Source organism: Ceratotherium simum, chromosome 33, assembly GCF_057802395.1.
Source record: "Ceratotherium simum simum isolate JZ-2026a chromosome 33, ASM5780239v1, whole genome shotgun sequence".
Taxonomy (NCBI): domain Eukaryota; kingdom Metazoa; phylum Chordata; class Mammalia; order Perissodactyla; family Rhinocerotidae; genus Ceratotherium; species Ceratotherium simum.
In genome coordinates this window covers 9,476,919-9,549,007 of record NC_141932.1, presented here as the reverse complement: position 1 = coordinate 9,549,007, position 72,089 = coordinate 9,476,919, and the positions used below count along the sequence as shown (strand labels likewise).

Genomic DNA, 72,089 nt, shown 5'->3' with positions numbered 1-72,089 from the left:
CCAGTCCTGTGTTGAAAGGAAGTGATGCAGCATTCTTTTCTTCTTCCTGATTTCAAAGTTTCTCCTTTAAGTATGACATTTACCAAAGATGTTTGTAAATTCCCTTTACAAAATTAAATCATGCCTATGTGATTAAGCCTCCATAAAAAATCCATAAACTACAGAGAGCTTCCGGGTTGGTGAACACATCCGTGTGCTAGGTGCACTCCAACTCCACTTGGACAGAAGCTCTGGCATTCAGGACCCTTCTGGACCTCACCCTTAGGCCAGACCTAAGCTGATGATGAGGCATTCACTTAGCCTCTGTGGGAGATCAAAATTGGCCACCCTGAAATATGTCTCTTTGCCTTGATTATTTTCTATTTTCTCTCACGGATATTTGACCTCCCCCAAACTGCCTAAAGAATTTAAGATAGAAGACCTGTTTCAGGAAGGAGCCACTATCATATGATGGCTGTACTATAATGTAAAATAGATGTTACAATAGGAAAGGCATCAAGGCCCTCTTTTTTTTGTGTGTGTGTGAGGAAGATCACAAAAAGATTAGATGTTAGATTAGCTAACATCCATGCTAATCCTCCTCTTTTTTGCTAAGGAAGACCGGCTCTGAGCTAACATCTATTGTCAATCCTCCTCCTTTTTTTATTTTCCCCAAAGCCCCAGTAGATAGTTGTATGTCATAGTTGGAAATCCTTCTAGTTGCTGTATGTGGGACACGGTCTCAGCATGGCCAGAGAAGTGGTGCGTCGGTGCACACCCAGGATCCGAACCAGGGCTGCCAGTAGCGGAGCGCGCGCACTTAACCCCTAAGCCACGGGGCCGGCCTCAAGCCCCTCTTATCAAAAATTCTGTTTCTCCCCGGCCATATTCTCTAGGTGGCCCTGAAAAGAGTTGCCAGACAAACATTTACATTTATGAGGGAAATCTCCATTTGTAAAGGTATCTCCCTCTCTGTACTGGGAAGAGGGGGGATGACCTCAACTCTAGAAACGTATCAATGTCAAGGTAAGGCCTTAAATCTGCATAATAACTTTACTTTTGTTTACTGTGCTTTTCTGGTAATCTCCCATAACTGACTCTCCTACCCCCAACATCCTCCTTTGTCTTTAGTTGAAGATAGTATTTAAAATAAGAATCGCTGCTATTGTGTTGAGAAACTCAGTTTCCCTGGTTTCTCCCATGTATACATGTTATTAAACTTGGTATTATTTTCTCCTGCTAAGCTGTCTTTTACTTATTTGGCCAGCCATAAGAAGCTTAAGGGAAAGGGCGGAGGGAGATTCTCCCTCTTCCCCAACACCTCATTACTCTTTTGAGAATGCAGAGAAATCTTGGCTGTTTTAGAGGAGTTTTTGAGGTCCAAACAGCAAAGAACATATTCCCTGGGCAAGGAAAAGGGGATCCAGTAGGGAAGACTCAGAGGATGCCTCTGGCAAAGGGGGAATCTAAAGAAATGAAATTAGCTCAGTGGAAAGTGCTCCAGGGCTGTCTCTGTGTAGGGATCTTGACCATAGAAGGGGAGGGGAGGGATGTTTACTGGAAATGGATAAATAGGGCTTCTGGGATGTTCCATCTCTTGATCTAAATGGTATAACACGGTTGTTCACACATAGGCGTTGCCATTTTATGTTAAACTAATGTATGTCTGTATGTGTGTGATTGTGTTTAATATACTTTTCTGTATGGTATAGTTTATGATATGAATGTTTAAATAATTGCACATGCTCTGTCTTTACACAGCTAACAATTGGATAGAATGAATGGCTTTTCAGTTATAGGTACCTATTACCTTCACTCCTCTCCTACTCCGTACCCCTTACTCTCTTTCTCTTTTTTCTCAATACTATTTGAGTCTTCAGTGGTCAGTTCAGCAGTTAGTGCGTTTATGAATATTTCATATAACCCAATAGCTTAAACATCCCAAAAGAGAGGATTATGCTAAGCCAGGCCCAAATGCCTGGTCCAGGAGCCAAGAAATTCATACGAAAAGGGCACTATCCTAGATTTACCATTTTTTTCCTCCTTCCTTTTTACCTGCTGGGTCTTGAGTGATGAGCTCAATTGTTTTAGTCTTTTTACAGAGGCATTAGAGGACTTCAGTCTTCAATTTGACCAACCTAAAGGACTGTGATTTTCCAGTCCCAAGACCTAGTAACCATGTGGAAGTTTACGCAGTAGGGCCTGATTCTGAACCTGGTCATATGATTTTTAAATATAATGAAGCCTCTGTTGCTGCCTTATATGGTATCTTTGGCTTTGTGCGACTCTTGGCTTCAGGAAGTTACTACTGTAGCTTTCTTGCCTAAAACTTTCATTAAAGCCAGGTTTCTCTTTTTCTGCTTGCTGGTGTTCTTCAGTACCTGGGCCTCATTCTTTTCCAAATACCATACTCTCAAAGAACTGGCACCATGAAGATGTGGCTTGTAGGAGAATATCTTTTATTATTAGGAGATTCAAATTGAGGTATTTGGGGGTGAAGGATCATGATGTCTGCAATTTACTTTCAAATAGTTCAGTCAAAAGAAGTAAACTGCATTAGAGAATAGAGGGAGATGGATGGATAGTCAGTAGAAGATATATATATAGATAAAGCAAATATAGCAAAATTCAACATTTATTGAATCTGTGTGATGTATATAAGAGTGTCCACTGTACTGTTCTTTGAGTTTTTATATATGTCTGAAATTTTTTGTAATAAAACCTTGGGAAAAACTACTAGTGACTGATTTTGCATATGTAACTGATTCTTAGGTTGCTTGTTCACTGTGTGGCAGGAACCTGGAGAAGAAAATAGAGGTTCTGTCCACCATATCTCAGATCACTGGCAGAAATCTTAGCAATCATCTCACAGGAACCCATCATGTACCTATCTCTGGGAAGAAACAGGGTTTATCTTTAGTTTACTGGGATTAATACCTATGGAGAATGTAATGAGTTGATGCTGTTTGGAGTTTGTTGAGCTTCTTGGATGTGTAGATTAATTGTCTTCATCAAATTTGGAAGTTTTAGGTCATTATTTCTTCAAATATTCTTTCTGCCCCTATTCTCGCTCCTCTCCTTCTAGGACTTCCATTATGCATATGTGGGTATGCTTGAGGGAGTACCATAGATCTCTGAGGATCTGTTCACTTTTTCTTTTTCACTTTTTTCTGCTTTACTTTTTCCTGTTTCTCAAACTGGATAATCTTTATTGACCTATCTTCATGTTTGCTTATTCTGTCTTCTGCCAGCTCAAATCTGCTGTTGAGCCCCTCTAGTAAATTCTTTTTTATCATTTCTATCTCTTTGTTGATATCTTCTATTTGGTGAAACATTGTTATCATACTTTCCTTTAGTTCTTTAGGGATGGTTTATTTAGTTCCTCGAACATATTTGTAATAGCTGATTTAATGTCTTTATGTAGTAAATCTGACATACAAGACCCCTCAGGGGCAGTTTCTAGGGACTACTTTTCTCCCTGTGTATGGGCCATACTTTTCTGATTCTTTGTATCACAAATTTTTGTTGAAGCTAGACATTTTAGATAATGTTGCTAATTTGGATATCAGATTCCCCCTTTCTTCAGGGTTTGTTGCTGTTGTGGTTGCAGTTTATTTGTTTAGTGACATTCCTGGGATAATTCTGTAAAGTCTGTTTTCCCTGTAGTGTGCAGTCACTGAAGTCTCTGCTTGGTTAGCTAATGATTGATCCGAGATTTCCTTAGTTGCCTTGAGTCAGTAAGACTTCCACCCTTTGCCGAGGGTCCTTTGTGTGTGTTACAGCTCTACTTCAATGCTCAGGCAGTTTACAAGTCTGCCTTAGCCTTCTCTTCCTGCTGCAGCATTTCCAGGTCAGTCAGAGGTGAATTATTGGTGCTCTTCAGGTCTTCCTGCGCATGTACATATCCCTGTGTATGTGTGTGGCCTTCTAGATCCTCAGGAATGTGTCAGAGTGTTTAATCGTTCATTGTGAACATCTTATTCTTCAGATATTCTTTTTAAAAATTTTGGCTGGGCTATTGTTTACCTCAATTCACATTGCAGCCTTAAGCTACTGCAGTGTTAAATAATTAAAACTGATCATTTTTGACAAATGCTTTTCATGGCCACTATTCTTGTGAGGCTGCTGTTTTTCCAAGGCTAGTGCAGAGCTGGGGAGAGGGGGAGGGGAGTAAACAAAGTTAAAACTCAACAAACCCCACTGTTTTTACTGAGGTTCAAAATTTTTTCTTGACTAAATGCTCTTCAGATTGTTGTAAGCCTCTGGTTAATTTCTGGAGTTGTAAAAAAAGTTGACTTTAGTAATTTTTCAAGTATTTATGTTGCTTTTATGGAAGAGTGGATTTACACACACCTTGACTTTGCTTTTTTGGAAGTCTTGCCTCATCACCTCATTTACTTTTGCACAATAATCTACTAGGATACAATTTATTAATTTTATAGGCAAATACCTAAATCTTATAATAATTAAACTGCTTCCCATGGGTTATAATTGTTGTTGGCACACAAAGCCACCACTGCTTATCAATATACAATCCTGCAGCCAATTTAATGATTGCCCTAATAAACCATTAAAAATTCTGATATGTCCCCAAATTATTTCTGTCCAACTTCACTTCTATGCTTCCATCAATTATTTCAAAGAAAAAAAAATCACAAAGCATCAAGAAAATATTGACAGTTATGCAGTATTGTATTTACTTGTTTGTTTGTCTGCCTTCTGAGTGAAGCTGAAAGCTCTATATGCTAAGGCAACATCCTACAAATCTTTTCATCATCAGTATCTTGGGTGTAGGTCTGTCATGTTCTAGACATATATCCTTATTTGAATAAGTGAATCACCAGATTCTTTGAAGAAAAGAGAGACTGTTGTGAATTGGCCACTAGTGATTTGGAATATTTTTTCACCATTTAAGAGCAGAATCTTGGCGCTTGGGGATCTTGAAGCAACAATATCAGGGGGCTGAGGGTGGGATAACAGGCTGCCAGAAAGGTGGTAGTGTGCTGCAGCCAGAGGTGAGATTTGAAAAAAAATGGTATTATAAATTGTAAGGATAGAATTGGTGAAGTAAAACAAAGTGAAGGTGCTTGCTAGAAGTAGGATGGTTTGAGTGGCTTTTGCCTCAGGGGAGAATCTATGGGAGTTTCTGAGGGTGTGAATATGCCTTACTCTCTAGTGGTGTCTATGTAGGAGGAGTGCCATGTAAACACTGGCCCCAATCGTGAGTCCCATGAACACAACATCTGGGAAAATCATTAGACTTGTGTATTTTGCAGCACTAGATGTTTCAGGATTTTTAGAAGAACACAGTCTATCATCCCGTATCTTGGTAGAACTGTGAATATGCTGAAGAGCCTCTAAATTTCTAGGAACAAAGATGTTTATCAGCAGGTTGGAGATCCAACATAGAAAGCAGGAAGAACCGATGTTCTTCCAAGCTCTGTCTTTGAGCCCCACGCACCCACTGATTCTGGGGCTGATGGTAACTGCCTTAAAACTGCTCAAGAGGCAAGTGGTGCAGAGAGAAAGGCCTCAGGCCATTCTATGGATATAATAGACAAGTTTACACCCAGTGTTACCCAGGTTGTGTGTCACTCCGCAGATAAATATCATCTGGGGGATCCCCTTGAAGAGAAGAACCAAGAAGTTGGCCATGGCCATGTTGGTGAGAATCACGTGTATGGGCCTCAGTGCATGGCCAGTGCACGATGTGGAAGCATAGGTTGAGAGAAGAAAGGTATTCCCCAGGACCCCAATCCCAGTCTGGACCAGGAAACGTAGCCTCAGGATCAAGTCAGCGAAAGTCATTCTCATGAGATCATGGGAAGAAGCAGTTCAGAAAAGAGCCTGAAGGTCATGAAGTTAGAACTCACTGTGACAGCACCAGTCACAGATTTGCTCCAATATCCCAGTTATGATAGGGACTCTTGGGCCTTCAGTAACTCCCCTTTCTGAGGACATAAATTACATTTCTGGTGGGGGGGGGACTCCACACCAGTGAGCTCAGAATTGCCACTCAGAGTAGCCATCCTGGCATGTTTCTGTTTATGCTCATGCAGCCATGAAAGATGGTTCATTATTTAGTCCATTTCCAAAATCCTTTGGTATACATGTCCAGGACATAAGCTCCAAGGTAAAGCCTTATCTTTCATTTCAAAAACTTTTCTTAAAAATCTGTTGTCAGTCTTCAGATATACAAAGATTAATAGACCTGGATCATTGTTCCTAAGGGCTCCAAGCCTAGTGTAGGAGACACATATAGAAAATATGATATGAATAAAATATAAATCATGCCAGGAATTAAGGATATAAATGGTATTGTGGAAAAATGTATCAAGGATCCCGGCAGCTAGTGGTTTTGTGATAATACATAGAAATTTTTATTTTTAATAATGAGTAAACTGTTCTACCAAATTATTAACGTGTGTATACCATAAGGAACAAAATAACTCATTAATATATAGAGGAAAAAAGTTAATCTGTGTCCCCTCTCTCATTTCTAGTCTTACTCCTCTTCCCTGAGATAACCAAATATCTCAGCTGTGCATTCTTCCCCAATTTTCTTCCTGTTCTTTCAAAGTGCGTATATGTGTGTTTTAGCAATGAGTAATAAATATAGGATTAAATGTGCTGCTTATGCTTAGAAAGAGAAAGCATTCTTCCTCATAAAACATGGGCCAAAGAAAAAATCACACAGCAAACACGGCATTAAGAAAATAAAATACCATGGCCATGTGAGACATATACCAAGAATGCAAGGGCAGGAATTTTATTAATAAAATTCACCACATATATCGTGGTATTATCAAGTTCACTTGATATATCTAAAGAGAAAATTCATCTAACTATTACCATTGATGCTTTAAAAAAGCCTTTGACAAAAATCAACATGATTTTTTAAAAACCACTCAAGGATATAGGAATTTATGAATACTTCCTTAGCATGATTGTATATTTTCATACTAGCACTTTACTTAAGGGGAAATATTGCAGGAACAAGCAAGGAGGACCACTATTTCAATTAACAATATTGTCCTCTAAGTATGAGTCGATGTAATTATACAAGAGAAAATAAATAAGCATAGAACTTTAAAAGGAAGTAAAATTATATTTGCAGATGATATGCTGGTATAGCAAAAAATCCTTAGAGAATCCATGTTAGAACTAACTCAATTAATTAAAAAACTTAGAAAGGTAGCAAGCTATAAAATTAACATACAAAATCATATACACAACTATAATCAGTTAGAATACATAATGGAAGAGAAAATCCTATTTACAAAACCAACCAAAAGTTATAAGTTTTAGGAATAAACTTAAGAAAAACATAGAAAAGTTTGATGAGGAACAATTTTAAATACTCCAGTAGGATATCAAAGTGGACCCAATCAAGTGGAAGGACATTCCTTGCTCTTCGGTAGGATATCCAAACATTATAAAGACATCAGTTTCCCATAAGATAATTGAAAAATTTAAAGGACTAAGTAAAAATAACAACACACTTTTTTTTCTGGAACCAGAGGAGTTGATTCTAAAAATTATATGGAAAGTAACATGCAAGATTAGGTAGGAAAAGCATAAAAATGCTATGAGCTATGGAGTAGTTCTACCAGATATTAAAACACACTTCCAAGTCTCTATAATTAAAACAGTGTTGTACTTGCAAAGAGACAAACAGAGCAGTGGAACAGATGAGAGTAGAAAGACACCCAAATCTTTTTAAACGAAACCCTCCATGTAAGTGTTAGAAGAAAACATGAGTGAATTCCTCTATGACCTGGCCATAGGGAAAGGCTTTCTAACTATGACTCAAAATCAAAAAAGGCAACAAAATATTGATAAAGTCAACTACATAAAAGTTAAAAAGAAAAAAAGTTTTCATGGCCAAAACATTGTAAGTAAAGTGAAAGAGAAAGGGCAGTTTCTGCTGCTGGTAATAGCTGAGCAAATCCCATTGAACCAACCCCCCTGCAAATAACAACCATAGTCTCTGGACAAAATATTTTTTTATTTTATTTTATTTTTGTGAGGAAGATCAGCCCTGAGCTAACATCTGATGCAATCCTCCTCTTTTTTGCTGAGGAAGATTAGCCCTGGGCTAACATCCGTGCCCATCTTCCTCTACTTTGCGTGGCTTTATAAGCGGTGCATCCGTGGGCGCCCCGGGTCCGAACTGGCGAACCCCAGGCCGCCGAAGCAGAGCGCACACACTTAACCACTGCACCATTGGGCTGGCCCCCAAAATATTTTTTTTAAATGACTATCTCTGGACCGATTTTTGGGCCCCCTCTCCCTGGTCTAACAGGTGAATCTAACAAGCAAACTGCATAGACTTTAAGTCAGTACAATAAAATCCATGATGTACTGTCAAGCAGCCATGCAGGCCATCTTCAACTCATGTTAAAATGACCTTGCAACCCCCTACCTCATGACTGAAGACACCAGCTAGACAGATCCACAACACGACAAGATAAAGAAGTACCTCACTCTCACATTTCCCAGCTGCACTTCTTAGAGACTGAGGGAATAATTAACCTGACCCTGGTCCTTGCCTCCCTCCATACAGAGATAACATCAGCATCTCTGAACTTGTTTGATGTATAACCAAGGAATTCTTGTTTACGTTACCTTCAATGTATAATCTAGAGAAAAACCAGATGTACTGTATCCCCCCCACTTTTTTTTTTTACATACATGAAATCTAGTTGTAAGGTTTTTTTTCTCTTCTCCCCTGCACGTGTGCTGTTTTGTGAAAGAGATATAAGCTGCACTTAAACTCACACACCTTGGAGCAGTCCCACCAGAGCGCTCTGTTGATCTGTTTTCCTGGGGTTCGAATGCTGACTATTGAATGAACTCCTTCACTAATATCACCCAGACTCTTTATTTCAGTCAACATATCTAACAAGTTAGTTCACTAAAGAGTGAACAACAGCAGGCAGATCCTGAAGGGGAGTTGGCACTTGGAAGAAGTGTGGGTTTTCCATTGTTTTAAAAAGACTCTGTTCCTGAGGTCAGGCTGTAGTTGGCACCACACCAAATGCCTAAAGCCCAAATAGATCCTCATAGTCCATTGGTCTAAAGAACCAAAGGACAAAGTTCAGGATAACCACAGAGGCTGCAAAGTAAGAGGAAATCTGGGAAAAAGGAGAGCCGCAAAGGTGGTACCACAAATTTTAGATATAACCTCTACCCAAGTCTCTGGGTGACACCTGAATATGCATGCATGGGGCAGATGCCAAGCAGTCCATCTAAGCCTAAAATAAGCGAAATGAGATTTCAGAATAAGGAGTTTGAGTTTAGCCAAATTAACTGTCCGCTGAAATAAAAATAATCTATACTCTTTAAGGAAATATAAAATCGAGTCTCTACAATGTATCAGGATACAATCCAAAATTACTAAACATACAAAGAAACAAGAAAATGTAACCTATACTCAAGATAAAAAGTAATCAACGAAGACTAAAGCCAAGAAAACCCAGATTAGCAGACACTGATTTTATTATATTTTATTTTTTTGTGAGGAAGATCAGCCCTGAGCTAACATCTGATGCCAATCCTCCTCTTTTTGCTGAGAAAGATTGGCCCTGAGCTAACCTCCATGCCCATCTTCCTCTACTTTATATAGGACTCTGCCACAGCATGGCTCGACAAGCAGCTGGCCCCTGCAGACAATGATTTTAAAGCAGATTTTACAACTATAATCAAGGTAATACAGAAAAATAAATGAAGAGAAACAGTAACTATACAAGGAACCAAGTGAAAATTCTAGAAGTGAATAATGCAACATCCAAATTAAAAAAATCACTGAATATGACAGAAGAGTCATTGGACTTGAAAACCAATGAATAGAAATCAACCATTTGAAAGAGAGAGAAAAGACTAGGGGGGAAAATAGAGTGGTAAGCACCTTTAAGAAAATATTTTTAAAGTATAAAACACAAATAAATGGATTCTCCCTGAAGTAAAAAATTATAAAAACCAGATAAAATATTTAAAAACAACTATCTGAAGGAACCAGAAAGCATCCCAAAACAGACAGAGACTGGAGGAATGTTTACACTTGATAAATCTGCAATGATTTATGGCCTGAAACTATGGTAGCAGAGCCTATTTTGATGGCAGTGGAAGCTTTGTCAATGGCAGTGGGAAACAGCAGGACTTAACATCTCAAAGTGCCAGAGAACAGAATACAGGGATAGAAAAAAGCTGGGAATTTAAAGGGAAAGTCTTGAAAGTGGGGGAATTGGAGAAGGAATAAACATCCAAATCTAAATATGACTTCCTCCTCAACTCCTGACTGACACCAAAACTACACAGGCACAGCGGGGATCCCAGAGGGCCTGAGGAACTTTTCTGCACATTCTAAATTATTTCTAAATAAAAAGATTTTTTTTAATGTTTAAAGTTGAATGATATTGAAAATACTACATTTCTAAGCCTCAGAGTTTCCATTAGAGCTATCTTTAGAGGTAAATTTATATTCTAAATGTTGGTATAAGAAGAAAACTAAGACTGAACATAAAATACCAATCATTTAATTTATGTAGTAAAACAAATACTCTTCCCCCAGAAAGAACTAAAAATGGCACTTTTAATTACTACATTTCTGGCATAGGAGAGGCATATCTGTCAGGTCTCTTGTAAATATCGTTTTCTTTTCAAATTATTTGTCATTTATCCACATTTTCTCCTCTAAGTGAATTTTAGGATCAGTTTAAGTTTTGGTTTAAATTTCTCTAAATCCACAAATTAGTACAAGAAGAACATCCTTATAATACTGTGAGATATACTTCCTAATTATTCCCCTTTCTTTACCACTCTTCAAAAAATGATTTTTACTTACTTTCAGCTTGCCCATTTCTTTTTAACTTATTCCATTTTTTGCCATATTGCCTTGTTTCTTATTTTCTAATTTTTCTTGCTTGTGTATAAGAAAGCTAATGGTTATCATCTCATCTCTCTAACTGAACAAGCATATTACTACTCATATGCTTTCCATTGATTCTCTTGGATTGTCTAGCAATGCTGTTACATTACCAGTAAATAATGATTTTGAGTCTTTTCTCCCATTGATACCTGACTGTGCCCTTGCTTCCCTCCAATGCATTCTCCAAAGCAGGCAGACTGATACATTTCAAATTTGGATTGAAATCACTCCCCTGGATAAGCTTTCACAGGCTTCCCATTGTATTTAGGATAAAGAACAAAATCCTTCATAAAGTCCTACTGTCCCAGCTTCATCTCCTATCCTCACTCAGTACACTCCAGTTACACAGTGTTTTTTTTGATAACTTGAGTTTTCAAGTGTGTTCCTCCTTCAAGAACATCTCACAATCTCTTCTTTTTGTCTGCAGCATTTTCCACAATCTATGTATCAGCATTACTCTTAGTCATCATTTTGGTCTCAGCTAATGTCATTCTATCTGAGAGGCCATCTCTAACCTTTCACTCTAAATTAGGTACCACTGGTTATTTTCTCTTGGAGCTAATATCCTTTAGCTTTCATGCAGGTCTCTTTCTGCCATTTATATAGGATTCTGTAGTTAATTTGTATTTCACCCCTTGAACTTAAATTGAGTATCAGCATGAGGCATATTTGTTATGTTATCTCTACTTACCCAGCACTCAGCAGAGTACCTGGTCTGCAGGACGTGGTCAGCAAATATTTTTGAAATGATAGGAATTGATTGAATTTCATCTGCACCTTTCTCAACCATTCCCCCATGTGACCGGCAATCACATTTCTGGAGGCACTACAGTGATGCACAGGAGGCCCCACAGGAGGCAAGATATAGGACTGTGAATTTTTGATATAGGTTTTTTTCCCACTTAAAACACACACACACACACACACACACACACACACACACACAAAAGGCTTAAAATATCCCCGGAGGTGACTTTAATACCATCTTTACCAACAAGCAAGAATGTTTTTAAAAAACAGTTAATAAGTAGTAAATACCTCCAAGATCCTGCTTTTTCCATTTTAATGTGAATATGGTACCAGGGAACAAAGAAAGTCATATATAAGAACAAGATCTTACAACAATGTATAAGAGAGTATGGTTTGAATATCACAAGAGAATCACATACTGACTAAGAGGAAAGTGTGTCCCACAGAGTGAAGAAAGCAGCTGGGCCTGACCAATGGAGGTCAAAGATCTAGTTGAGAGTCTGGGACTAGTATAGATCAACCTGCCAATCAGTTTGATTACCATCCCTATCTCTGTATTCTGTGATCGATTTATGCCTTCCTTCTAATGTTTCTCCTTCAGCACAAATTGTAGTAAGACTCACTTGCTTCACAGTCATGAGGAGACTTTTCTGTATAGTAACAGTGTTGGCTCCATTAAGAGCTGTGAGACCTAAAGAAAGTTTTGCTGAGCTCCTGCAAAAAAAAAAACCTGTCACACTGACCTTAGTCAACATGACTGCCCTCCTTTCCCCCAGCAATGAGGGTACTGCCAGGGTTGGAGATTCTAGAACCAGAGAGAAAATAACACAACTGGGTCACAGATCAAATCAGGGCTGGATTAATTAGTGTTTCCTTCTGGAAAGGTGACACCTGGCTCTGATACATCAAACCCCACCAAATCCCAGCCTGGCTCCAGGCTCACGATGAAATGTGCACTATAACCTATGCTTTGTGAGACCAGAAAAATAAAGATAGAAACAATGAAAATTAGTACTGAGTATTGACTCTGTTCCAGGCGCTGGTCTCAGGGTTTTAAATATATTGATTCATTTAATCCCCAGATAACCAAACAAACTAAATATAGTAATTATTATTCTCACTTGGCAGATAATAACAATGAAACCCAGAGAGTTCAAGTGTCCTGCCCAAAGTTACACAGCTAGTTAGTGGTATATGTGGCAGCTGACCCCTGAAATCCACACACTAGGGATCCTGTCTTATCCACTTTGTTTCGCTATAGATTGAAAATTTCTGCAATAGAACTCAAGATGTCCGCTGGGTTTGTTTTTTCCCCCAGGTGCTTGGTGCTTCATGGGTTTCTCTTTATGAAAAAAAATTTTTAACTGACAGCAGGGATGAGGGGGAAAAAAAAACTTGAGTATTTCAAGTGCCATAAAGGCAAACATCAGTCAAAAATAAATATGAAAATTAAAATAAAATGGCATTGTGAAGGACAGATCAAGTACTGGTGAGTTAGACACAATCAGACTTGCTACTTGGAGCCAGGAGTAGCAATGTTTGAGAAAGCTCCTGGCTTCAAGAGTGCTGGGAATAATCCCTGTATCTTCAAGAGAATTGACTTAAAGAGGAAGCAGTATGGTCTTGGAAGAACCTATTCACATAATGGGGACACATAATAAGAGATATGAGAGGTAAAAGTGATTAGAAAGATAGAAATACAGATAAAGAAAGAGCAATATTAGAACAGAGCTACCAATGCTGTATTTCTAACCCATTTCTCAAAATGTGGCTCATAGTCCATTCAGAGAAAATACCAGTAGATACAATTTATTGATGACTGTCCGTATGTTGGGCTTTAGGGCTAGGTACAGGACCTTTACATAAGCTAATACTGAATGTTCAGTGTCAAAAAATATTCTTATCCTATTTTACATGGATAGAAAATAAGGCAGAGAAAATTTTTTAACTTTCCCAAGGTCGCTCAATTCTAGTAAATGGTAAGCCAGTTCTGATCTGACCAGAGGTATGTACTGTCTCATTATTCATAAATATCTTGGAGAGGATTAATTCACTGCTATATTGGTAAGCGTGGGTGTGGTCTAGATACAGTCTGTCTCTGTGCTTCTCTCTCTGTAGTTTTCTCTTTCTCTTTCTCTCTCTCTCTCTCTCACGCACACACACACAGAAGAATCTCCCAAACCTTATTCGAGTCTGAGACACAATGCAACACTCACCAGGGTTGTCTCTGTTGCTGGAATGGGCAGCAGGACTGTGGCTGTCAGTAAATACGTGCCACGCAGAGCCAAAGCAGTTATGTGTCTTGAGATGCCCTGAGTTCATCTCCCCCCAGAGCTTCAATTACCCTGTCATCTGTGAGGCACTGACACTTCCTGCAAAGGCACTGTTGTACATCTGCAAAGAAGCTGCAAATGGTAGTCCCAAGACAAGTCAGCATCAGCAGTTTCTGGAGATTAAGACATGAACTAATTAACAGCAGGTGCAGCTGAGAGGAAAACTTTCCTGAGCCCACCGTAGATAACTCTGTGTCTAAGGGAGTGTGGGATGGACAGGGCATTCTCAGCGCTGTGCTGGGATGGGCCCACTGGGGTCTGCAAAGTGGATCCTCATCTCCAAGTCCTGCTCCCACTCAGGCTCAGAGTGATGAGGGCTGCCATGTTTATCCTAGATTCTGAGCCCTGGTGTTTCATTGATAAGGACATGATCTCTGCTTGGGGTGCTGGGTCATCTGGATATTGGGAAAGCTTGGACACAACGCTATTCTCACATTCTTGCAAGAGCCCTGGGGCGTTCCCGCCCATCCCCCCCACCTCTCAGGCCATTCTCAAATTTGTCTTCTGGAACAGTCCTGGGGCTAAACCAGCATGGTCAACAAAAGTGACTTCATTTGCCATTTCTGAAGGTGCTTCTACCCTAATTCTTGAGTCCCTGCTATGAATAATGATGCAATTCATCTAATTCCACTTCCTCTTGCTTTCCTTCCACTGCCCAGGGTTGATGTTTCTTTTTCCTTCATGTGTACTTGTTCTTCCATTTTTTGTCAGTTTAGATGATATTTACCTCCCTCTCTAGACTAAAATGATGAGATCAACATTTTTACGTACCTTTAATTGTTTTCCCCCATTTCTCTCCCAATTTTCTTAGTTTCATAATTTCTATACTGTCATCGTTTTACATTAGGCTCTGTAACTAAAATTCCCATAATCTTCTAAAGGCTTATGTCTATTTTTAAGTGGATTCAATGCTTACCTTCGGTTCTTTTGCCATTGTTTACCTGTTTATCTCTTACGGGTAAAACTCACATTTCAGTAATTTCTTCAAGAAATTCATGGGAATTATATTCCCTCAATTCTCGCATGTTCAGCAATGTTGTCTCCATCTTAGTACTTAAAAGACTTATTTATTGGAGGTGAACAGTTATCTTTGTGATTCTGAGCCTTCACGTTTAATAACCAATCTATCTTTTCCTTTATTTTGGTCATCTTAAAGATCTTTCAATAAAGTGGTATAAATCTTTCCAGTTTTCTTATCATTTTTATTTCAAACAGAGTACTTTTCCAAAATGTTGTGATTATTGCTGATGCCTAGCACTCAACTGAAGTTGCATATTGACCAAGTTTCCAGCAATCCTACTGGACTCTCTTACTATTCTACATGGTTGTCTGTGGATTCTCCTGTCTTTCCCATAGGCAATCATATCATCTGCAAATAATGACAATTTGGTTTCTTCATTTTCAATTTTTAAAGCCTTTGCTTTTTATTATTGTCATTCTGTGCTGGTTAGGACCTCCAACAGAGTGTTTAGCAGAAATAGTGACAGCAGACGTGTGTACCACACTGCCGAGCGACTAGGCAACATCTTTCAAGTTTCATCATTAAATATGATGTTAGCTGTAAAGTTTTGGTACCTAATATCTATTAAGTCAAAGAAGATATATTTACTCCTTTATTGTTAAGCAGCTATTTTTTTCATAAATAATGTTGATTTTTATCTGCATTTTGAGTGCCAGGGTTCCTGCAATGTTATTCGTTTTAAATATATTTTTATTGATGTCAAAGTTCCCATAATATAAAATTAACCATTTCAAAGTATACAATTCAGTGACTTTTACTACGTTCACAATGTTATGCAATCACCAATTCTATCTAGTTCCAGAACATTATCATCATTCTAAAACAAAACCCCATACCCATTCATCAGTCAGTCTCCATTCCCCCTTCCCCCCAGGCCCCAGTAATCATCATTTTGATTTATGTCTCTAGAGATTTACCTATTGTGCACATTTCTTATAAATAGAAATTCAGTATGTGGTCTTTTCTGTCTGGCTTCTTTGTTAGCATAGTATTTTTGAGGCTTATTTGTGTTATAACATTTGTCAATACTTCACTTGTATGGGTGATTACTATTCCATTACATATATATGTGTACATACACATACCACATTTTGTTTATCCATTCATCCACTGATGGACATTTGTTTTTTTGTTTTTTTTTTGTGAAGAAGATCAGCCCTGAGCTAACATCCGTGCTAATCCTCCTCTTTTTGCTGAGGAAGACCGGCTCTGAGTTAACATCTATTGCCAATTTCCCTCCTTCCCCACCCTCAAAGCCCCAGTAGATAGTTGTATGTCATAGTTGCATATCCTTCTAGTTGCTGTATGTGGGACGCCGCCTCAGCATGGCCAGACAAGCGGTGCGTCGGTGCATGCCCAGGATCCGAACCCGGGCCACCAGTAGCAGAGCGCGTGCACTTAACCGCTAAGCCACGGGGCCAGCCACACTAATGGACATTTGGATTGTTTCCACCTTTCGGCTATTGTGAATAGTGCTGCTATGAACATTCATGCACAAGTATTTAAGTACCTATTTTCAATTTTGTTGGGTATATACCTAGGAGTAGAATTCATGGGGCATATGGTAATTCTATGTTTAACTTTTCAGAGGGACCGCCACATGGTTTTCCACAGCAACTGAACCATTTCACATTCCAGCAATGTTCAAGAGTTCCAATTTCTGTGATGTTATTCTTTTTTTTTTTTTTTTTAAAGATTTTTTTAATTTATTTTATTTTTCCCCCCAAAGCCCCAGTGTATAGTTGTATGTCGTAGCTGCACATCCTTCTAGTCGCTGTATGTGGGACTCGGCCTCAGGATGAATGGAGAAGTGGTGCCTCGATGCGCACCCGGGATCCGAACCCGGGCCACCAGCATTGCAGGGCGCGCACTTAACCACCAAGCCACAGGGCCGGCCCCTGTGATGTTATTCTTAATAGCCGTAAAATACGAGGCATTTTAGAAAATGTTAAGAATAGAGGAAATGTTTGTAGGGCCCAAGGACAAGTTATCATAATAAATCCAAAGTTCCTGCGTGACACAGCATTTGAAATATATACACGTGAACTCACCACGTGTAACCTCAAGTCTTTTTTCCCCCTTCAGTCTTATGTGTTGTTTGTTTTTTAGCACTTTGTATATATCTTTTTATCACCTTTGTATATTTAAGAAATAAGGCTCTAGAAAGATGTGGGCTTCAAGTAATGACGGATCATCACAGTTGGCACAAAGACTACAAAAGACAGTAAAAATAAGGAGAGCAAACTTACGTGGTATAATTCTTTAGGCTTCTTATTAATGAGTCAAATTACATATTACAAGACATTTAGATTTGTAAGGAAATAGAACATTTCTGTTTATATTAGATTATATTACTCAATATTTTACATCTATGCTGAGAATTTATTAAACCCTAAAATTTATGTTCTTTCACGTAATACAAAAAAAAAATACAGTTAAATACATAAAGTCCACGTTATGTAGTTTAGTGCACAACATAACCCCTACAAAGCTTTGTCACTATTCAACTGATCCTTATTATGTTCTGATTTTTTCATGTATTCAAATGGCATTGTATTTGCAGTGAAAATGTCTAATATTTGTAGTAGAATATTCTGTGGAATCCTTTCTAAAACAATTATGTTAAATCCTTATAAAATTATTTCATTCTATACATAGATTCCATGTTTACTTAATTACTCAAATCTAAAACACCATCAAACAGAGAAAATCCCTGACAATGAAATGATGTCATTCCATTGACTGTAATATGCATCACAATTTAAGATATGGTCAGATGTGAAGAAACAAATCCATGAAATACAAAAATAAAATGTAATTTATCACATGCTTTTGCCACATTCATTGCATTCATAAAATCTCTGTGTGGAGCAAATTCTGTTTCTATTTTTAAGAGCTTATGATGCTTAATGATATCCAACCCTCCACAGAAAGCATTTTCAGTGACTATAATCACAGTATTTCTGTAATGCATGAGTTTGCTGGTGTAGAATATAGATACGATTCCTTAGGGATTGTATGCCTTCAATGAATCTAAAAATTATTCTAGAATGGCGTCTCTCTGCTATTTGGTTAGTGGGCAATTAAGGAGTGCCGAATTGTAATTAAAGAATTTTAGACAATCACTCTAATTCATAGCACCTGATATATAATATGTCACTTTCAAAAGCTTTCCACATTCTCTATTTCAAAAGGATTTATCTATTATACGAGTTTGTGGATGACTAGTGAGCTCTGACCTCTAGACAAAGGCTTTGTGACATTACATTAATAGGGTTTTCCTCCTCTATGAATTTGTTGATGTAAGGAAGACATGCATTAATTGGGAAGACTTTACCACATTCATCACATCTATAGGATCTGTCTCCTGTACGAGACATTCAAAGAGTTTTGACTTTCTAGGAAATGCTCTAATTATCACAACATTCCTGAAATTTTTATTTTTATGTACACTGAGATGTGCTTTTTCTTGGCTTTCCTGCATTCACTGCAACTGTAGGGTCCCTTTCCTGAATGAATGCCCCAAAGTATAACATATTTGATTTGAAAAAGAATGATTTCCCACATCCACTGCATCCACAGGTATTGCCTCCTAAATGCACAGCCTCTGACTTTCAAATGAAGTCTTTTGACAATCACTGCATTTATAATTTTTCTCTTGTGGGAAGATCCCTATGGTATAATGAGGGGATGTGTTCAGATGGAAGGCTTACAACTTTCATTGCATCAATAAGGTTTCTTTCCCATAGGAGTTTCAAAAGGGTTCACTATAATCACAGTAGTCACAGTATTTCTATTCTGTATGAGAAGATTTTCTTCTATGCTGAGTTTGCTGATGATTAATGAGAGCTGACTTCCGAAAGAAGGCTTTTTGACACTCATTGCATGCATAGGGCCTCTCTCCAGTGTGAGTTCTCCGGTGACCAATGAGAGTTGACAAAGTAGCAAATGCTTTCTTACAATCATTGCATTTATATGGTTTCTCTCCTGTATGAATTCTTTGATGTACAGTGAGATAGGATTTGGCTGTGAAGGCTTTATCACATACACTACATTTGAAAGGTTTCTCGCCTGTATGGGTTCTCTGATGTATAATGAGAGTTGACTTACAGGACAAAACCTTCCCACATTCACTGCATCCATGAGATTTCACTCTTGCATGACAACTTTGCAGATGGTTAGTGAGACCTGACTTCTGGATGAAAGCTTGTTGACATTCACTGCATCCATAAGGCCTCTCTCCTGTGTGGATTCGCCAATGAATCATGAGATGTGCTTTGGTGGAGAAGGCTTTCTCACAATTCGAGCATTCATATGGTTTCTCTCCTGTGTGAATTCTCTGATGTGCAATGAGATGTGCCTTTGACGTGAAGGCTTTATCACATATATCGCATTTGAAAGGTTTCTCACCTGTATGGGTTCTCTGATGTATAACGAGAGTTGACTTAGAGGACAAAACCTTTCCACATTCACTGCATTCATGGGATTTCCCCACTGCATGATGAGTTTTCTTATGATTAGTGAGATCTGACTTCTGGATGAAAGCTTGTTGACATTCACTGCATCCATATGGTCTCTCTCCTGTGTGAATTCGCTGATGAATCATGAGCTGAGCCTTTTTTGAGAAGGCTCTCGCACAGTCTGAGCATTCATAAGGCTTCTCTCCTGTGTGAGTTCTCTGATGTACAGTGAGATGTGTCCTAACCATGAAGGCTTTATCGCATACTCTGCATCTGAAAGGTCTCTCTCCTGAATGACTTCTCTGGTGTAAAATGAGTTTTGACTTCCAAGGAAAAGCTTTCCCACATTTACTGCATCCATAGGATTTCCCTTCTCTATGATGAGTTTTCTGATGATAGACGAGAGCTGACTTTGTAATGAAGACCTTTGGACATTGATTGCATCCAAATGGTCTCTCCCCTGTGTGAGTTTGCTGATGAGTAATTAGCTTTAACTTACTAGGAAGGACTCTCCTACAATCACAGCATTCATGGGATTCCTTTCCTGCGGGAATTCTCTGAGGCATGGTCACAAGTCGTTTATAAGTATTCACTGCACATTCATTGCATCCGTATGGATTCCTGCCTAAAGGAGTTGAGTCACAGTTAGTGAGCTCTGACTTCTATATGAAAGCCAGTGTACCCACAACAGAATGAGCAAGATAACAAGAAGAGGCCCAGAAAAGTTTTTTTTTTCATTTACTATAAAAAACATCAGTGAGACAACCAGTAAAATTTGAGTAAGTTATGTAGATTAGACAATAGCTCTGTATCAATATTAATATTCTGATTTTGATAACTGTATTCTGGTTATTTTAAAAAAATGACTTTATTTCTAGGAAATACACACTTATGTCTGTAGGGATAAGAGTTCAGAAAAGCAATATTACCTGTGTGTGTGTGTGTGTGTGTGTGTGTGTAATGATACATAGGAAGAAAGACAGACTATGATAAAGCAAATGTGGTAAATTACCGCTTACAGAAATCTGCAAAAAGAATGTGCCACAAATTTGTGTATAATTTTGAGATTTCTCATTAAGTCTAAAGTATTTAGAAATAAACATTTTCAAAAGGAGAAAATAAAAAAGAAGACATTTATGGAGAGATATGTACGAGCATTACTCATGGTGGTCCAAATGTAGAATGGATAAATTGTGTTATATTCACACAGTGGCATCCTGCACAGTAGTCTGGTACTCTCGATCTAGGTGCTGGTTACACAGCAGGCTGATTGTAAAATTTAACTGAGCTGTACCCTTATATTTGTACGCTTTTCTGTGTGTGCGGTACTTCAAAAAAATTCACATAGTAAAAAGAATTTAGGCAGGAGTCAGGAAATGCTCATGTGTAGGAGAATCCTGGAAGGAATTTAGATATTATGCTAACAGTAACGGGATGGCATCCAAGGTAATAGTGGAAGAGAGATGACACGTCCTGATTTTCACTTTAAAGATGTCATCTTGTGTGTATGTGCATCAACTATCACACGGACAAGATCTCACATATTGTGACATAAATACTATTTCTATGCTTATTGACTGTGGTTGTGAAAATTGGTAAAGATCTGCTATGTCATATAGCATTTTTCAGATTATACTTTGGATCTTTCCATTCATCTTCCAACTCAGAAGACTGTTCTTTCTATATGATGGGTTAATTATCTTCCATACCCCTTTTTCTCTACCCAGGTAACTGTCGAAACTCAGTATCTTTAAAAATACAGATATTCTGAAGTGTATTTTTATGTTTATGAATTTTGGGGGTGAGGGGCTGGAAACACTGACTCCCATTACTTATTTTTTATAGATAAATAAAAATATTAAAATAAAACCAAAAAATTGCAGCTATTATGTGGAGAATAGAGAGAAACAAGAATAAGAAGAAGTAAGAGTATTTTCAAGAAAACTATAATAATTTTGGCAAGAGATAATGGATATTGAGGCTTGAGTGAAAACAATAGGTACAGAAAGGAGTGGAGGACCTCAGGGCATCATGAGGAGAAAGAAAAGACTAGACTTGCTCAGGAATTGGATTTGTGGTGTGAGTGAAAAGAGGAACCGACAGTAACATGAAGTTTGAGGGAGCTATTAGATCTGCAAGTGCAGAAATATCCAGGTGAATGTGTGGGGATAAGGGAAGGTCTGGCCTGTAGACAGAAATTTGGGGGTCATCAGCGTATAACCAGTATTGTTAAGGCCATGAAATTGAATGATAGAAATAGGCAAGGATGAAGCTTCATGCTCTTTGACTCTGAAGACTTTAGAAGATGCCCAAAGAATGTAGCAAGTCCATCTATGAGGTGCAAACAATGACTACCAAGGAAAATGCCAACTTAAGTCTTAAATATTTGGGGGAAGCAGGTTAGAATGAAGGATCCTCAGCTTCTCATTTAAATATAAGTGTAGTTATCCTCTCTTACTGATTCTTTCTACTTTAATTAATTCTTCATGCAACAGACAACGACCTTCTCAAAGCTCTAATATCATATTTAGAGAACATTACTGTGGTCAACATTCCCACCTTCTAGCTTGTTACATTACAAAACCTTCTAGTTTTGATACATTCTCACACTGCCCACTGAAGTCCATTTGAAATATAAAAACTGGCCAGTGGGCCAAATATCCTTACCCCAGGATAAAAGGTGCTGCTGTATTAACTAGAAGAACTGTTACATTATTTGATCAGGTAAAAGGAGTGAAAACAAGAGATGTGGGGAAAACAGGAAGTATCATCCCAAAGAGGAAGTAGAAGAAAAGGAGGAAGTCTGAATGTTGCACAGAAAACAACATTCTACTGAACATTGAATCAATTCAAAAAGAGAGAAAAAGAGGCATGTCTTCCTTGAAACACCACGCAAAAGAAAGCCATGCCAATGATTTAGGTATTTGTAATGACTTTCAAAGTTTTAGCCTTATTAAACAAATTTGGAAGAGATCACCCCTTCAGGACTAACTACTTTACTTTTAAAGTCTCACATCTCGCTGGTTCGCAGTTGCTCACTCACCTGAAAAGCACTGACTTTGCTTTTCATCTCTCCATGGCTCTTCTCCATGCTCGAAATTAAGGATATCTGGTTTGGTAGCTTGATAGCCTGTTCGCGGGAAATGACAAAGACTTGGACACTTATAATTGGACTTGGTGAGGGATGTCAAGGAAGAGCACAAAACATTTCAAGAACTGGCATACTTTCACCTTGGCAGATTAAAGATCTATCAAAGGTGAGAGTGCATTAAGTTCTATCTGGGAACAGAGGAGGGACTAAGAATCTATTGCCTATAAACTCAAGTCCAGTGTCCTGAAGCTCTTTGGAAGCCAAAGCAACTGAAAAAGGAAAGGCTATTGGCTGTGCACACTCTGAGTGACAGAGGGCAATCATTTTCAACTAGCTATAATTCTCCAACATCACATCCTGGTATAGGTTCTTCCGAGCAGATCTAGGAGCTGCCCCTCTTCCCAGGTAAAGTCCACAGATATATCGTCAAATGACATTAATAGCCGTAATAACACATCTTCTTCAATTTGTGGTGATCACTACTGATGTGGAAAAGATCTCTAAGTTTATGTTCTTGTTTTCACCATAAGTTACAAATGCTATATCTCTGTAATAGTTTTCATTATTCATTACGGAAAGAAGTAAAGTGCCATTAAATCTATGTTGCAAGTTAACACTTAATTATCAACAAATCCAATAAATTAGAAGTTTTTGAAAGGCATATTCATTAAATCCTACAGGTAAAAATATCCCTAAAATAGTAACCTCTAAAAAACATTTTAAACATCTATTTAAAAGTTGGAGAACAAAGGGCTAACATTTAAACACAGCAAATATCTGTCTTCAAGGAGCTTTTATTTTGAGCACGTTTCAGAAGAAGAAACAATAGAATCAGACACGAAATGATCACACACACAGGAATTATCAGCACAGAATATTAATATGAATGTTCAATATATTGAGAAATAAGATATCTAAAATATGAGGAAAGAATATTATTAAAATGACCAGTCAGATGTATATGAACCAGCAGAAAGTTTAAAAATAAAGTACAGTCAATCCTCATTATTCATGGATTTCTTGTTTGTGACTTTACCTACCTGCTAAAATTTCTTCATAACCCCAAAATCAACAATCACAGCACTTTGTGATCATTTGCAGACATGCATAGAATAATTTGAGTACAAATAATTTGAGTTGCTCAGTGTGTATGTTCCCAGCTGAGTCTGAACAAAATGCTCTGTCTCCTTGTTTCAGTTCTCCTACCAAAACAAGTGTCCTTTTCGTGGTCTGTTTAGTGCCATGTTTTTTTTTTTTTCACATTTTTATGCTTTTTGTTGGTGATTTTGCTGTTTAAAATGGCCTCCAAGCACACGTGCTCAAGTGCCGTCTAGTGTTCCTAAGTGTGAGAAGGCAGTGATGTGCCTTATGGAAAAAATATATGTGTTAGACAAGCTTTGTTCAAGCATGAGTTATAATGCTGTTGGCCATGAGTTCAATGCTAATAAATCAATGGTATATATTAAATAAGGTGTCTTTAAACAGAAACACACATAAAACAACATTATTCATTGATTGATTGACAAAAATGTAACCAGGGGTTCCCAGGATCCTAATCCATATTTCCCCTAGGAGCAACAGTTCAATACTTGCTAATTCAGTGTTCATGGCAATTTTACAGAATGTAAGTACTGTGAATAACAAGAATTGACTGTATATAGTAACTAAAATTAGAGACTCAATTGACAAAGTAATAGCATACAGATATAGCTGAAGAATTAACACACTGGAATAGAGATCTAAAAATACCCCAAAGAATGCAAAGAGACAGACCATATGAAGGAGGGGGTAAGAAATACAGAGGTGAGTTCTAAAATTTATATAGATGTACAAAAGACTTGGAATAGCCAAGGCAACCTTGAAGAAGAAGAAAAACTGGAAGACATAACCCTACCAGAGTTTAAGGACTTATTATGTAAAAACCCACTGTACCTAAGACAGTGTCATATTATTAGTACAAGGATAGTAAATACAACAATGGAACAAAATACACAGATCCCAGAAAAAGATTCAGTATACATAACCACCTATTTTATGACAAGATGCCAATGTAATTCAGTAGGGGAAAAGGATGGTCTTTTCAATAAACTGTAGTAGTTGAATTGGATAACTATATGAGGGAAAATGAAGGAACTTTCACCCCCTGCCTCACACATTCAGAAAAATAAATTCAAAACGGATCATAGGCCTAAATATAAACACTAAAATATTAAAGTTTTAGGGGAAAACTTACAAGAGTACATTGATTATCATGGGATATGCAAAGATTTCATAAACAAGATGCAAAAAGCGCTAAATAGAAAGCAAAATATTGACAAATTTGGTTATTATTGGGCATGATCTTTACCAAGTCTCACAACCATGTCCACTTTAAAAACATTGCTCTTTATGTGCTTGTCAGTTATCATACTGATAAGGTCTTATATAACATAAATGCAGCCTACCAGTGGTTACAGGTAAAGCTATCACTTTAATTGCTTGTGTTAGACAGAGAAAGGTGTAAAATCAATGATCTAATTCTCCATTTATGAGGCTAGCAGGAAAAAAAACAGTAAATTGAACATAAAGTAGAAGAAAAAACTAAAAATGCTATAAGCAAATCAATAGTAAACTGATAAACAAAAGAGAAAACTGGAAAGTTTACTAAAATCAGCAAACCTATAGCAAGACTAAGAAAAAAGAGAGAAGACAAATTAAAACAAAGTGATGAAAATTAATCAACACTACAAATCCTAAAGACATTATCTTTTTTGGGGGGAGGAGGGAGGAATATTAGCCCTAAGCTAACATCCGTTGCCAATCCTCCTCTTTTTCTGAGGAATATTGGCCCTGGGCTAACATCCATGCCCATCTTCCTCTACTTTATATGTGAGACGCCTGCCATAGCATGGCTTGATGGGTGGTGCATAGGTCTGTGCCCGGGATCTGAAACCGTGAACCCCGGGCCACCAAAGCGGAGCACACGCAAACTTAACCACTACATCACCGGGCTGGCCCTTTCTAAAGACATGAAAAGGACAATATGGTATCTACTTTTTAATGACAAAAAATATGGTATCTATTTTTGAAAGACATCATAGTGAAACTGCTGAAAACCAAAGATAAAAAGTAAATCTTAAAAACAGCCAGAGGAAAAAAAAAGACACACTATATACAGGGAAATACTAATATGAAAGATTGCTGACTTCTAACCAGAAACAATTCTGGGAGCCAGAAGATACTAGAATCACACTTTATTTTTAGGTATTTATTAATTTTCTTTCCTTTTTTAATTGAGGTAACATTGGTTTATAACATTATATAAATTTCCGGTGTACATAACTATATTTTGATTTCTGGGTAGAATCACACCTTTAAAGTGACGAAAGAAAAGCACTGTCAACCTAGAACCCAGAATACCTCCAGGGAAAATATTATTAAAAAATGAGTGTGAAATAAATATATTTTTAAATAAACAAAATCTGAGAGAATTCACTGCCAAAAGACCTGTACAGAAGAAACGTTAAAGGATGTTTTCAGGCTGAAGGAAAATTACACTAGTGGAAAACTCAAATCAACAGAAAGAAATGAACACCACCAGAAATGACAAACAGGATATTTATAAGACTACGTTTTTATTCTTCTCATTTTCCTTAAAATACAAATTGTTTAGAACAGAGGTGGGAAAACCCAACCCACTGCCTATTTTTGTAAATTAAGTTTTATTGGAACATAGCCAAAGCCATTTGTTTACAAGCCTATGGATGCTTTCACTATAGAACAGAGCATTGAACAGTTGTGATCGAGACTGTAATGGCTTGCAAAGCTGAATATATTTACCATCTGGCCCTTTTCTGCTTTGGAACAAAATAAATAACACTGTGAGTTTATAACAATAAAATACTAAAAGGTAGGGCAACAATAGCTCAAAGGACAGGGAGTAAATCCAAATGGAATTATACCGCCATAAGGTTATTAAATTTTTTGAAGTGTGAAATGGAATGTGTGAATTAGAAGTGTGAAGTGGGAAAGGTAAGGTGTCATGTGTGAAACGAGTAGTGTAAAATGGCACATATCAATTCTACATCAACCTTGATAAATTAAAGATGCCATATTGTTAGCCCTATAGCAACCACTAAAATAATAACAACAAAATCAATAATAATAATAATAAAAGGCACATTATTCAAGCTAGTACAGTCTGCCCTTGTGGCACCAAAATTCACGACCACTCCATGTGCAAAACACACTTTTCCATTCAGATTGAGAATGACACAAAGATTCCCACTCTCAAATTCTATATCATACTAAGGGACCTTACCAGTGCAATAAAACAAGAAAAATAATAGGCTTAAAGATCAGAAAAGAAGTAATAGTTATTTGCAGACAACATAACTGCGTATAAAGGAAACCCAAGAAAGCCTACAGAAAACTACTAGAACTTATAAAACTAAAATGATACCAGTTACAATAACAAAAAAAAAATCCTAAAATATTCAAGAATAAATCTAATAAAAGATGTGCAAGATTGCTACAATGTAAACCACAAAACATTGCCGAAATAAAGAATATCCAAATAAAAGGAAAGCTATACCATGTTCATAGATTGAAAGACTGTACACTGTTTAACTGTTCTTCTACCTAAATAGATTTATTGCAATCACTATCAAAATTACAGAAGGCATTTTTAAAACAAATAAATAAGCTCATTCTCACATTGATAAGCAATGGATATAGAAAAGCCAAAATAATACTGAAACAGAAGGAAGAAGTTGGAGAACTTAATTTTATCTGATTAAAGACTTACTTTAAAACTATAATAATCAAGACAAGTGCAGCATTGATGTAGAGGCAGACACACAGGTAAATGGAAGAGATAAGAGTGTCCAAGACTAAACTCACACTAATACATTTAATTGATTTTTAGATCAAAATGACAAGTGAGTCCACTGGGTAAAGCCATTTTAACCAGTGTTGCTGGAACAACTGGATATCCACGTGGGAAAATAGAAACTTTGATCCTTAATTCACTTCATATACTTAAGTGCTGGCAAATAATTATTTCCTCTGAGGAGTTGGCCTGATTTCTCGTTATGAACAACATCTATCATATAACTTCTAGTGTTTCTCACGTTATTATTTATATTAGAATTCTAAAGATCACCCCTCAAGATTCCTGCCCCTTAACTGTTTAATCAAATATTAATTTAGGTACTGCTGTGAAGGGAGTTTGCAGATGTAATAAGATCACTAGTCACCTGACTGCAAGATTGGGAGATTAACCTGAATTATCTAGGTGGGCCCAATGTAATCACATAAGCAGTTAAAAGCAGAAGAGGAAGGTGGAAGAGACAGTCAGCAAGATGTGTCAGAAAGGGAAGTTGGAGAGATCTGAAGCATGAGAGGAACTCAATCAATTGCTGGAGGGGGTCCACCTGGAAAGCATCAGAACCAATGCAGGCAGCCCCTAGGAGCAAAGATCGACCACCAGCTGACATCCAGTGAAGAAACAGGGATCTCAGGCTTACAGTCACAAGGATATGGATTCTACCAACAACCTGCTTAAGCTTAGAAGCAGATTCTTCACAGAGCCTTCCCATAAGAGCCCCATTGGCCCATACCTTGATTTCAGTCTAATGAAAAATAGAGCAATCAGCCAAGCCAACCCAGACTTCTGACTTAAAGAACTGTGAAATAATAAATTTGCATTGTTTTAAGCTGCTAAAAGTTTCTTTTGACACCAACAGAAAACTAACACATTATTGATACCAGAAACATTAGAAACAATTTGTAATTCAACTTAAGTACATCATATATTCTTACATATTTATTCACTAGTATTCCTTTATATGAACCCTATGACCTACATTTCCCCATTGTAACTTCACCCTAATCTTGATTTTAGTGTTTATTTTCTCTCAAACTCTGAATTTAGGAAAGTGTATGTTTCCATTTAATAGTTTTTTAATTTTTTTGCTTGAGGAAGATTTGCCCTGAGCTAACATCTGTGCCAATCTTCCTCTATTTTGCATGTGGGTTGCCACCACAGCATGGCCACCGAGTGACGTAGGTCCACACCCGGGAACCGAACCGAGGCCACCGGAGCACACCAAACGTAACCACTAGGCCACGGGACCGGCCCCCAATAGTTATTTTTATAAGCCTCTGCAAATCCATGAGGATGAAAGGCAAAATGGAGAAACAAACAAAAACCCACCAGGGCCTTGGTCAATTTCTTCTGTTGTTAGGAAATGGCCAGCACTTTTAGGGTATTGTCTTTTTCTGGTTCTGAACACCTGACAGGAGATCTGTGATCAAGAGTAAAGGAGACACTGTTCAGAGAGAGGCCTAGCTTTTAGAATTTGGACAATTACTCAACTCTTCTCTTTCAATGAAGGATGGATTCTTAAAAGTATAAGGCTGTGGTTGGAAAAAGGAGCCCTTGGAGATCAGACTAACCAGCCCACATACCACCTAGGAATTCCTAGTCTTCTCCCCCCATCCTCCCTTAAACAGATACAAACAGAGAGAAAGCCAGTGGGAACCTGGAGTAACTGCACCCCTGAACAAGATCAGTACCAGGCAACTTGTGGTGGGGTGGCTGCCTCTTGATTTATCTGGGGTCTGGCAAGTTCTAGAATCTAGAGACCCAAGTTCTGGACTGGAAATCAAGACAAAGTGGGTGGAATCTGTACATCTGTACACCAGCGTTGTAGGTTCTAAAGTGTGTAAATCAAATTTCTTTCTGCCTAAATCATCTTCCCATTCATAACAATAATACTATTTAAAAGTTGCTCACTTAGTCCTCAAGGCACTGCATGGCAGACATTGTACTGTAAGCTTTCTGTTCATGGTAACAGGGCTGGGAAGAAGCGGCCTGGACTAGACACCCCATAGGACACACAGGACACATTCAAATTCCCCTCCAGGCCCCCAACACAGATCCATCTGGCCCCTAGACCAAGAGGAATGAGAGCAAATGCATCCCATGCAATGGAGTTCCCCGGAGCCACTTCCTGCCTGGGGCACACAGCAGGACAGACCCACCAAAATCCAACCAGGTCCCAGCTGAGCCACTGGATGGGCTTGGAATTGAACCAAACAAGGACAATTCCCTCTCATGCTGCTTACAGAAGCCCCAGTGGCCTTTGGTCGGGGTTCTGACAGGTACCCTCTTCAACCACCACTCAGACTCAGGTAGAATTCACTCTTGTGGAGAAAAATGACTGAAGGCAAATGAATTGCGTGTCCCAGAAACCCCTGTGGCTGCCAAACAGCCAAGATGCACAAGCCCCTAACCAGGAAGACAATGTACCCCAAACTGTACCTCCCAGAAACCTCAGCAGCCCACCACAGGTGCCTGATCTCATAAAAAAAAGCAAAGAGGAACTGGACACAGGCCAAACTACACTCCCCAAATTCAGCTGGGCTTGGTCCTCCTCATGGGACCTGGTCCTCGCTGATGACAACTGCCTCCTTTGGGCCCCTTCCTGGAAGGCTGAACATCCTAGGGACAGAGGCTCTAGTGCCTAGACTGGGCCTGGTCTGCCCCTTTGCTCACACGGAGAGAACCCCACAGTAAATTATATTTTATAATCTACCTGACACAACCTTCTTGAGCATATAGCATATTTATAATAGCTGCTTTTAACATCATTTTCTACTAATTCTCTCACCCACACCACTTCTAGGTCTCTATTGACTTTTCTTCATGTTTATGGGTCCTATTTTCCTGCTTCTTTGCATACCTGCTAGGTTTTGATTAGATGCCAGACATTGTGAATTTTTCATTACCAGTTGATGGATTGCTTTCTAATCCTTTAAATACTATTGGGCTTTGTTCTGGGAAGCAGTTAAATTACTTGGAAACAGTTTGGTCCTTTAGTGGCTTGTGTTTATACTTTGTTAGGAGGGTTCAGAGCAGCCTTTAGTCTAGATCCCATGTAAGCCACCCACTGAGGCAAGACTCTTCTGAACTTCCACTGTGATTCTCCAAAAGTAAGGAGTTGTTCCCATTCCAGCTGGTGGAAACACAAATTATTCTCAACCTTGGGCAAGCTCCAAGGATGGTTCTGCCTGTTCATTTCCAGTGGTTCTTTCTCCAGCCTAGGGAGCTTCCTCACATATATGTGCTGATTACAACTTAAAAACTTGTAGGGGAACTCTACAGAACTCTGTAACTCTTTCTGGGTGCAGGTCTCTCCTCTCCTGTAATCTGCCCCACAAATCTGAGCCACCCTGAATTCTCCAAACTCTCAACTTTTTCTCAATTCAGGGAGACTGCTAGGATCTCTTTAGGTTCCTCCTCCCTATGCTGCAGAATGGAAACTCACTCTCAGCAGTAAGCTGGGGCAATTGTAAGGCTCACTTCATTTGTTTCCTTTCTTTCAGAGATAGCTGTCCTGTGCTCCCTCTCACCCAATGTCTGAAAACAGTGCATCCATATATTCCACTTTTTTTAGCTATTTAAGGTGGGAAGTATACACATGAAACATTTAATGTTAAGAAAAAAGACTTTCTTGGAATTGGCTGTGAAAAATATTGGTCAGTATTTAGGTGCATTATGGTATATGCAGATATGTCAATTTATACAATTTTAGAATACATACAAACATATGTGTGGCAGCATTTTCAGCAGCATAGATTTCATGTTCCTTTAGGACATTTAAGAGTTCTTTTCCAGTGCTGATAATTTGATTTATACATTACAAGAGCACTCCATGGTACTCATATCTAACAACCACAGTGTAAGATTCACTGATTATAGAAAAAAAACGTTAGTGTACTTAGATCATAATTACTATAATTATTTCTCTGGGAACATGCTTTTTCAAATTTATTTGATGGCTAGGTCAGAATTTACTGCAGTGTAAATTCTCTGAAATCTAATGTTTTTTGGTAGGTGGAATAATGGCCTCCCAAAGATGTCTATGTCCTAATCCCCAGAACCTGGAAATATGTTACATTACATGGTAAACAGGAATTAAGGTAGAAGATGGAATTAAGTATTTTAGGACCATATAAATTGTTTCTCGAGTTTTAAAGCTTCACAGAAGGTTCACAGAGAGGAATTGTGCCTCTGGAATTGTTCACAGGATGGATTGTACCCAGAGCCTCATCAATACTTGATTTAGATGATGAAATTTGGCACTTTTGAGCTGATAAATTTTAGTGAGATTTTGGACTTTGAGTTGGTACTGTAACGGGTTGACACATTTAGAGATGTTGGGATAGGGTAAATGCTTTTTGTATGTGGGATGGACATGAATCATTGGGTGCCAGAGGGTGGTCTGTGGTAGGCAGAATAACCGTCTCCTAAAGATGTCCACATCCTAATCTCTAGGACATGTGAATATGTTGGATTATAAATCAAAGGGGACTCCAAATAGCAAATAGAGTTAAAGTTGCTAATTAGCTGATGTTAAGTGGGGAGATTATCCTGGATTATCTAGGTGGGCCCAATATAATCACAAGGGTCCTTAAATGTGGAAGAGGGAGGCAGAAGAATCACTGTTAGAGTGATGAAAGAGTTGACCCGCCATCGCTGCTTTGAGGATGGAAGGGGGTTGCGAGCCACGGAATTTGGGGCAGCTTCTAGAAGCTGGAAAAGCAAAGAAATAGATTCTCCCCTAGAGCCTCCAAAAAGAAATGCAGCCCTGCCAACACCTTGCTTTTAGCCCAGGGAGATGCATTTTAGACTTTAGACATCCAGAACTGTAAGATAATAAATTTGGATTGTTTTGAGACACCAAATTTGTGGTAATTTGTTACAGCAGCCATAAGAAACTAATACAGCTGTATTTCCACATTCATTATATTCGTAGGTTTTCATTACATGATGCAATTCCTGGTGTCAAGAACGTTTCATTTATTAAAGAAGTCTTTCCCAGATTCCCAAGGTATAAAATTGTGATTCATGAGTTAATCTGGTGTTAGAATTTCTATCTTTTATTGCTTTCATGGGTTTCTCTTTTCTATGAGTTCTTCCACATTTTACTAAAAATATTTTCCACATTTGGTGTCTCTAGAGTTGTCCTTCCATGCTTCTCTGACATGTGGTGGGGCACAATTTATCACTGAAAACCATCACATTCTTTCCTGAGGTTTTAGTCCTGTGGGAATTCTTTGATACCGACCACGATATGACCTCCAGGAAAAGGCTTCCCCACAATAGCTGCATTTTTGCACAATATGCTTTCACTAACATTTAGTAAGTCTAACTTCTCACAGAAGTGTTCTCCACAACCACTGCATGCATAGCATTTCTGTCCTAAGTGAGCTCTAACATAAAGGCATGGAGGATTCTTGCTAAAGGCTTTTCTGCATTTCTGGTTTCAGAGGATTTTTTTCCTACACAATATCCGTAACATATAAGACATAATTTATTACTGAAGGTGTTGTCACATGCACTGCATTTGCAAGGCTTATTCCCTGTGCAAAATCCCGATTATCTACTGAAGTCTGACTCCTTGGAAAAGGCTGTTCCACAATCACTACATTTCTACCCCCTAGGAGCTCACTGATGTTTAATAAGGGCTGAGTTCCCAAAGAAGACATTTCCACAGGCACTGTGTTCTTAGAGTTTTGCTCCCCTACAAGTTCACTCATGTATAAAGAGCCATGACTCCCTGAGGAAGGTTTCTCCACCTTCAGTGAGTTTATAGCTTTCTCTCTTGAATGAGTTTTCTTATGTTTAATGAGGACTGACATGTGGGCAAAGGCTTTACCACATTCACTGCACGCATATGGTCTCTCTCCTGTATGAGTTCGCTGATGCTGAATGAGCTTCGATTTGCTTCTGAAGGCTTTTTCACACTCACTGCATTCATAAGGTTTCTCTCCTGTATGAATTCTCTGATGCTTGGTCAGGTCTGACTTAAAAAAGAAGGTTCTTCCACATTCACTGCATTCATAAGGCTTCTCTCCTGTGTGAAGTCTCTGATGTGCAATGAGGTATGCCTTCTGGGAAAAGGCTTTCCCACACACACTGCATCCATAAAGTTTCTCTCCAGTATGAGATCGCTGATGTCTATTGAGCCGGCACTTCCGGCTGAAGGCTTTTCCACATTCACTGCATCCATAGGGTTTCTCTCCTGTGTGAGTTCTCTGATGGACCATAAGCTGTGACTTTCTGGAAAAGGCTTTTCCACATTCATTACATTCGTGGGGTTTCTCTCCTGTGTGAGTTCTTTGATGTTCGGTGAGCTGAATCTTCCTCATGAATGTTTTCCCACATTCATTGCAACCGTGGGGTTTCTCTCCTCTTTCAGTTCTCTGATGTCTAACAAGCTGTGCTTTCCTGGAGAAGGCTTTCCCACACTCATTGCATTCATGTGGTTTCTCTCCTGGATAAGTTTTTTGATGGTCATTGAGCTGTGATTTAGTGCTACTGGCTTTAACACACCCATGGTATTTAATTTCAGTAAGAGTTTTATCATGCTGGATGTAGAGAGATGATTTCCCATATCTACTAAACTCATCAGAATCCTTTCCTGCATATCTTCCATTCTGGACTACAAAACCTAAATGTGATTTCAAACTTTTACAATGTGAGCCAAATTTATTGTGCCTTTGTTTTAAAGGAATAAGAGTTTTGCATACATCAAAATTATTTCCAAGTGCATAACTCTGCTGACATCTTTCCAAAGTTTTAATCTCGTTTTGGTTTTCTGGGTGCCACTGCATATGGTCAATCTCCCATATTTCTTCTAGGAAAAAGAACAATGAAAAAATCTATGATAACTTTAGGGAGCAAAAAGGTATAAAAATGCCATGGTTTGAGCTAGCTCTTATAAGATCCCAGTCTAAAAGAAATGTACCCTATGGATATGTATCCTATGCTCTGTGAAAAAAGAGAATATTATAAAGCAGTAAAAGAAAAGATAGCTACTTTAGAAACAATGATGTATAGTCTACAATGAATAAATATAACTTGGACTTCTTTCCAAATAGGACCTTGCAAAATTGGGACAGGAGTAGAAATAGAACCACACTGTGATTGGAATAGAACAAAAGAAGATGGAGAGGATGGATCCATTCATCCAATAAACATCGAATGGGCTGGTATTTGGGAATATATAGAATATTAAAATGTCAGAATTAGAATATATTAAAATTATATATATATAATATATATATAATCTAATATATATAAAATTAGTCATATTAAAGTGACTAATTTTTTATTAAACTTTAGTATGACTAATATATTCTGGCTCCATGGAGCTGTCATTCCAGTAACAAGAGAGAAAGAGAAAGAGCAAAAGAGTGAGAATCAACAGGTAAGCAAAGAAATAAGAAAATTACAGAATGTGAAAAATGGTGTATGAGAAGGTGGTAGAGTATTTGTAGGCCAATCTTAGATAACAGTAGTCATCTACAAGAGAAAAAAAGTTAAGTTGACATCATAGGATAAGAATGAGCAATGTTATGCAAATAACTAGAAGAACATTCCAAGAAGACGGAATGGCCAGTGCAAAAACCTAGAGGCAGAAAAACCTCAGGCATGATCAAGAAACATAAGAGAGACTGACGTACCTGGACTATCCCAAGCTTGAGTGAAACAGAAATAGTTTGGAAAGGTAGGTAGAATTGAGAACAAACAGACCCCGTAGAAAAACTGTGTTAGAAATTGGGGGGCCGGCCCAGTGATGTAGTGGTTAAGTTCAGCATGCTACTTCAGCCGCCTGGGTTTGCGGGTTCGGATCCCAGGTGCAGACTGACACCACTCATCAAGCCATGCTGTGCCAGTGACCCACACACAAAAATAGAGGAAGATGGGCATAGATGTTAGCTCAGGGCCACTCTTCCTCAAGCAAAAAGAGGAAGATTGGCAACAGGTGTTAGCTCCGGGCCAATCTTCCTCACCAAAAAAAAAAAAAAAAAATTAGTAATCATAAAAAAATTAAAAAAAAAAGAAACTGGGGTTTTATGCTAAGAGCAATGGCAACACGCCACCAAGCATTTTTTGGCAGGAATACAACACGTTCTGAATTGATATTTCTAAAATGTCACATGACTGTTGTATGGAGAATGAATTGGAGAGATGAAATTGTTGAGAGAATACACAAGAGGCTATGGTAGAGTTCAGGCAAGACATAACAGAAGCTTCAGCATGAATGACTACACTGGAGATGGAGAAATATATAAAAACAAAGGACATAGTATAGAGGAGGAAAAGACAAGACTCACTGTCAGAACTAATGTTGGAGGTGGAAAAGGGAAGAATCAAGGATAGCTCCTCGATATGTGGTTTAAGCAACCACATAGGTGCTGGTGCCATTTAAGAAGATGAGGAAGGTGTGGGAGACAGGTTTGACAATTGTGGGAGGATCAGGTGCTCCATTTTGAGACACACATCAGGTTTGAGATAACTAATACATATTCAAGAGAGAATATGAAGTACCCAGTTAGATCTATGAGTGTGGAGAAAGGTCTAGCCTTAAGATGACAATTTTAAGTCATGAGTATATAAACATTATTTAAATATTTGGACTACATGGGACTAGGTAAGATAATTTAGGAATAACGGATAGAGAAAGAGGAAGGCCCAGGACAACAGCTTCATATGCTCCAAGTTTTAGAACTTTGGGAGAAGGATAGGCACAGAGAGAGTATGACAGGCCCATCCACAGACAAACCATAGCTACGCTGATCAAACAAATAAGCACCATGGGTTTGAGTAACAGAGGGTTGGAATTGGGAAATCAGAATGTAGGATCCACAGCATCTCATTCCAACTTTACCATGGTAAAACATTCAATAATCACCTTGTTACTAAATTTTTCACCTCTCATTCCAACTGCACACCAAAGTTAAACTTTCCTACAACACTAATCACCTACTTAGAGTAACGCTGTCTATAGTCAATACATCAACTTTCTATGTAGGTATGATACAACCTCACCCAGTCCAATGCATCCAAAAGCATATATATCCATCTGGAATTTAAAAATAGGTCCCTGGGCCATCTGCCCACGTCCCAGAGAAGAGCTACAGTTGTACTGATTTGTGGAAATATCACCTTCTCCAACCAGTTTAATCATATGGTAACTGTGTACAGCACAGTCCAATAAAACTTTCTGCAATGATGGAAATGTTCTATATCTGTGTTTTCCAATATGGCAGCCACTAGCCATGTATGGCTATTGAGCACTTGAATGTGGCTAGAGTAACTGCAGAACTGAATTTGTAATTTTAGTTAATGTTAATTAAATTTAAATTTAAGTAGCCACATGTGGCCAGTGGCCAGCACACTGGACAGCACAGGTATAGACCATCATATCCTATATTTGCCATTATAATCTCCTTGATACAGGCATCTCCAAATTTTCTTCTTTCAACTAATGCCACAGTCTTCCTTAATCTCTGTTCCTACATCATCTCTGGCACCCATCAATTAAGAGATCTTGAAGAATCATTCTCCATCCAGGAACAAAACATTCATCTGTCCTATATCTTCCATTTATCCTAGAACTCCAAGCGATGCCTTCCTATTATTACAAAGCTAATATCCAGCTATCGAGCAAGACTCTCCAGAACTAGCAAAAAAAGATAAAACCAAATTCGCACTTTCTAAGCCAATAATTAACATAAAATCTAGAGTAATCAGCCATTTCCTTTCACATAATCTCCTAGAGGCCAATCCATTAAGACTGTCCCACATCATCTTCCTCCTTTCCATGTCTGAAGTCTTCTTTTTATATTATTACTGACGCACAAGGCCTTCCATCATCATTTTTATTCAAAACCCAGATATCTTTCTTGCAGAACTTATTTTATCATGCTTCCCAAAACAGCACTTGATTCTCTCTGTAACACTATCAAAGCTCAGTTTTCTCTAATGTTGGAAAACAGTCCCTGTCTGTGCTTCAAAATCAAATGCTAAAAATTTTAGAATTTTATGCACTCATGTCAACCCTTTCCAACTGGGACTTTTATACTTGGAAGGTATTTCTGTCCTTCATTATATCTGAATCTCTCTTGGAGCATATTAGAGGGGTGGTTCTTCAACTACAGGAATCAAAGCAGAATTGCCTGGCAAGCCTTTCAAGCTTCATATGCTCAGGTCACTCCCTGTATCTAGCAAATCGGAAGCCAAATCTCAAGAGACAAAGCCTGTAGTTTGAAAAAGTTCCCACATGGTTTACACACATCTCTGATTAAAAAACAAAATTAAAAACAAAACGAAACAAAACCAAATCTGATTTCAAGAAAGATGTAATGAATGGATGCAAGTGATGCTATCAGTGAACGATTATGTAGTCTACACTAAGTAAGGAAGAATCAGATACAGACCGTTTTATTTACATGGAAAAAAAAGCCTCATACCAACTAGTAAAACAATACGATAAAATATACGATCATGACCGAGTTAGTGTGGTGTAGATACAAAGTAGACACGAAGTCAGGAAAGAGGGAGTTCCATGTGTGCACCAGAACTTCAGAGATAGAAAAAGAGCTCAGAGCTAAAGAAGGCAGTATCGGTATTGACATTCAATAAAATATATCACAAGCCAACCCTGATGGCCTAGTGGTTAAAGTCGGGTGTGCCCCGCTTTGGCGGCCCGGGTTTGGTTCCCGGGCACAGAACCGCAACACTTGTCTGTCAGTAGCCATGCCATGGTGGCGGCTCACACAGAAGAAGCAGAATAACTTACAACTATACACAACTATGTACTGGGACCTTAGGGGGACAAAGAAAAAAAAAGGATGAAGATTGGCAACAGATATTAGCTCTGGAAAACCTTCCCCTAAAAAAAAATATATATATATATATTTGTTTGTCACTCATTCTTGGGACATCTTCTTCTGACCCCCCTCCTCCCATAGCCCCAATACTTCTCATTCTACTTGGCTGGATCTTATCTTTTCAACCTCTATATACGTGGACCTCTTGTTTTTCCAACCAACTCTCTCTCACTCCTCATGTTTTCTCATCAAATTCCACTGCTTTTAATGCCCTCTACCCACAGAGGAATGCAGCCATAACATCAAAGGAACTAAGAGAAACACTGAAATCAGCCAATGTATGTAGCAATTGGGGCAGTGCAAGTCTACATTATCATGGGCTACTGTGAGGTGGGAATTGAGAGCGTGGAATTTCCAAAAGGCCTTTTCGAAACAAAGAAAGTTAACAGGAACAGCAGAGACCTTCAGAAATAATAGAGCAGATGAAATAGGGGAGACTCAAGGCAACTCAAAGGCATCCAGGCGCCATGGCACAGAGCAGGACAGTAGAACCTAAAGAAAATACACCAGGAGGAAAAGGATCCACCAGGAGGAGAAATGATCTCAGGTTCTGACACTGAAGCTGAAGGAAAGAATTTAACAGGATAATTATCCTGGGTCCAGGCAAAATACAGAATTAGAGGCAGATTAGACTATAGCAAGTCAACTTGGGAGTATCTGTCAGAGTACAGAGCTTAAATCTTCGGTATATATGATACACTCTATGATGGTGAAGACATTACTGGGAGAAAGGATACTGGCTTTGCATCCAGGAAGTAGGACATCATAGGCCAGCTGCCCTGGTGGCTGGCAACATGTGGGGGATTTGAGTACAGATTAAGTCAATTTGGGGCTCTCCAGCAGAGAATAGAGAGCTTAGGCCTTGAGAATGAATTAAACTTTTAATACAAGAATCAAGCAGAATTAAAAAAACAGGGTGAATAAGTAGACAGAGGTGCCCTGAGAGATGAGGTGTGTGTGGTTCTTAGATGAATTTAGGCGAAGTGGATTGTCAGGGAGGGCTATCAGCCCTTTGAAAAGGGGCAGGGATACTGCAGCAGTAGAGAGCAGTGCAAAGTGATCTGTGTGGGTAGTGAGAGGACCTTCATAGCAAGTAAGGTGGAGAACAGGAAGTGAGACTGTTACAAAGAAACAGAGAAGACAGGAGCATGCTGGGAAGAATGGAACCAGGTTAAGAGATCAAGGTCCCAGATGAGAAAGACTTTAATCAGATCTAGAAATTTCAACAAAGGAAAACGTCATCCTTTAAATAGCAGGCAAAGAAGAACAGCTGTAATAAAGAACAGAGATGTAGAAAGGTGTTAGGTTTCTGGGTTACCAACTGGGATTAAGAAAAGTTCTCTAAACATTTCAACAGTGTCAACCCTTCACTGATCAATTGGAATTTTAGTGTCATCTCTCCCCATTTTCTTGGTTTTCTCTCACTCACCTGGACAGGTTTGACTATGGGCTGCTCCCTCTACTATCCATGGTGGTTCTCCTTGCTCCAAATGGAAGAGTGAATGTGGTTTGGTAGCTTGATATCCTGTAAATGGGAAATCACTGAACACTTAGCACCAAGTCGTTAAGCTTGGGGAATCTATGAAAACTGGGTAAAGTTATATTTCAGGGACCACATCATTTGTACTTTGGTAAAGTAAAAGCCTTTTACTCGGGAAAGCAGAGCATACATTCTAGGACCAAAGAGGAGAATAAAAGTCTACCACCTACAATGCTTTAGTCCAAACCATGAAATATTTCAGGAACCTTACAGATTTCACTGAATGAGAAAGAAAAGGCAGCTGACCGTGATGCTGTCCTTACCTACTGACAGCAGGTTGCTGTAGTTCTCCAACATTACATCCCTGTACAGGTCCTTCTGAGACGGATCCAGGAGCTGCCACTCCTCCCAGGTGAAGCCCACAGCCACATCCTCAAATGATAGTGATTCCTGTAATAACAAATCCCAGTGCAATCTGAGGTGGAATAGATGATGTGGAAAAGAGGGACAGGAACATGTTCTCTCATTTTCCCCGTGATAAACTATGCACACTGTGACTATTTCACGCACCATAGGACCATGCGCCTTAGTGCACTCAGGTTACTGTAACAAAAAACACAGACCACGTACCTTATATAAACAGAAATTTATTTCTCACAGTTGTGGAGGCTGGGAAGTCCAAGATTAAGGTGACAGTATGGACGCATTCTGGTGAGGACCCACTTCCTGGCTCATAGAGGGTTCATAACACCTTCTCACTGTGTCCTCACAGGGTGGAAGGGTAAGGGATCTCTGTGGATTCTCTTTTATAAGAACACTAGCCCCATTCATGAAGGCCTCAGCCTCATGACCCATGTACCTCCCAAAGGCCCCACACCTCCTAAAACCATCATCTTTGAGGGTTAAGATTTCAACATATGAATTTTGGGGGCACACAACATTCAGACCACAGCACTGTGGAATGCTACACTGTGGAATTCTATAGAATTAATTCTATAATTAATTTTCCTAGCTTAAAGATGTACTAAAATAATATTTGTATAGATATAAAACAATGTGCAGTAAGAATATTTATTATTTCTTTGTTTGTAATAGTGAAAATCTATTAGTAATCTAAATGTCCATCAAAAGCAGACAGGGTTAGATTACAGCATGACAAAATGCTACACAAACATTAAAATCAATGAGGAAGATGTAAAAATACTGATAGCAATGATCTTCAAGGCATTCTCTTAAATGAGAGACATCAGGCCCCCAAAGAGTATATATAATATGATCCCAGACATGGAAAAAAATCTTAACATACAAAATTATATATGTATAAGTACACATACATATGTACATAGAAATGTATATAAACATAGACATATTCTACCACATGTCAATTATAGAAAGGGACTGGATGGAGATCCAAATTATTAACATTTGTTATCCTTTGGGTTGGGGGTTGGGAAGGAAAAAGGTGAAAGGGAATACTCTCTTTTGGCACAAATACTTCCGTTAGCTTGAATCTCTTGCATGCAAATGTAGCCAGGTATCATTCGCATAGTTAAAAATATGAAGACCAAAACAAGAATAATTGGCTCTGACTTCATTTTTTGAACCTGAGGTTAAGAAGTATAAAAGGAGCATTGTCAATACCTGTACTTCAAGCTGTTATCAAAGAATGGAACTTTCAGCTGTCTCCTCCCAAATCAGTAAAAACATCTGGTGGAGAGAATTCTTCCTGGAGGATCACTCAAAGGTCAAGCGGCCCACTCATTCTATTGGATAATCCAGGCTCTATTCCTGGGTAAAGTCGGACCACCAGAAGGCTCTATTGTTGAGGTGTGCTGCTTTTGAACAATTTTGTCCAATCAAATTCTGTTCTGGCCTTACCTCCTTAGCTTACTTGGAGGAACACAAGAAGAAAGAGCCAAAGGAAACATCCTATGCCTTTATTACATGACTGATATTGAGGACACTGTCTACCAAAAAAACCTCTCTGAAGAGCTAACAAAAGAAATTTCTTAAGACCTAACAGCAACGAAATGTTTACTTCCTCTGAAGAACTGGTTTGCCTTCTCACAGACATTACAAATCATGTAACTTTTCACGTTTTTCTTGTTATTACGGATGCCAAGAAAAGTAGACACAAGTTCAAAGCTAAGGCAACCCACAGGGTCTTACACGGTCACTTATCTAGGTTTCAACGTTAAGAACTTTGCATGAACCCTATGACCTACATATCTTGCTTCCTAATTCGCCCTAATTTTAAGATTATAACCTAAACTTATTTTCTGACAGGTCCTGATTTTTATCAACACATACTGTCTCATTTCATCTGACTGTCTTTTAGAAGCTTCCACAAATCCCTTGGGAAATAAAGGATGTAACAGGTAAAACAAACCTCACCTGGGCCTTGGTCATCTCTCCTGTTCTTAAGAGCAAGCTAGCAACTCTACGGTGTGCTCTGTCTTCTGTCTACTCTGGGCCTGCCCAGAAGTTGTGGTCGGATATCTCAGGTCAGGCTGTTGCCAGAAATGATGATCTCCCAAGCCTGGAACCTCCTTCTTCCTGTATTACTGAAAACGTCTTGTTCCTGTAGACTAGAACCTGTGAATTCAAGAGCAAATTCAATTATAAGAGGACACGCACCTGGGACCTCAGCTCTCTCTTACCATGTGGACTTACTCTAACAGAAGGCTCCAACATTTCATCCATCTCTTTAACACCCTGGAAGCTTTTACATCTTGGGGCCATGCTCCATAGTAAGATATGGAATGGGCAAGAGGAATGCCTGTTTTTTGGCAAAGTTAAAACAGAGTGGATATGAAAGAGGAGATGGGAAACAAAAACCAGTTCATGGTCTTGTCCACTGCCAAGTTCTCACAAGGATCAAGTTTAGGGAAGACAACATACAGAAGTAATGGTTCTGGAAACTGACTTCAAACCACCTGTGCCCACATATGCCTAAATTTTTTGTTTATTGCACTGAGGTAATTATTCCAGTTTGAATACTAATATACTTAAGAAATCATAAGCAGCGTCTTATGTAATCCTCAACACTACTCTGTAGGGTACTCATTATTACCTCCATTTAAACACGAGTAAGCTGAGGCTTGGTCAGGTGAAGTGTGTTGCCCAGGTTAAAAACCTTCCTAAAGAGCAAGGTAGGAATCTGAATCCTCATCTGCTCTCTCCATTATGATATTTCTCTCTCCCATCAGCCTCACAATATAAATTTGTTCTCTTTCTCATGCACTTTAAGAACTTTACTTCCTGGTGCATCATACTGTGAGGTGGCTATACAGTCAGTTGCAAAAATAGGGCCCTTGGAATTGGCTCTTGTAATATTCACTGTGCACACCCAGCCAGCTCGTTTCACACAAGCAGGAATGCAAAGGTAGCCCCATCCTTGCCTCAGAAACAGCAGATCAGAGATCAGCCTCTCCAAGAGCCAAGCTGTGGAGCCACGCTAGAAGGTCACACTCTGAGGACACCAATACCAAGAGGTCAACTTGAATTTTGCTTTTATCCTTTCAGGCAGCAAATTATTCTCAAAGACTCTCTCTCTAGCTCCCCAGTATCCTCAACACTTAGCTCATCTCTGACCCATTCTCTGACCAACTGGTAAACATAGCATCCCACCACCATCTCTAATCCTGACACTGCTTTGTCCCAGTCTTGGCCCATCAGTCTAGTCTCCTTGCAGGGCCAGCCCAAAAAGGATGGCACACAGCTCAAATATAGAACTCCTTATGGACAGGAGAGAGGTAGAAAAGGTGCTTATGTGTGAATGAGTTAGATCTGAGATCTCTAGGGTCGGAGGATCAAGGGCCCAACCATTTCCCAGGAGCTCCCCGGCAGACTTTCCCTCACACCTAACAGATCAGAGCTGCACCAAATGCTCATGCCTGGAACACAGTAATGAAACCAAGAATGGCAATGGAACTACCCTGATTCGTAAAGCTAATCTGCATTTTCCTACTGAACTGAGGTTAAGGTCAAGTTCCCAGATGGATGGCTACCTAAATAAAATAGGGATTTTCTTAACAAAAGGAGGATAGATGTTAGTTTGGTAGCCAAGAGTAGCCAATTAATTTTATTAATTAATTTTAATAGGTTAGAGGAGAAAAGCCTAAATTGATATTGAAAAAACAGCTTGTAAAAATCAGTATTGCTTTTGTTACAAACCCATAATAGCCTAGGAATGGAGGGGCTACTTTTTTAGACTCACTGTGGCACAAGGGGAAATAGATATTTGGTCTTTGTCCCAGGTTCCTGGCACAAAGCTCAGAAAACCCTTGTAATCTCTCAAGTGACAAGAGTATCTTTTATATGCTAATAATATTACTGGTGGCTAGGGGGCCTCAGATAGCTTCAGGATGGGGGCTGGTCCCCAGAAAGACCAAGGCATGATTAAAGGGTTGGAACTTTCAGCTCCATCCTTGGACCCCCAAGGAGGAGAGAAGGGCTGGAGATTGAGGTTAATCACCAACAGCCAATGATTTAACCAACCATGCCTATGTAACGGACCCTCCATAAAAATTCCAAAACCACAGGGTTTGGAGAGCTGACGAACACTTTGAGGTGCTGGGAGGATGGTGCACCCCAACTCCATGGGGACAGAAGCTCCTATGCTCAGGACCCTTCTGGACCTTGCCCTATGTACCTCTTCATCTGGCTGTTCATTTGTATCCTTTATAATAAACTGGTCATAGTAAGTAAAGTATCTTCCTGAGTTCTATAAGCTGTTCTAGCAAATAACTGAACCTGAGAAGGAGGGTGGGAAACCTCTGATTTATAGCCAACTGGTCAGAAGTAAAAGTGACAACCTGAGACTTGCAACTTGCATCTGAAGTGGGAGCAGTCTTATGAGCCTGAGCACTTAACCTGTGGGGTCTCTGCTGACTTCTCGTAGTTAGTATCAGAGCTGAGTTGAATTGTAGCACACCCAACTGGTGTCCAGGGAGTTGGAGAATTGCTTGGCGTGGGGAAAAACTCCCACCTATTTGGTGTCAGTAGTGTTGTGAGAAAAACAACAGCTCATGGATAAAAACAACAACAACAAAACAAAATCCTATAAAAGGATACATAAAGTATAACACTATTTTAATAAATTTTTAAAATGCACCCAAGAATACTATATATTTGCTTGTAGATACAAACACACTTAAAAGTCCAAAAATGATCATAAGGTAAAATTTCAAGTTAGTGGTTACATCTAGGGAGGAAGAGGAAGGAATGGGGTAGGGACTTGGAGGGGGCACTTCATTTGTATATGTAACATTTTCTTTCCAAAAGAAAAGATGAAAAAAGGAAAAAGAGGTAAAGCAAAACAAAAACGAAGCAAAAATGAAACACTTTATATGCTTAGTTGAAAGCCAGTGACCCTCTGTAAGCACTCACACGCAGCATGGAAAGGGTGCAAGAATCACCATTCTCATTTGTCACTGGTCTGACCACGTCTCCAAATGCAATTAGAGAAAAGAATCAAATAGCAATTTTCAATCTTAGAGAAAAGGAGGTAAATCACCAACGTTTGCACAATATTACTGTAGACCTAGAAAACCCAAGTAATAGAAATGGACAATCATAAAAACTAAGAGTTTAGTCAGTGGTTGAAACTGACGTGACAATGACACATGAAAAATAACACTCCTTTACATAAATACTGTCGGTCAGTAGTAAGTGATAGAACATTACTAGGGGATATTCTCAATTATGTACTGAAAATTCTCAAAATAAGCATCACTTCTGACTCAATGTTCTGTTTGGGGTAATTTATGCAAAGAAAATAGTGGCAAAGTGAGCAAAAACATATGTAAGGTACACTAAACATATGTTTAGGTCCACTACTAGAAGATTAATTGAATGAATAACTATAATCCATCTAATGGAATACTCCATAATAATTTAATATTTTAATATACTTACTGAAATAAAAAATGTCCATAAAATACAGCTCAATGAATAAAGCACATTTCTACTCTTATGTGTAGTATGATCCTGTATTTCTGCAAAAGTAAAGCAATACAATCTATATCTGTGTGTGTGTGCGTACACACACTTACAAAAGAAAATATAACAATGTTAATAATTATTATGGCTGGTCCAATAGATCAGGAAGGTGAATTTTATATCTTTTTTTTCAATAAGAACAAGATCTTTTAAATTAAAATTAAACATTTTAACAATTTAAAAATTTTAAGCACAAAAATATCTCCACTTGAAAGGGAACCCTCATTCACTGCTGATGGGAATGCAAACTGGTCTAGCCTCTATGAAAAACAGTATGGAGAGTCCTCAAAAAATTAAAAATAGAAATACCTTATGATCCAGCTATCCCACTTCCAGGTATTTATCCAAAGAACCTGAAATCAACAATCCAAAGAGGCTTATGCATCCCTATGTTCATTGCAGCATTATTCACTATAGCCAAGACATGGACGCAACCCAAGTGTCCATTGACAGATGACTGGATAAAAAAGATGCAGTATATATGTGCAACGGAATACTACTCAGCCATAAAAAATGACAAAATCATCTCATTTGCAACAACATGGATGGACCTGGAGGGTATTATGTTAAGTGAAATAAGCCAGACAGAGAAAGACAAGCACTGAATGATCTCACTCATATGTGGAATATAAACTAACACACGGACAGAGGGAACAGTTTAGTGGTTACCAGGGGGAGGGGGGTTGGGGGGTGGGCACAAGGGGTGAAAGAGTGCATTTATGTGGTGACTGACAAACAATAATGTACAACTGGAATCTCACAACGTTATAAACTATTATGACATCAATAAAAAATTTTTTAAAACATCTCCACTTGAAATAAAATTAAAGATGTTGCCAAGTCATTATAAATCAATACAATATATGCTTTTGGAAGGAATGTAGGGAGGACGGAAGGGAATAAGCCATTCGTCCCATAGATGTACTACCTTCCAGATTTGGCTGATTGCTTCATCATGTTATAGTTTATCTTGTTCTTCCTCACCTCCCCTACTCTCAATTTTTCCTATAAACTGGGTAGTTGAACTTAGAGGTGTGATTACTTTCAATATCTAACTATTTAGGCAAGAATCTTTCATTTATGGTGCTGTATACTTCTTATTGCAATAGGTTAAGAAGCATGAGGACAAAAGAAAAAAGGGAAGAGAGATTGCTACAGAATAAAAGAGACCTGAGAGATGTAAGCAGCAAACGCAATGAGAGCATGTTATTTGGATCATGATTCAAACACTCCAATGTTAAAAGACAACTTTGAGATGATCAGAAAAAAACTGAATATGGACTGGGTATTGGATGAAATAAAAGAATTATCATTAATTTTGATACATTTGAAAATGATCTGCTGCTTACAAGTTTTTTAAATGACCTTACCAGTTGGAGACGCATACTAGAGCATTTACAAGTTTAGGGACGTGAAACCTTGAATTTGCCATGAAACTCTCCAGAGGAAAAACAAAAGTGGAAGAGGCATAGATGAACATGATTGGCGACAAGTTGATAATTGTTGAAACTGAGTGATGGGCACATATTTTCCTATTCTCTCTACTCTGAATCTCCATGAGAAAAGGTTAAAAAGAAAAAAGTCATCAGGGCCTGACGAGTTCTACTAATCTTTACAGCATAGGTAATTCCAGTATTATGTAAACTCGTGTAGGTCACAGAAAAAGAGAAGTTTCTCTACTAATCGTATGAAGCCAGCATTTCCAAACACTAATCAATAAGATTAGAAAAAAGAGAATTATAGATGCTTAGTCATTGATTTTTCATCCTTCCTTCTTTTCTAACATGCATTTAAGGCTATAAATTCCCTCCACTGACTGCTTTAGTTGGATTCAAGAAAGGTCGACATGTAGGATTATTTTTAAAACGTAATTCAAAACATTTCTATTCTAATTTTCTTTGATTCATGGATTCATGGATTATTTAGACGTGCACAGCATACTTGTCAAACAAATGGGGACTTTCTAGTTATCATTTTGGTATTGCTTTATAGCTCATTCCACTGTAGCTAGAGAAAATAGTCTGATTTCAAACCTTGGAAATTTGTTTAGACTTGCTTTATGGCCCACCACATGGTAACTGTTCATAAATGTTCTATGCACATTTGAGAAAAATTGTTGGGTAGAGTGCTTTATATTGGTCAAGTTTGTTAACCATGCTATTCTAATCTTTCGGGGGTTGGCACTATGGTGGGTTGGTGGCCTGTTTTTGTAAATGTTTTATTGGAACACAGCCACACCCATTTGTTTATGCATTCTCTATGGCTGCTTTCACATTACAATGGCAGAGTTGAGTAGGTGCAGACAGATCACCTGGCCTGCAAAGCCTAAAATATTCACTGTCTCTTTACAGAAAAAGTTTACCGATCTTTGTTAATCTATAGCCTTCTAGCTTTTTCTCTCTTTGTTCTGTTACTGAAAGAGGCATGTTAAAAATCTCCCATTATGACTGGGCATTTGTCATTTCTTCTTGTATCTAGCATACCCTACAGTTCAGGAATTCTACTAAGAATATACCCAATAGAAGTCTGATGCACCAAAATGCATGTACAAAAATGTTCATATTAGGGGCCAGCCCAGTGGTGTAGTGGTTAAGTTTGCACGCTCTGCTTTGGCAGCCTGGGCTTTGCGGGTTTTGATCCTGGGCGCGGACCTATGCACCACCCATTAAGCCATGCTGTGCCGGTGTCCCACATACAAAATAGAGGAAGACTGGCACAGATGTTAGCTCAGGGACAATCTTCCTCACATACACACAAAAAAAGTTCATATTAGCATCATTCATAATAGTCACAAGCCAGTAATAATCCAAATGTCTATTAATAGCACAATGGATAAATAAATTGGGGTATAATCATACAATGTAATACTACATAGCAATGAAAAGAAATGAACCACTGCTATATGCCACAACTTCGATGAACTTCACAACAAAATACTGAGCAAGAGAAGCCAGGTACAAAAGAACACGTACTATATGATTCCATTTATATAAAGTTAACAATCAGACGAATTTAATATGCTGATTTTAGAACAATTACCTCGGGAGAGGAGGGAGGAGATTAGGATGAGATGGGGGTTTCTGGGGTGCTGTAATATTCTATTTTTTAATTTTTAGTGTTATACTTGAAAAAAACTTTTAAAGAAAAGTACAGACCAGTTTCACTTATAAATGTAGAAGCAAAAATTTTTTAATTTTTTATTATGAAAAATTTCAAGCAAAAGAAGGAACAGTTTAAAACCCATGTATAAAAAAAGAAAAGAAGAATAAGATAATCAAATTCCATGTATCCATTGTGTGACTTCAATAATTATCAACTCAAATCTAATTTTGTTTTATCTACAACACTACAACACACTCTCTCCTCTTCCATCATTGGATTATTTTTTTTTTTATTATTTTTATTTTTTTGTAAGGAAGATTAGCTCTGAGCTAACATCTGTTGCCAATCCTCCTCTTTTTGCCGAGGAAGACTGGCCCTGGGCTAACATCAGTGCCCATCTTCCTCTACTTTATATGTGGGACGCTTGCCACAGCATGGCTTGATGAGCGGTGCATAGGTCTGCGCTGGGGATCCAAACCCGAGAACCCTGGGCAGCCAAAGCAGAGCACGTGCACTTAACCACTATGCCACCGGGCCGGCCCCATCACTGGATTATTTTGAAGCAAATCCAAGACATCTTTTTATTTCTAGATGTAAAAATATTAAATATTAGCAAATAGAATCCAGACCTATGTTAAAAGAACAAATCATTATGGACAAGTATGGTTTCTTCCAGGAATACAAGATTTTGGGAAATCTAGTAACATACATCAGAGAAAATTTTAAAGAGAGAGAAAGAAATAATAAATGAAAATAATTTTAGGGCCGGCCCCGTGGCTTAGTGGTTAAGTGCGCACACTCTACTACTGGCGGCCCAGGGTTCAGATCCCAGGCTCGCACCGACACACCGCTTCTCCGCCATGCTGAGGCTGCATCCCGTGTACAGCAACTAGAAGGATGTGCATCTATGACATACAACTATCTACTGGGGCTTTGGGGGAAAAAAACAAATAAATAAAATTATAAAAAAAATAATAATAATTTTAAAGATAAAAAGCCTTTGAGGAGATCTAATATATAGCACAGTGATTACAGTTAATAATACTGTATTATATACCTGAAAGTTGCAAAGAGAATAGATTTTAAAGGTTCTCATCACAAGAAAGAAATGGTAATTATATGACGTGATACAGGTGTTAGCTAAAGCTATGGTGGTAAACGTTTTGCAATATATGTGTACCAAATCATCATGTTGTACACCTGAAACTTACAGAATGTTACATATCAATTATACCTCAATAAAGCTGGGGGTAAAGAAGGCTTTAGAGGAATAAAAACTTGATAAATCACAGTTACCATTTATTCAGACTCTACTATGTGCCAGGCACTACACACTGTACTTAAAAAACATTTACTCATTTAATCTTCATAATGACTGTACTCAGACATTAACCTACCCAGGTCATGGGCAGAAGCAGGTTCTTGTCACTCCACAGTCCATCCACTTACCACCTGGCCAAAATGACCTGCAGACGACAAAAATGCTCAACTAGAAAACATAAAGGAATCAACTTAGAAGCTATTAGTAATAATATGAGTAGAATGAGGTGACAAAAGAAGTATATCTTTTTAATTTTTCCTCTTGTGCATTACACTAGGGGAAAAAAAAAGACACCATTTACAATTACAACAAAAGTATAAACTATTTAGGAATAAGCATAACCAGCTCTATGTCCAAGATCCACATGGAAAAACACCACAGCTGGTCAAAGAAACAAAAAACTGGGGTTAAAGGAAATCTATCATACATTCCTGCAAGTGCTGTTCCTAAATGTACGTCAGTTCTACCCAAATTAAAGCACCCACTTGATGGAACATAACTGTGAAGGAAGTAAATTATATTAAAAATTTAAAAGTTACTACCTTAGAGACAGGCACCTCCACACCCTAAGGATTCCTGGTATAGGAGGGAACGTTTATCAATCCTGACTGACTCTATTCATGAAAGACCCACCCTAAACTGTTCGGGGAAGAATTGAGAACAAGAGAGTGCTCCAGAGGGATAAGTTTGGGAGGGTCGGGGTGGAGGGGGTCCAGATGGGGACGCGTGTGTGTAACCTGATAATCGCTTCGCGCCATAGCAATTCGCGCCATAAAATGTAACTGTTTAAATGTTTTAAATTAGCCAATCATGTAAGACCGCGCCAACCTTTTCCCGCTTTATGCTTCCGAATCCTATAAAAGAGCTTGCCCTTTAAGGTTCGGGGTCGACTCCTCTGTCTCCTGCGAGAGATACGTGTGGACCCGGAGCTCCGCTTAATAAACCTCTCACCTCTTGCGTTTGCATCAAGCTCGGTCTTCTGTGTCTGTGGGTCCGCGCCTTCCCGAGGCTGGAGTTGGGGTTCCCTTTTTGGGATCCTACAACTGCAGCAGTTTAAAAAAAGAAAGAAAGAAGAAAACTTCCAAAGAGTGTGTAATACGGAAATGGTTATGCTAGGATGTTAGATTAAAAATGTATACAGTTATGACAATACCTATACACTTGATCCCCACACTAAAAGTGAGATATACTGAATTTTCACAACAGCTATTTTTTGGAGGAGTATTTAGGAGGATGGGGATGTCATTACTTGGGTTGGGATGAACTTGAAAACAAATTTTCAGTAGAAATAGACTGTAAACATGGACGCAAGAGAACCAGTAACCTCATCTCTAAAATTAAGCATTCGATAAGCAATGAACACAGACCCCCCCAAAAGCTGTCCCCAGCACGGACATGACTCCCACTTTCCCCAACCACGGACACCCCAAACGCTACTCTCCAACAAAGACCTCCCAAGTGCTCGTGCCAACACGGAACCCCACGAGCTCCCCCTCCGCGGGGAACCCCAATAAGGAACTCCCAACGGGGATTCCCACCCGCTTCCCCCAACGCCGACCCCTACGCGCTCCAGAACAAAAAAAAAAAACCAACGCGCTCTCCCTGGCCCCGAAACACGCACAGAACCCGACACTAACCTGACCGACGACCTCCGTGTTCACCGCTGGAGACAAATCATGGAACCACTTCTCTAAACACTTTGCCTCAGCATCCATAGCCCTGCAGCCCCACCTCCGCGGCTGACAGGCCCCTCCAAAGCTGAGAGGACGGCGCCCGACGAGGGTCATCTGCCTTCATTCCAGAGAACTAGAATCTGGCTCTCGGCCGTCTTTCTGTGACGTAATATATCCGCGCCCGGTTCGAGGATATTTATGGGAGCAGCCATTTTCCCACCTACTGCCGTACAGCGGGTGAAGTCTCTTTTGTTCCGCCTTTCGCGGGAGGGCGCAAGAAGGTGAGAAATTAATGAAAACGACTTTTTTCATCCCACTTCCAGGCTGCTTGAACCACTGGGCCCCGACTGTGCAACATTCGCCAGGGGCGCTACACAAACCGCTTAGCTTCTCAGAAGCTCAGGCCTGCCCAGATCTCTCTGCAGCATGCAGGGAGATGGCCGCGGACATTAAGGCACTTTGATCCTAAGGCTAGAGAGAGGCTAGGTGGGCGCGGCCATACTAGAGGAAGTTCAACCGGGAGCGAACGTGAGCCGAACCCGAGCAACAATTGGTTGGGAACCAGCTAGTATCCTGGGAATGCTGGCTGGAGGGGGCTTTGTGGAGGAAGCGGCATTTGAGGCCAGTCTAGGGTTTAGAGAACCCCTGACGAAGGCACTGGCCAGAGAGTAGGTAAAACGGCAGGATTATAAAGCTCATGTTACGATTGATGTGGAGGTAAATGGGGAACGCAGTTGACCGGGGGCCGCAAAAGGGGCAGTGCCAACGGAGAGGCGTGGCTCTCCTTTCCACGAGGGAGGAGCCAAAGGCAGGGCAAGTTTTCCTTCCACAAAAATGGGAACTACCTTGAATCAAAAGCTATAAGAAAGGGAAGTGGTTCTGTTCGATATTGCGGCCCAACTGATTAAACTGACATGACCCACTCCCCATAATTACACAACCAGGCTCAGAGCGCCTTCGAACTAAGGAGATTGATCATTCATTCACCTAGTAGATGTTTATAAAATACCTACTATGTGTCAAATACTGTTCTGCATGCTGGGGATACAAAAGCTATAAACGCAGACAAAAATACCCTTCTTTGTGGAGCTTCACATTCTACTAGAGATATCACATTAAATTGCTGGTTTGATTTCCTTATTACAGTGAGAGTGTTATGATTCCCACCTACAACGTGACCTATGATGCTTGGAAGGCAGAACATTGAACCAAAGATGATTATTCTCAAGCTTTAAGATCTAATGGAATTTGCTTTGCTAAGTTTTGGATTTGTTTGGGACCTATCACCCCTTTCTTCCTTCCAATTTCTCTCCTTTGGAATGGGAATGTCTATCCTATTCCTGTCCCACCGCTGTATTTTGGAAGCACATAAATTTTCTGGTTTTAAAGGTTCACAGCTGTAGAGGAGTTTTGCCTCAGGGTATATTGTACCTCAAGTCTCACCCATATCTGATATAGATGATGTTTAGTTGAGACTTGGAACTGTAGACTTTAAGAGTTAGTGCTGAAATGAGTTAAGACTTTTGGGTCTGTTGGGGTTGAATGCATGTATTTTGCATGCAAGAAGGACATGAGTTTGAGGGGGGCAAGTGTTGGAATGTTATAAACTGAGTGTTTAGGTCCCCTCGTATTCACATGTTGAAGCCCTAACACCAGCCTGGTTATATTTGGAGATGGGGCCCCTAAGGAAGTAAGTAAGGTTAAATTGTTACCGCACAAAGGGCATGATCTGCTCAACACGAGACAAAAGCCCATCGTCAAGAGGCAAGGTGTTGGAAAAGAAAGGGCAGTTTATTGCAGCTTGCTAGCAAGGGAGAAGATGGCCAACTAATGTCTCAAAGAACCATGTTAAGGGGGCACAAAATCTTACAGCAGTTATATAGGCTGGTGGGTTATAGGGGAGGGGTTTAGGAATGTGGACCCTCTGGTGTTACAAACTGGGAGTGCCACACCAGATCTTTCAGTTTTCATTGATGATGGCTATCAGCATAGACTCTCTGTTCAGGGGTAATCACAGTCCTGAGGAACTCAAAAGAACAAAGTTATCATCTTATCGCAGCTGGAAGGTATATGCACAAGCAGGGGTCATAAAATCTACAGAGCAGTTAGATCTCCTGGAGGGTGCATATCCAGCTGGGTTAGTTTGTCAGATGTCATTCAAAGTTACAATAGGGTTTTTCTTTTCTACAGTATGGCTTCCCTTATGTCAACTTGGTCATGAGTCGGTATCAAAATGAGGTCATAAGGGTGGGGCTCTGATCCAATAAGTTTAGTGTCCTTATAAGAAGAGACACCAGAGAACTCTCTTTTTCTGAGTGCAGACAAACTGAGGAAAGGCCATGTGAAGACATAGTGAGAAGGTGACTGCCTGCAAGTTAGGAAGAATACCAAACTGAATCTGCTAGAACCTTAATCTTGGACTTCTAGTCTCTAGAATTGTGAGAAAATAAATTTCTATTGTTTAAGCCATCCACTCTGTGGTATTTTGTTATAGCAGCCAGAACAGTCTAATACAGTGGTGAATTACATTGCTTAGAAAATTAGACAAATTTTAAACTACTTTGCATTCTAATGTAGTCATGAAGTATTTATCTTTTTTATATATTGTTTATGTGTTGCATAGAAACTTGGGAAACATTTGCAGGCTCATGGTGAAAAGAATATCATTTTGGATTAGGTAAATTTAATAATATGGGCTTACCATGAATTGATTCTGGCTCTAATGTGTGAGCTCAATTAGAGTGCTTCCAACAGTTTGCTTGGTTGGTTGACTGAAACCTGACTCAAAGGTGGCCTACAATAAAGTTTAAATGCCAGAAATTGGGGGGCCAGCCTAGTGGCATAGCAGTTAAATGCACGCACTCCACTTTGGCAGCCTGGGGTTCACAGGTTCGGATCCTGGGCACGCACCGAGGCACTGCTTGTCAAGCCAAGCTGTGGCGGTGCCGAGGAAGACGGGCATGGATGTTAGCCCAGGGCCAATCTTCCTCAGCAAAAAGAGGAGGATTGGCATTGGATGTTAGCTCAGGGCTAGTCTGCCTTACAAATAAATAAATGCCAGAAATTCCTTCATATTCTGTGAAGTACCCAAAAGTATATGGAATTAGCAACACTATTGTGGATTTATCATGTAAAACGAGCTTACTCATCCCCTAAATATGTATACCAGTACTGTCCAAAAGTCAATCTCTTCAATGAAGCTGATCTGGCTACAGAAAATGGAAGTATACTATTATAAGATTCTGTACCTCTAGATATGAAGAGGTATAATAACAATTGAACTTACACTGCTAAGTTTATGATGCATGCTGTACTCAAGGAAGCACTTAAATAACAAAGTTACAGCCAATAAGCCAACAAAGGAGATAAATAATCTAAAACATACTCAGTTACTCCAAAAGAAGGTAGAAAAAAAGGAAAAGAGGAGAAAAGAACAGTTGGGATAAATATCATATTGCATGTTATTACATTAAACCTAACTATATTAATTCTCATAATAAATATAAATGATCTAAACACCCCAATAAGACAGATTGTCAACTAGATAAAAAAGGAAGGCCCAGCTATATGCTGTCTACTAGAAACTCACTTTAAATATTGTCACAAATAGGTTAAAAGTAAACCATGTTAAATAGAGATATGAAAGATAAGAAGAAAGGCCTGTCAAATTTCTAGAGATAAAAACTACAATTTCTGAGATAAAACATACACTGGATGGGATTAATGGCAGATTAGACATTGCAGAAGAAAAGATCAGTGAACTTGAAGACACAGCAATAAAAACTATCCAAAATGAAACACAGGGGGAAAAAAGATTTAACAAGTATGAACAGTATTATAGCCTAATTTACAAAAGAAAAGATCAGTGAACTTGATGACAAGGCAAAAGAAACTATACAAACTCAAGAACAAGAGAACAAAAGCTAGTAAAAGCATTTATTAAAAAGAGAAAAGCCTTGAGCTCTTGGCCAATGAGGTAAGAGGTACCATTGTGAGGAACGCCAAGTGGAAACCTCAAATTGCCCTCCACTCTCTGATCAAGAGAGTGAATGAAAATATTGTGGAAGGGTTTATATGATATGAAGAAGTAAAATGTATTGCGTACCTTATAAACCCCACAACACATTGTTATTATTAACATGTTAAGCATTCCTCTACCTTTTTGATCTAATGAAATGCAGTTATGACTGTTTATAGTTATAATGTCCTTGTTTGTTCAGTCTAGCATTGATGTCAATTTTGATTGATTGTTTTTTCTCCTCAACATTGTTCTCACTTTCCTGCTTTTACACATGCCTGGCAATCTTCTAGATATCTGATATACAGGGGTTAACAGAAGTTCCATACCCTCATGAAGCTTACAGTCTAACTTAGTCTATTACTTACACTCAAGACCTTGTACTTGAGCATAAACTCAGAAATTTGATATTTGTTGTCATATGCTTTGTATTGAGACTGATACAGTGACTAATGTTTATACATGACCCAAGATCTCTATATATTCCATATTAAAATCTTTAAGAAAAAAATTGAGATATTCTCTTCAAATGATTCTAATGGTTTTTACATTGTGCATTGATTTTTAAAAATCACCGTTTACAATGTCATTAAGATACCTCATCTACTGACTGGCCTCCACTCTTAATTTCTCCCTAAGAGACCTGGCTTCATGCCCTTCCTCAAATCCGTTTTCCAGCAGTAGACTTGGTCTGAACTTTATGCTACATCAGTTTTGTGCCACCCTTACTGACCTTACCCCTGACTACAGTTCATATGTTGCATATGATTGTATCTGATTATACAGATCAGATTCTGAAAATATTTGCCAGATTGGTCAAAGGCTTGTAGTATTCCAGTCTGGAACTAGGTTGAGTCCCATCTTCCAGAGCTCCTTTACCTACTCCTGATCCTGTTCAGTCTCTTCAGCTCTGTGGAATCTGAGATACCAAGCCAGGGTTAATTCTCCTATGAAGATCTACTTTTCTCCTCCTCCTATACTCCCCATACTTCCTCCAAGTCCCCAAGTTGAGAAGAAATGAGAATAAATGTCAGGAAGAATGTTGGGGTGGTTCCATCAATGAGGCAAAGGGTAGAGTTTAGACAGGGAACTACCTCCTGGAAGGTAGTTCCAGGTAGTTTCACTACCACAAGGAAGAGTGCAGCTGATTAGTTATCCAGGAGTTTAGAACTTCATGTTCCCAAGATTCTGAGAATAATAATTTGAATCATCAGGGAAGGGGGAGAGCTAGGATGAAAGCAAGAAGAGTCATCTTAATTTGTGTTCAAATTGCCTTATAACTTTCTCTTTTCATGTTTTCAAAAAAATCACCAAGAGCTGTGTTGGAACGTATTTTGTTATTTAATTTATAGGTTTGAATAATTAATTGTCCTTGGGTCTTAAGTTCATTTTACAAACCTGATTTCTCTACTTTTTCAAATCTACAAAAATTTTAAAGTCACATGGTAACATTGTATAATGCCTGGTCTTATTTATAAATTAAAGTTAAACTCATCCAAGGATGTTGTTACATTTATTAATTTAATATAGTCATTTCCTTTTTGAAGGACTTCAGTTGTCTGAAATAATATTTAAATAAATTTAGAGCCAAAGAAATGCAACAGCTAACCATCATCTGATATTGGGTGGGCATTGAATTTAAAAAAAATAAAGGAAAGAAAGAAAAAGAATATACAAATGGGAGAAGTGAATATAATGTGATAACCACTGATGTGGGGCAGAGACTATCTCCCTTGAATTATGGAGTCATTAACACAGTAACTAGGAATATGGTTCAAGGTATCCTGTCCAAAAATGTACATCAGGTGTATTACGTGATGTATAATGCAGTTGGAAATGGTACATAAAGCTATCAAACATTCCTTATTTTCACAGGCCTTCTTTGCTTCACAAGAACTTTAATATTTTGTTAAAGGTATTCCACAATTAGTGTGTTCAGTATTTTATTTCATATGATTGCATCTGCTAATGGATCAGGCAAAATGTACCACTCACTGCCTTCTAATATTCTATTATGTACTGACATATATTGAGGCCAAAGAGTTTCCCACTATCGTTATATTTCTACCCACCAGGAGCTCACTGATGATCTATCATGATCACTGATGCTGGATAGGGTCTAATTTCCAAAAAAAATAGCTTTCCTAGCCTCTGCATTCAGAAACTTTCTGTTTATACATAACCATATAATCAGCTAGACATTATTGCTGAAGACTTTTTCAAGTTGAATGTACCGGTTTTTTCCTATGTGTTTTTTGTGACATAAAATAAGACATAATTGACCACTGAAGGCATGACCACATTCACTGCATTCCTAAGGTTTCTCTCCTGTGCAAACCTTCTGTTATCCCCTGAGGGTGCACATCTGGCAACTGGCTGTCCCACAATGACTACATTCCTATCTGCTAGGAACCCACTGATGTTTAATGATGTCTGTGGGATCACAGAAGGCATTTGCACAGTCACCGTATTAACAGGGTTTTTCCCATGCATGAGTTCACTAGTATCTAATAAGCTGTGACCCTTTCTGGAAAGATATTCCACCTTCACTGAATCTATACATTTCTCTCTTGTGTGTACTCTCTTATGTTTAACAAGGCATGACATGTGGGAGAAAGCTTTCCCACACTCGTTGCATCCATAGGGTTTCTCTCCTGTATGTGTTCTTTGATGTACAATGAGCATTGTTTTTGTGGTGAAGGCTTTCCCACAGTCACTGCATTCATAGGGTTTCTCTCCTGTGTGAATTCTCTGATGTTTGATGAGTCCTGATTTTTGTGAACAAGATTTTCCACATTCAGTACATACAAAGGGAGTCTTTCCTGTATGAAATCGCTGATGTGCTATGAGACAGGCCTTCTGGCTGAAGGCCTTACCACATTCAGTGCATCCATAGGGTTTCTCTCCAGTGTGAGTTCGTTGATGGATAAGGAGATTACCCTTCTGAATGAAACCTTTTCCACATTCACTGCATATATAAGGTTTCTCTCCTGTATGAGTTTTCTGATGTAGAATGAGCTGTGATTTTCTGGAGAAACCTTTCCCACATTCACTGCATCCATGGGGTTTTTCTCCTCTTTCATTTCTCTGATGTATAATGAGCTCTGCCTTCCTGCAGAAGGCTTTGCCACATTCAGTACATTCATAAGGTTTCTCTCCTGTATGAGTTCTCTGGTGTTCAGTTAGCTTGAACCTTCTAGAGAATGCTTTCCCACATATACTGCATACATGGGGTTTATTTCCTGTATGAGTCTTCTGATGTTCAGTGAGCTGAAATTTCCTGAGGAAGGCTTTCCCACATTCATTGCACTCATAGGGTTTCTCTCCTTTGTGAGTTCGCTGATGTTCAGTGAGCTTGAACTTCTTGGAGAAAGATTTTCCACATACACTACATCCATGGGGTTTCTTTCCTGTATGGATTCTCTTATGTTCGGTGAGCCGAGACTTCTTGAGGAAGGCTTTCCCACATTCAATACATTCATGGGCTCTCTCTATTTTATGTGTTTGCTGATATTTAAGGGACTGTAACTTAGTGCTGATGGGTTTTCTACTTTCATGGAATTTAATTTCAGTATGAGTTTGCTCATGATTAGCATGGAGAAAGGATCTCCCATCTCCATTAAACTCAGCAGGCTCCTTTATGTCACAGCTTCTACTCTGGTTGATTAAACCTAAATATGATTTCAAAGTTTTTCCATGTAAATCAAACATATCATGATTTGGCCTTGAAGGAAAACTACTTTTGTTCTGATGAACTATATTTCCAAATGCATCCTGTTCATAACGTTGTTCCATCCTCTTCGGCATTTTTTGGTTTTGCAAGTGCTGCTGCAGATGATCATCAACTTTCTCAATTTCTAGGAAAGAAGAGAACAATGAATTCTTCCATGAGCATCATATGGAATAAAAGTGCTTCAAAAATACCTTGAGGTGGGCTGGCTCTTTAGTGGAAAACTTATGATATCAACATAAAAGAAATTCCAAGTATAAATGTGCTTTATCTCTTTTGTTTTAAACATTTTTTAATTGTAGTTAAATATACATGAGATAAAATTTACCATTTTAACCATTTTTAAGTGAACAGTTCTGTGGCCTCAAGTACATTCACATTGTCGTGCAACCATTATCACCATCCATCTCTAGAACATTTTCATCTTCCCCAACTGAAAAACTCTGTACCCATTACACACGAACTCCTTATCTCTTGGAAATGGTTAACAACACAATAATATAAAATATCAAACAAACCAAAAGATGACACTTATTAGTGTAAAACAGGGTAAATTCATAATGAATTAACGTAGATTTCTCTGCATTATAAACAGGGCCCTGGAGATGGTAAAATACAAAGAAGTCAGTGTTAGCATCAGATCATAGAGGTTGGAGGGACACCTTATCCAAAGTGGTGAAGGACACATTCATTCATTCAACACATCCTTCTTAAATGGCTATTACCACCAGGCATGGCACTGGTGCTGGAGAAACACAAAAATATTCTTTATTTTCACTGAAGTCATATTCTAGGGATGGAAAGGGAAACAGAATAAATAAGCAAGAAAAGGAATAAAGTAGGAAGTTGCAAATGTGACTGTGGTTTGAAGAGGCAAAGGAAATGAAGAGAAGTGGAAGAAATCAGGATTTATTTGGAAGGAAAGATAAAGAAAATTTACTAATGGATTTGATGTGGGGAGAGGTAACAAGAGAGAATCAAAGGGTATTCCTCAGTATTTGGCTTGAGCCAATGGGAAGCTGGGTAGTGCCTTTTAACAAGGTGAGGAATATTGTTGAAGTTCAGAATGTGAGGGAAACCAAGAGTATTTTGAAGCATATCAACCTTGAGATAATTATTAGCTATCCAAGTACAGACATGGAAATCCCAGTCAGTTATATAAAACTTGAGAAAGGTCATGATTGGAAATAGTAATGTGGAAATCATCAGTAGGTAAGTATTATTTAAGGTCAGAATATTGGAAGAGGTCACATTCTGAGAACATAAAGACTGAACGATGATGAAGACATAAGACCACGGCTTCAGTCACTTCAACATACACAGCTTTGGGATTTGCAGAGCCCACTGAAAAGACCTAAACATGAACCACAAGGTAGAGAAATAAGCAGATGCAGGTGTTAGAACAAATATCCCAAAGAGGCAAGCTGCAATGTTGGACACACCACACCTGCTTTCAAGATAATTCTAACAGACTTTTGGGTGCTCATCCTGTTGCTAAAATATGCCATTCTTCTTCATTATGGAGACGATTATCAAATTAACTTTCCCAATCACACAGTTTTACGGTCAACACCCTAACTTTGTATCTAGCTGTAACACATTCTCTCATGTTCCCACAGAGAGAGGGACATGATGATCCTTATGGACTTTCAAAACATTCTAGTGGGGCATGCAGTCTTCTCTAGAAGTAGATCTGCTGCTGCACCAGCTATGGGAACCCTCACCTTCTTCATCATGTGGTGCTTTTATAGATGTCATATTGGAATTTTTCCCATTTCACTAATCTTTCCTCTTGCCACTAACAGCATCTTCTTCCTACAGTTATGTCTCCGTTGGCATCCATTAAGGAGTGCTAAAGGACCACCTTCCTCCTGAATCAAGACTCGTGACAGCTTTACCTCTTGTTTTTCTTGGAACATCTCGCTATACCTTATTATTGCTACAATGCTCCCACCATGGTGAACGGTCAGACTACCTAGAGCTGGAAAAATAAAAAACCTTACCTTTATCATGCCAGCTTTATTATTAACACATAAAATTTGCAACAGTAAGCCTGGTAATAGAAGTTTAAAATTACCACAAGGTGCCCAGTTTATCTAAGTTTCTACTGTCCTAGTTCCCCAACAGATATCTTCTAAGGTGGGTCTCTTTGTGGCCAGTTTCAGGGCAGTCTTTTGACTGTCCCCACATGGGCTTGCACATTTCCAGTTTCACGCCTTCTTATCGTGTCTCTTCATCATCATCTTAACTCAAAACCCAGCTATATCTCTTGCATAAGATACTTTACAATACTGTCATTCTCCATTCTCTCTGTACTACTTTAGGCTACTTTTTTCTAAATTTCTAAAGTAGTCCCTATATTTACCCTTCACTTTAATTTTGTACAGATTTGCATTATAGCAAAAACGTTTCACACATTCAAAAGCTTAATTTGTAAATATTACATGATGATTTGTCCAACTTTTGCTCATAAAATCTTTGCTCCAGAAAGATATTTTTTTTTCCCACTAAATTCACTCTCTTCTACTGTGTATTAGGGCTGCAGTTCATCAACTAGCATCACAACAGTACCCCTAAAGAGCTTTGCATAAAGACACACACAGGCCCTCAACCCAATTCTATCCAAAGCAGACTCGCTGAGGAAGAGGCCTTGGTCCGGGTATTATAAAAACCCCTTCAACAAAATTTAAGAAATGCTTGCTAGATGGAAAACTATGGTCTCTCTCCAGCCTGGCTAAACAGTCACTTGATGAAGAAATAAGTGAACAACCAAGATGTATTTCATTCTTGCACAAGGAAGAATGAAAACCAGGCCCTTGACTCAAGAGTGGTAAAAAAGCCTCAGGCACCACCAAATTATACTGAGACAGTATCTTCAGGAGTGGCTTGTGTGATTGGGGCACAAAGTACAATGGAAATTCAGAGAAGATATTGTTATATATTGTGTAGTATAAACCACTTCATGAAAAGAGAATTCAACGTGAAAAATATATACTGTCCGAAAAGGAAGAAAAAATAAAAATCACATACTTACTTCTCAGTTCTTATCTTACTTGATGAATCAGCAACTCTAGACAATGTTGATGGCTCTTTCATGAAACACTTGCTCACCACCTGCTCTCTCCCAACCATGTTTATTACACACTCATCTGTCAAATCTCTAATTGTCCAAGGTGCTTGTTCTCTTTATCTGGACTCACTCCCTAGATCTCCTCTGGTCCCAGTTTCTATGCCTAGACCTAACCTCTCCCTGAACTCTCTGGGTACATCCAACCACAGCATAGAGCTCCTTGGATTCTAACAAACACCTCTAACTTACAATCTCCATTTTGAACTCCTGAATTCCCAACCCAAATCTCCTCCTCCACATATCTTCTCCATCATAGTAAATAGCAACTCCACTCTTTTCATTACACATGCCAAAAACTCTTAGCATCATCATCCATCTGTTTCTTTTTCTCTCTCACTCCATGTTGTGGGCTGAATTGTGTCCCCCAGAGAGATATGTTTAAACCCTAACCCCTAGAAGCTGTGAATGTGACCTTATTTGGAAACAGAGTCTTTGCAGATGTAATCAAGTAAAGATGAGGTCATAATAGATTAGGGTTGGTCCCTAATCCAATGACTGGTGTCCTTATAAGGAGAGGGAGGTTTGGGGATGGACACACAGAGACATGCAGGGAGAAGGCCATGTAATGACAGAGGCAAAGATTGGAATGATGTGTCTACAATCTAAGGAACACCAAAGATTTCTGACAACCACCGGAAGTGAGGAAAAGGCAAGAAAGGATTCTTTCCTAGAACTCTGAGAGGGAGCATGGCCCTACTAACGCCTTAATTTCTGAATTCCAGCACCTAAAACTGTGAGAGAATAAATTTCTGTTGTTTTAAGTAACCCAGTTTGGGTAATCTATTACAGCAGCCCTAGGAAACTAACATACCCCATATCTACTTCAATAGCAAATTCAATCAGTCTTAATATATATATACAGAATCTTCCAATACTTTCCCCTGAAGCCTAGCTGAAGTTACCAACAACCAGATCTCCTATTTGCTTTCTGCTTCAACACCTGCTTATTCCAGTCCGTTTTCTACCCATAGCCAAAGTGATACTGCTAAAACATATATTATCTCATGTTGCTGCTATATTCTAAACCTCCTCAAGTTTTCTCAATTCATTAGGAATGAAGTTGAGTCCTTGAAATGGATTACAAGGCTCTACACGACCAACAGACCTATCGCCAACCCCCAACCCCCACTGACCTCATCTCCAGTTATTTTCCTTCTTGCTCACTCCATTCTACCCACATGGGCTTCCTTGATGATCCTCAAACACACTCCTGCCTCTGCTGTGAACTTCCCATTCTCTCTACTCTTCACTCAGGAAACCTACTCACGTCACTCATCTCTCTGCTCAAAGGCGCCTTCTTATAGAGGCACTCCTATTCCTGAAAGGGCCGTCCCCAGCCTTACCACCCACTGTTCCACTATGCTGATGGATTGATGTCCACAGCCCTTTTCACCACCAGACATAATGTCTACGCACTGTTTCCCATGTTTTCTTATTGTGATAAAATACACATAGCACAAAATTTACCATCTTAATCATGTTTGAGTGTACAGTTCAGTAATATTAAATACATTCATAATGTTGTGTAACCATCATCACATCACACTTTTCATCTTGCAAAACCGAAACTCTATACCTATATATGTATTTTTGTTATATTTGTGCCTCCTCCTTTCCAAGAGTGGGGACTTTGAAGAGAAATTTCTGTGTCATAGTAATATGGTCAACTGGGACTTAATATCATCAGACTATGAGGAAGAAAAGGAAAGCTTTAGGGAGAAGAATCCAGCAACAAAATCTAAGTTGAACTAAAAGAAAGATTAGAATTAACAAATATACGAAGGAATTATAGTAAAGTGGACATGAGTTAGGCTAGGAACCGAGAATGAGAAATTTTATAAAGGACTTTTCTAATTAAACTAAGAACACGAATAGGAGAGACTTTAACTACAGGAGCCCAGAAAGTAGAGTAGATTCAAGGTAATGCCAGGATGGGCAGAATTTAAGATGTAGAGAAGTACAAGAGAATCTCAATTTAAAAAAGGATGATGGAAATGGATTTTCTTGGAGAGAAAAGGGTTCTAGTTCCTCACAAAAAGTGTGAACTCACAGGGAGTTGCCATGGAGACAGGTAAAATGCATGGAATTCGCATATAGATTAGATCGTATTAAGAGAGATGTCATCGTGGGAGTCTCCACAGAGAACAAGAGCTTCACATATGTGAATAACATAAGGCTTTAAGGCCTATGAGACAGAGCAGAGGTTGAAAACAGAATCTTTGAAGAAGCTCAGAGTGCAGAAAAAGACAAATTAAGGAAGCAGATATATGCACACCAAGAGACCAGGTTACCATGGGGATAAAGCATCCAAGGTGGGGTAGATGTTATGAAGAGAAATAAATACTTCCCAGTGAGGCAGGAAGGTGTATTAGTCAGAAGATGTGATGAATTCAAAGTTTCCTCTTAGAAGAGAGACATGGAAGGAGGAATTTCATAGCAAGAGAGGTGAAAGGAACACAAAATCATACTCTGACAAGTGATGAAGACTGGGAAGGTTTGAAAATCCAAGCAAGAATAATCCCAGGGGACAAAAAGATGACATCTAAGAAAAAATAAATAGAGATTAGTTCCAAGACAAAATAAAGGGGCATATTTGCCTCTAAATTCCCATAGAGAAAAAGAGCTCTTGCAGGGGGGAGAGCAATGCACAGAGGTTGTCTCTGAATCCTCAGACACCCCCCACCGCTGTGATGCCTTCCCTCAAAGATGAGGAAGTGATTTCCACAGCATTCCCCGTCCTGCTGGTGCCCTCTCACTTACCTGGATGGGGTTGACTGTGAATTTTATCTTCTGAAGTCCATGGTGGTTCTCCTTGTTCCAATTTAGAGAGTACATCTGGTTTGTTGACTTGATACCCTGTTCACGGGAAATGAGAGAAGATGTAGTTAGTCTAATCAGATTGCACTAGGGATCTGTGACAATATGAGAATGGTACATTTTAGGGACTGCCCAATTTGCATGTTTGCAAATTAAAGGCTTGTCTCTAAGATGAGGAGAGATTACACCTTCTCATCTGGGGCCCGGGAGGGGACTAAGAATCTACCACTTCAGACACCACAGACACTCCAGAGCTTTCAGAAACTGAGAATGGAAAGGCCATTGACTGGGGACCCTCTGAGTGACACGGGGGAGCTGTCCTCACCCACTGACACCAGGTTGCTGTAGTTCTCCAACATCACGTCCCAGTACAGGTCCTTCTGAGCAGGGGCCAGGAGCTGCCACTCCTCCCAGGTGAAGTCCACAGCCACATCCTCCAGTGTCAGCGATTCCTGTAATAACACGGTCCTGTTTAATGTATTTCTCTTGTTACTGAAATGGATGGTGTGAGATGATAGAAAATATATATATGGGTCTCTGCCTCTGGTTTCTGACACAGAGCTCCTAAAACCTTTGTAATTTCCTAAGTGATAAGAGCATTAGGAGCATCTTTTGTTCTAACAGTTGGTCTTTGACCCTGGTTCCTGACACACGGCTCCTGAAACCCTTGTATATTCCTAAGTGATAAGTATGGGGTTCAGAGAGCTTCTGGGCTGCTGAACAAGTGGAAATGCTAGGAGAGCAGCTCGCCCAGATGGGCATGGAAGCTCTGTGCCCCTTCTCACCTACCTTGCCCTATGGATCTCTTTCATCTAGATGTTCATCTGTATCTTTTATCATAACCTTTTATAATCTGGTAAATTTAAGTGTTTCCCTGAATTCTGTGAGCCACTCTAGCAAATTAAGTGAACCCGAGGAGGGGGTCATGGGAACCTCTGATTTGTAGCCAAGTCAGACAGAAGTTGTGGATAACCTAGGGACCTACTATTTTCTATTGGCATCTGAAGTGGAAGTGATGCTATCTCCAGGTAGATGGTGTCAGAATTGAGTTAAACTGTTAGGACACCCAGCTGGCGTCAGAGAATTTCTTGGTGGGGGAAACCCCTCCACATCTGGTGTCAGAAGTGTTGTGAGTGTGGTAGTGGTATAAAAGTAAAGGAGAAACACAAGAGGAAGGATGAGGTTTTTCTCTATTCAAATGTGAAGGAAGCTGTTCTGCTCATTTTCATCATGTAGGCTACATCTATATTCCTATTTTTTTCAATGCATTGTGAAAGAAGCAAAGTCATATTAACATATTCAGTCATCGCACATTCAACAAATCACAAACTTCTGTAATACGCAGCCATTAAATCCCCTTGCTAACCTGAGATCATTTGCAATATATGTATTTCAGCACCTACTTGTCAATCACTGAACTATATGCTAGTGACATGAGAATGATGTAGTATGATTCCACTCATGTAAAAATGTCATAATAGATGTACGCATTTACGAACACAGATTCATGCCTATGTATGCACACACACGTGCACATATAAATACATATACAGATACAGATGTCCATACAAGTAAATGGCAAGAATATAGCATCAAGCATTTGTTAATGATGTGCCAGAGAATTAGGAAAAAAATATATGGAGGGGGAACTTTGTTTGATCACTATGTGTACTAGATAATTTGAGACTTTTCACCAAATATGTGGTGTCTTTTCCAATGTTAATTTTCCAATTCTCTGACACCAACTGGGTGTCCTACAATTCAATCCGATTCTTGACGCTAACTACCCAGGGTTAGCATAAGGCTCCACAGTTTCAAAGGGCTCAGTCCCACAAGACTGCCTTCACTTTAGACACCAGAAGCAAGTACCAGACGCTCAGGTTACCTGCACTTCTGTCCAACTTGCCTACAAATTCGGGGGTTTCCACAACCTCCGCCCTCAGGTTCGATAATTTACTCACAGAACTCAGCAAAATGGTATACTTACTATTACAGTTTATTATAAAGGATATAAATGAAAAGCTACATGAAGAGGTACATAGGGCGAGGTCCAAAAGGATCCTGAGTGCAGGAGCCTCTGTCCCTTTGGAGTTGGGGTGCACCACCCTTCCAGCAGGTGGATGTGTTTGCCCCCTTGGAGGCTCTCTGAATGCGGTGGGGGTTTTTATGGAGGTTCCATTACATAGGCATGATTAGTTACATCACTGGCTACTTGGGAGAGAACTCAATCTCCAGCCCCTCTCCCAACCCAGAGGTCGGAGGATGGAGCTGAAAGTTCCAACCCTCTAATCAATGGTTGGTCTTTCTGGGGACTAGCCCCCATCCTGATGCTATCTAGGGGCCCACCCTGAGTCACCTCCTTAGCATAAACTCAGATATGATTTGAAAGGACTTGTTATAAATAAGAAAAGACAGTCCTACCACTCAGGAAATTCCAAGGGTTTTAGGAGGTCTGTGCCAGGAACCAGAGACAAAGACCAAATATATATATTTTTTATTATGCCGCAATGAGTCATTTGTGTAATTAAAATAAAGGCAATACAGAGGTGGGAGGTAATAACTAGATTTTGAACACAGGGAAGGGCTCTGTATTTTCTGAGATAAGGTGAAGTTCTAAAGCAAACCCTGTGGATCTCAACAACCCAAGCCATCATCAAACAACAGAACTTATAACTCCCTCTGGCCAAATCTGTACTCAAACCCCAGTTCAATGACCTGTTCATGGAGGACCCTTGAAAGCTCTGTGAACCTTCCATTTTCCTGGGCACTCTAGTTTTTAATGCTAGTTTTTATTCAAGGATAAACCCCGATTGCAACAAGGCTGGGTAGGTAAGTCATCAGGCTGTGGTCTCCTAAGAACTCTGTCCACTGAATTCTACTTAATCTAGTCCCACGAGGGACTCAGAATAATCATGTAAGAAACAGCCACACATAACCTGCTCGTATATCTTTTAGAGGAAGAGTACCAAGCACACACAGTCCACCACGTCACCATCAAAGAAATCTCCCAAGACTTAAGTGCCATGGTACAGTGACATCTCCCAAGGAACTGATCTGCTTTCTCCTCAGAGTCAGTGCATATCCTGTAACTTACCAAGATCCTCTGGTTGTGATGGCTGTCAGAGATAATGAGCTACAAGCTGACATTTATGTAACCACCAGCGTCCTGCAGAGTCATACATTATATTCCAACACTGGTCATGTAGTATGAACAATATATTCCTGATTCCACTTTGTCCTGATTTTAAAGGTCCAGTTTAAGTTTATTTCTCCCTAGAGCCCATTTTTCCCAATTTATACTTTTCATTTAATTGAAATGATTTTTTTAGGCCTCTACAAATTCATGAGGGAATCAAGTTAAGAATAAAACAAACCAAAAGTCACCTGGGCCTTCATCATTTTCTTCTGTTTTGGGAGATGTCCAGTAACTGGGATGTTCTGTTTTCAGTCTCTTCTGGATCTGCCCTAAATTTCTGTTCAGAAATCTCAGTCTCAAGTCAAAAGATGTTGCACGAAATGACCATATGCAACTCCAGGAACCTCCTCCTCATCCTTTACTTCATCTCTCTTGCTCCTTGGAAGCCAGGACCTGTGGGGTGAAGAGCAAGTTCATTTTGGATGATACATTTCCTTTGGACCCAGATGCTGGCCCTGCTTCTGTGCACCCACCTTAAGTCAGGGCCAATATTCCTAACTGTGCCTTTATTTCATGCCTGTGATATTATGATTTATAAGAAATATATATATTTGGTTATTCAGATGACCAAAATACATTTCTCAGATATATTTGGTCTTAATCCACAGTTCCTGGCTCATTGCTCCCAAAACCTTGGAATTTCCTAAGTGTTGAGAGTGATAAGGTGTCTTTTGCGGAGTTTCGGGCCCAGCACAGTGGCACGTGGAACCTCTCCGAAAAAGGGGCTGATGAGCTGTCCCCTTGGATTTTTATGGAGGATTCGTTACATGGTCATGATTGACTAAGTCATTGGCCACTGGTGACTGATTCAACCTCCAGCCCCTCTCCTCTCCCCGGAAGTTGGGGGGTGTGACTGAAAGCTCTGACCCTCTAATCCCATGCTTGGCTGCACTGGCAACTAGCCCCCACCCTTAGATGCTTTCCAAAATTCACCTCAGTAATGTAATAAAGGATTATCACTCTCATCACTTAGGAAATTCCAATGGTTTTAGGAGCTCTGTGCCAGAAACGGGGATGAAGACCAAATAAATATTTCTTATTATAAATCACAATATCACAGTAACTCACCCAAGTCATCCAGTAAGAGCAAGAATCCAGATTTAAAAACCAGATTCATTTTATCCCAAAATCCACACACTTGTCACTGGGTCAATATTATTTGGAGATACTCACATCTTTCATTTAGAAAATATAAAAGAATCAATTAAAAAGCAATTAGTAGAACTCCAGTTGATAGGAATGCTGAAATATTTAGGGGAAAGTATACTGATGTCTGCAACTTACTTTGAAATGCACCAAAAATATTTTTAAAAAGAAAGGAAACAAGATGAATTAATGAATGGAGGGATGGATAGATAACAAAGAGCAAATAGAGTAAAATGTTAATAGTACAACCTAGGTAGTAGGCATATGTTCACTGTAAAACTCATTCAACTTTGCTATATGTGTTTGGAATTTTTCATACAAAATGGTGAGTTAGAATAAGCTATTAGTAATAACAAAAGTTCAGTGGGGCTGGCCCAGTGGCGTAGTGGTTAAGTTCGCACACTCCATTTCGGTGGCCTGGGGTTTGCAGGTTCAGATCCTGGGTGTGGATCTACGCACCACATATGAAGACATGCTGTGGCGGCGTCCCACATAAAATAGAGGAAGATGGGCACAGATGCTAGCCCAGGGCCAATCTTCCTCAGCAAAAATAGGAGGATTGGCAACCGATGGTAGCTCAGGGCTAATCTTCCTCACACACACACAAAAAAAAAGTTCAGTGAAGTGACCATAACAAAATAAACATTTAATATTTTTAAATTGCTTTACTATGTTGAAGAAAATGAGATAAAAGATTAGGGGGGAAAAAAAAGACCCTATTTACAACTGCAACACAGGCAAAAATCCAGGAAGGAGATGAGAGTCAGGGAAACACATCCTTGGGAAATGCCAAATTCTAATATAATCCTAAAAGTAATAACTAAATATTTTAAATATTTCAATGCAACCCAAATAGATGCATGTATTTAATCAGATTCTAGTCACAATGTCACTGGTTCTCTCTCCTGTTTATGTACTAATGTAGCCATTAAAAAGTTCTTAAGAAAATCTGCATTATGGGAATGTTTACAATATGAAATTAGCTAAAAAGAAAAGCAAATTACACCAATGTTTCCACAGTTTATCTGAAATATGAAAATTAAGCAGAGAAATAAAAGACAAAAATTGAAATACACTAACGCTGGAATAAGAGTTATCTTTGGAAAATAAAACTTGGGGGTCTAGAAATGTTATTTTACTGGTGTCAGAAAGAACCTGAAAGGAACTATCCAACTAAACTTGACGTAAGAAGGAAAGAAATCTCATCTTTAACAGAAAGCTTACCAGTTCAGATTTGCTCAATCCTTCATCTCCCTAAACTTCAAATCAGTAGGGATGAAAGGTGAGCGTGATGTAGGGGTCTAAGGAGATTCGCCAAAGAGTCCACGGAGAGGGAACTGTGCTTGAAGAACTGAGGGGGAATGTAACCTTCATCAGGTGTGTCTCACCCCGGGGTTCTCCATCCCCGAGCCCCGCATTAAATTCGGACACCGCTTTCATTAACAAACACCAACTCCCCTCCAGTTCTCAATCACTGAGCCCTACCGACAGAGGGACCCGCAAAGACCCCAAACTCTTACCTCAGGACTCTCAGTCCTTGCTCGATAGACCTTTAATGCCTGACCACCAGAGCCTCCATGCCTGACAGCAAAGACATTCTAACTTCAGACCACGGTCCCGGACCACCAGCTCCCCCACGGACTCGGCGGCTCCTCCCTACACGGACACCCACAGATCCTCGCTCCCCTTAACCTATTCCACGGAGAGACTCACACACTGACCTGCCTGTCTCTTGATCCCTCTGCGATCTCCTGGCGCCTATGCTGAACTTTTGTGATTTCTTTCATTCCAGGTCCCCAAGCCAAGCACCGGCCTACGGCGGCCGAAGAGGGAGCGAGCCCTTTCTACGCGGCACGGACAATCGGACTTCCGGCGCCTCTGTCGAGGGTAATATGTCCGCGCCCTCTGCGCCACGGCTCCCTGGGGGCGGCCATTTTGAATATTTGTCCTACAGAAGGGGAATGGCTGTTTTTGTGCCGCTCATCAGGATGGCTCGAACAGTGAAAAGGCACTGAACTGTTCCCTCACCCAACACTTCAACCTCTGTGCGGGAGGCTGGAAGGGTTGCAAACAACGCTGCACGACCTGCATAGATTTTCAGAGGCTCGAGGCTACACAAGGCAAACATGGCGCGGGCTACGACCACCTTGGCGAACAAGAAGGTGTTGGAAACGGCCCAA

General features: G+C 39.2%; 3 protein-coding genes across 10 annotated transcripts; all 3 read right to left on the bottom strand.

Annotated features, from left to right (window-relative positions):
• Positions 1-16,992: 16,992 nt before the first annotated feature.
• Positions 16,993-23,220, bottom strand: LOC101391355 (uncharacterized). Its single transcript, XM_087422351.1, is given in 4 exon segments — positions 16,993-20,098; positions 22,517-22,678; positions 22,900-22,947; positions 22,950-23,220. Coding segments are annotated over 4 exon segments (1,554 nt in total). The 5' UTR covers positions 23,002-23,220; the 3' UTR covers positions 16,993-18,806.
• Positions 23,221-26,161: 2,941 nt separating this feature from the next.
• On the bottom strand, positions 26,162-52,547 carry ZNF577 (zinc finger protein 577). Of its 5 annotated transcripts, none has more exons than XM_087422064.1 (8): positions 51,837-52,547; positions 51,151-51,242; positions 50,276-50,344; positions 46,086-46,129; positions 42,168-42,368; positions 40,097-40,223; positions 39,723-39,818; positions 26,162-34,251 (listed from the first exon to the last, which is right to left on the bottom strand). In XM_087422064.1, the coding sequence occupies exons 5-8, from the start codon at positions 42,180-42,182 to the stop codon at positions 32,894-32,896; spliced, it is 1,596 nt and encodes a 531-aa protein (XP_087278190.1). In that variant the 5' UTR covers positions 42,183-42,368; positions 46,086-46,129; positions 50,276-50,344; positions 51,151-51,242; positions 51,837-52,547; the 3' UTR covers positions 26,162-32,893. The 5 variants fall into 5 exon arrangements, with proteins under 5 accessions (XP_087278190.1, XP_087278192.1, XP_087278189.1 ...); XM_087422066.1 differs by lacking the exon at positions 46,086-46,129 and adding an exon at positions 41,415-41,561 and having other exon boundaries at positions 51,837-52,546; XM_087422063.1 differs by lacking the exon at positions 46,086-46,129 and having other exon boundaries at positions 50,276-50,367; positions 51,837-52,544.
• A 5,269-nt stretch (positions 52,548-57,816) lies between these two features.
• On the bottom strand, positions 57,817-71,744 carry LOC147912788 (zinc finger protein 350-like). 4 transcript variants are annotated; one of them, XM_087422053.1, is made up of 6 exons: positions 71,631-71,744; positions 71,134-71,260; positions 68,952-69,156; positions 65,893-66,019; positions 65,511-65,606; positions 57,817-59,747 (listed from the first exon to the last, which is right to left on the bottom strand). In XM_087422053.1, the coding sequence occupies exons 3-6, from the start codon at positions 68,964-68,966 to the stop codon at positions 58,135-58,137; spliced, it is 1,851 nt and encodes a 616-aa protein (XP_087278179.1). In that variant the 5' UTR covers positions 68,967-69,156; positions 71,134-71,260; positions 71,631-71,744; the 3' UTR covers positions 57,817-58,134. The 4 variants fall into 4 exon arrangements, with proteins under 4 accessions (XP_087278179.1, XP_087278181.1, XP_087278178.1 ...); XM_087422055.1 differs by lacking the exon at positions 71,134-71,260 and having other exon boundaries at positions 68,942-69,156; XM_087422052.1 differs by lacking the exon at positions 71,134-71,260.
• Positions 71,745-72,089: the final 345 nt, after the last annotated feature.

Coding starts and splice junctions, on each gene's coding strand:
- ZNF577 (XM_087422064.1), bottom strand. Junction 39,819..40,096: donor CAGCAACCTGCTGTCAGTAG/GTAAGGACAGCA, acceptor TCCCATTTACAG/GATATCAAGCTACCAAACCA. Junction 34,252..39,722: donor CCATAGTCAAACCTGTCCAG/GTGAGTGAGAGA, acceptor TCTTTTTCCTAG/AAGAAATATGGGAGATTGAC.
- LOC147912788 (XM_087422053.1), bottom strand. Junction 65,607..65,892: donor CAGCAACCTGGTGTCAGTGG/GTGAGGACAGCT, acceptor TCCCGTGAACAG/GGTATCAAGTCAACAAACCA. Junction 59,748..65,510: donor TCACAGTCAACCCCATCCAG/GTAAGTGAGAGG, acceptor CTTCTTTCCTAG/AAATTGAGAAAGTTGATGAT.